The sequence below is a fragment of the Chionomys nivalis genome, chromosome 4, assembly GCF_950005125.1.
Source record: "Chionomys nivalis chromosome 4, mChiNiv1.1, whole genome shotgun sequence".
NCBI classification, from domain to species: domain Eukaryota; kingdom Metazoa; phylum Chordata; class Mammalia; order Rodentia; family Cricetidae; genus Chionomys; species Chionomys nivalis.
In genome coordinates this window covers 37040865-37112953 of record NC_080089.1, presented here as the reverse complement: position 1 = coordinate 37112953, position 72089 = coordinate 37040865, and the positions used below count along the sequence as shown (strand labels likewise).

Here is a 72089-nt window from a genome sequence, read left to right as displayed (position 1 = left end):
ACATATATATACATATATATGTATGTTACAGTGAAATAAATTTTGTATGCTAGCTTAAAATTAAATTAAAAAGCTTTTGGCTCTCTGGTAAAACAACAAGACAAACAGCCTACAGAGTTGGAAAATATCTTCACCAACCCCACATCTGACAAAGATCTCAAGAAACTAGCACTTGGGCAACTAAGGAGAGGGAGCCTGAAATGACCCTATCCTATACTGATGAATATCTTGCATATCACCTTAGAACCTTCATCTGGCGATGGATCGAGGTAGAGACAGAGTCTCAATTTGGAGCAACGGTCTGAGCTCTTAAGGTCCAAATGAGGAGCAGAAGGAGGGAGAACATGAGCAAAAAATCAGGACCACGAGGGATGCACCCACCCACTGTGACAGTGGAACTGATTTATTGGGAGCCCACCAAGGCCAGCTGGTCTGGGACTGAATAAGCATGGGTTGATTCCGGACTCTCTGAGCATGGCGGTCAATGAAGACTGATGAGAAGCCAAGGACAATGGCACTAGGTTTCGATCCTAATACATGAACTGGCTTTGTGGGAGCTTAGCCTGTTTGGACGCTCACCTTTCTGGACGTAGATAGAAGGACCTTGGTCTTCCCGCAGGGCAGGGAATTTGGACTGCTCTTCAGTATCGAGAGGGAGGGGGAATGGAGTGGGGGGAGGAGAAGAGGAGTGGGGATAGGGGGAGGGAAGTGGGGGGAGGGCAATATTTGGGAGGAGGGGAGGGAAATGGGAAATGGGGAGGAGGTGGAAATTTTAATTAAAAAAGAATAAAAATAAATAAATAAGTAAAAAAAAAAAAGAAGAAAAAAAAAAAAAAGAAAGAAAAAATAATTCAATCCAAAAAAATAGGGTACAGACCTAAACAGAGAATTCTCAACTGACAAATCTCAAAAGACTGAAAGACACTTAAGGAAATGCTGAACATCCTTAGCCATCAGAGAAATGCAAATTAAGACAACTCTGAGATTCCATTCTGCCCCTATCAGAATGGCAAAGATCCCAAACACTGATGACAGCTTATGCTGGAGAGTATGTGGGGTAAGGAGAACCCTCCTCCATTGCTGGAGGGAGTGCAAACTTCTACAGTCACTTTGGAAATCAATATGGTGATTTCTCAGAAAATTAAAAAACATTCTACCACAAGACCCAGCAATGCCAATTTGGGGTATTATACCTAAAAGGTAGCTCAATCATACCACAAGGACATGTGCTCAATTATGGTCATAGCAGCATTTTCCGTAATAGCCAAAGCCAGGAAACAAACTTAGATGCCCATCAACTGAAGAATGGATGAAGAAAATGTGGTACATTTACATAATGGAGTGCTACTCAGTGATAAAAAATAATGACAGTTTGAAATTTGCAGGCAAATGTACAGATCTAGAGAGAACCATATTGAATGACGTTACCAGACCCAGAAAGAAAAATATAATATGATATGTATTTACTCATAAATGGCTTTGAGACAAAAAAAAAAAAAGGAAAACCAGCCTACAATCCACAACCCAACGAACATAGACAACAAAGAGTACCCTAAGGCAGACATATATGAACCTAAATAGGATGGAGAAAAAGACAAGACCTCCTGAGCAAATTGGTAGCATGGGGCCATGAGAGAGGGTAGAATGAGAGAGGAGAGGAAGGGAGGGCAACAGAGAAAAATGTATAGCTCAATAAAACAAACAAAAAAGTGCAACTAAGCCGGGCGGTGGTGGCGCACGCCTTTAATCCCAGCACTCGGGAGGCAGAGGCAGGCGGATCTCTGTGAGTTCGCGGCCAGCCTGGTCTACAAGAGCTAGTTCCAGGACAGAAACCAAAAACTATGAAGAAACCCTGTCTCGAAAATCCAAAAAAAAAAAAAAAAAAAAAAAAAAAATTGCAACTAAAATTGTTATTACATACTTTTAAATAATTCACTGACCTGCCAACTTATGTTTATAAACTTTTAAAGATCATATTACTTTTATGGCAAAAATCAGAGAATAAGATATATTCAGCAGATAGCATATTAATAAAAGTATTCAATTTGGGGGACAGGGAGATGGCTTAGTATGTTGAAGTGTTTGCCACCAGAGCCTAATGACCTAGACTGAATCTTCGGAACCCACCCATATCTGGACTTAGTGTTCACATACCTATAATCCCAGTGTACCTGTGGGAGGTGCAGACTAGAAAATCCTTAGAAGTTCATGTCTCATCTAGTCTGGATTACCTGATGTTGAATGTAGTTTGCTTTGAACAACTTGGGAAGATGATAGTAACATTTACTTGTGGACCTCTAGTCTTCAAACACACTTAAAAATTTTTAAATATGTATAAAAAATAGCCAAATTTAAAAATATCCCCCAAAATACAAGTCATTTTTATTTTTATTAGATATGACTTTAAGTAAAACATATTTTATATATAATTGTTCTAAAACATAATCAGGCCTTGTTCTTAAATGTCCATGACAATGTTCTTATTTTTCTTGATATCTACATTAGTTAGGAGTTATGTATGCAAATAATGAGTTTTTCTGATTTTATTTGTAAATTAAAAGTAAAATTCTACATATTTTGTTTATGAATAGCAATGATAATTGCATAGATATCTACTGTGTGGTGATTAAATTGAAGAAAATACATATCATCTGACATAATTGCAATGTCTTTTTAGCATGAACGTGCAAAATCTATTGCTTTATAAAATTAAGATATAAAAATGATTAAACAGAGTCTCAATGAGGAGCAATGAATTCAAATGCAATATTCCTGATTGAAACCATGCAAATCAAAAACTTTCTTGTCTTCTCCTACCCAACTTCCCAACATTATCATAACCATATTTCTACTATAAAATGAGAAAGCACCCATTGTTTGTCCTTTTTAGTTTTAGATATGAAAGGTTTCAATGTTTAGCAACATAAAATTTGTTGTGTTTTTATAGGTGAGAAACAGCCAATAGCCTAGAATAGGAAATAGCAATGAAAAATACCTGCGCACTTATTTCTTCATAAAAATGTTACCAATTATTTGGAGTTCCTGTTAGATTTGCCAGAGTTACAGAAACAAAAATGAAATTATCCAAATAAGATATTGCAAAAACAAGTCTACAAAATTACACATATAATAATAGGCAAATTCTCATTCACAAACAAAAACAATACCAAAAAATTTAGTCTTCCAAATTCATACAGAAAGATTGTTTCTAATTAAAATATGTTTCTCTTCTGAAACCTAATCATTGATTTTCTTAATACCACCTTGACGTCCTTGTTCCTAAAACTGTAAATTAGAGGATTGAGCATGGGCCCAACATTAGTGTAGAAAACTGAAGATATTTTTCCTTGTTCCATAGATCCAGAAGAATATTTAAGATACATGAATGCAGCTGAACCAAAGAAAAGAGAAATGGCCATGATGTGAGAGCTACAGGTACTGAAGGCTTTTGATCTTCCTTGCGTGGATTTGATGTTTAAAATGCTGGCCAGGATAAAAATGTAGGATATGAGGATGGTAAGACTGGGGACTGTGATGTTAATACCTACAACTATGAGAACTACGACCTCATTGACATAGGTGCTGGTGCAAGAAAGTTGAAGGAGGGGCAGAATGTCACACAAGTAATGGTTGATGACGTTGGCATTGCAGAAGGTCAGTCTGAGCATGCAGCCTGTGTGGGCAGAGGCTCCAGCAAACCCCATCCCATAAGCAGCAAAAGATATCACAGAACAGACCTGAGGGGACATGGTGACTTTATATAGCAATGGGTTACATATGGCCATATAGCGATCATAGGCCATTGAGGTCAACATGTAGCATTCAGAGATGACAAAAAAGAGAAAGAGAAACAGCTGAGTCATGCACCCTACATAAGAGATGGTATTCTTCTCACAGACAAAGTTCATCAACATTTTTGGACTGAAGACAGAAGAGTAGCAGAGATCAATGAAGGAGAGGTTGAAGAGAAAATAGTACATTGGAGTGTGCAGGTGAGGATTGAGGCCAATCAGGGTGATCAAGCCAAAGTTTCCAATCACTGTGACAATGTAGATTATAAGAAACACATAAAAGAGAGGCAGCTGGAGTTCTGGACGATCTGTCAAACCAGCAAGAACAAATTCAATCACCAAGGAGCCATTTTCAGCCAACATGTTTATCATTGAATATCTAGGAGTGAATAAAATTTTAATAGTGAACAAACCAGCTCTGTTTCCAACACTTCCAACAGTAGAAGAATTTGGAAAAATTGACAAAAGTTCTTTGTCATATGAATATATTATCATACTCTCAAATTATTGAATTACTCTTACCTATTTTATCCTTATAATCTGGTTATTACAATAATATTCTTCTACCCATGTCTCAGCCTATGGACATAGATTGTCTGACCTGTATGCCTATCTTGCATACACCACACATTCATATAACACCTATCTTATATAATTAACTTATTTTGTTTAACATGATGATCTCCAGTTCATCCATATTCAAACAATTAATATAATTGCAATACTATTTATTATTTAAGTAATTAAGCCTACATTATGCATGATGTCTCATGAACTTTAAACATTGATAAAGTTAGGTGATGTAATATATCATACAAAATACATGCTCTCTCTGGTTTATGAATTCCCATCCATTAGTTCCATCAGACAATCTAGTTCTTCCATAATAAAGAAGAGAATTTCTGTAGGACATTATTCACACAGATACTCCTTATGAAAAGAAATTACTTACAGTCTCTAAGATTTCCTTGGTGCTTATTATAAGACTCTATGAAGTTAACAATTGATATAGGATATGAAGGCTATGCACAATAGCTTAATATTTTCACTAATAATATTCTTCCATGTCCCTTCACATTTTTTCTACTCTATTCTAGATTCACAGAAGATGGAAAAAGGTTTGCTTTCAAAAGTCTGTAAAAGCATGGAAGAGAAAATAGTAACTATTATGGGTGAGGTTTCATTAGTGATATTTTTAATATCCACACTGCACTTTTATAATACATAAATTATTTATATACATGGTACATTAGTATTTTGTTTAAAACAGAATAAATACTCCACACACACTAAGGAAGAGCTTTGTATTTCATGTGGTATCTGAACCTTTTCTGCATGTCTTACTATTAAACTGAAGAGGAAGCTAACATGAGGAAACACAAGCAGACAGACAGTAGAGTTTGAGTCCTGCCTACTGATTTGTTGTTATTGACATTCAGTGTAATAATTATTCTCCTTTATATCCACAAGAGGAATTGGAGACATGAATAAAGAATGAACTCACTCTTTCTTGTTTCTGAATAGACCTCTATATGTGTCACACCAACACTATCCTGAAGGTAGAGCTGGAATCAAAAGTGGACAAATGTCATCATAAGGTTCTGCATGACAAAAGTGTCATAGCACAGTTCACAACCTGAAGGTTACAGATGTCACTGTGAGATGTGCATAGCACTTTTAGCTAGACATTTTCCCAAATGCAGTAAAGAAAAGCCACAGACATCCCTCCAGAGTCGCTATATCAATAAAGAACATGGCCTGCTTATAATTCTTTTGGACCTGATTAGAAATCCAGGAACAGATATCCCTTAAGGCGCACTCTGTGGAGATCAACAAGGAAGAAAAAAACAAAGTCTATGTTCAAATCCCAATTTGTCACAGCAGGCATAAACTTTTCACCAGGGATTGTCTAGTCCACTGGGCATAGACTTGAAAAGATGAAAATACAATTTATATCATTAAAATTTTCAATGGCATGAATTTATTGTCTAAATTAGTTGTAGTTAAAAAAAATCTGTAGTTGAGGTAAATTTTGTTATGCTCAATTTTAGTAATTTTATTATATATGAATTACACTAAGTAAGTGTTGCATCTAATTAACTTTGAACATATTCTTCTCATGCTAATCTCTCTATTTCACATATTTTCACTCCTTTTCTCTTCTACAACCCTACTAGTACCCATTTTATATTTTAGAATAGATCTCACATATAAAAGTAAACATATAACACTTACCATATATGATTAGCTTATTTTGTTTAGCACGATGATCTCCAGATTTATCCATTTTCAAACAAAATAATTACAATAGTATTTATGGCTTAAGTAATTAAACCTACATTGTTTAAGATGTATCATGAATCTTGACATGCTTCAATTGATGGACAATTCACTTGATGTGTTGAATTACACATATATCATATAAAAAATGAAAATTTATTTTTAGACCTTTCTACTTTAAAAATATATAAAAATGGAATGGACCTTTACTTCATGATAGTTTGCCTTCTATTGTTTAGAGTAAACTTTACACACAATAGGATAAAATTAAATCCCAGGATAAATTGATACTTATGAGCACTCATATCAAGAAAACATTACTTCATCATTTTCACACATACATGGAGGTACACTTAAGAAAAAACATGGTAAAAATTTTAGGTAAAACTTAATGTGTTTAATATACTTTAATGTAAAACTTTTAATTTAAAATTACCTTACATAATAAGTGTAGTAGATGTTTGCATTTCATTATGAATTTTTAAGAAGGAAAAAGAATTTTTGATGACTGAAAAGACTATGACACATGTATATTGTATTTCATGAAATCATATTGGAAAGATTCAATGGGAAAGAAAAAAGCATCACGTGATAAAGGCATTCTGGTTGGGCAGTAGTGCCAAAGGCATTCCAGTTGGGCAGTAGTGCCCTGACTCTTTGGACTTATAAAAGATAAGAAAGTCAAAAATTGGGTAGTGATGTTTCTCTGTGTCCCAAGAGCCACCTGCAAACAACCACTCAGACACTTATCATTAATTTTATATGCTAGAGCAAGAGCTCAGGCTTGTTCATATCTAACACATTTTAAATTAACCCATATTTTTATTTATTCTTTGCAATGTGACAGTGTCTTCTTTCAACACAGCATACTCATCATGCTTTTTCTGCTTCTCTTCAGACTCCCCAGACCCTACCATTTTTCTTCTCAGAATTCTCTCTGCCCACCATATCCTGCCTAGGCCTTGGCCTGTCAGGTTTTTGTTAACAAAAAAAAAAAACAAAAACAAAAACTTATTTACAGTGCACAAAGATAGTTCCACAGCATTTCCATTTTTTGTCTAATAAAAAAGGAAGCTTTAATTTTAACATATTAAAATTATATACAATAAAAACAGTTCTCAAGTAAGAATTACAGTTACAGAGCTGACGTACTGAAAATAGCCTGGTATTGGCATAAAAACAGACAGAAGGACTAATGTAACTGAATTGAAGACCCAAATATTAATCCACACATCTTCAAACACCTGATTTTTCACAAAGATGCAAAAAATATAAAATGAAAAAAGGAAAGCATATTTAATAAATGGTGCTGGCATAACTGGATGTCAAAATGTTGAAGAATGAAAATAGATCCATATCTATCACCATATACAAAACTCAAGTCTAAATGGATCAAAGATATCAACATAAAGCCAACCACACTGAACCTTATAGAAGAAAATATGGGAAGTACCTTTGAACGCATTGGCACAGGAGACCACTTCCTAAATATAATTCCAGAAGCACAAACTCTGAGAGAAACAATTAATACATGGGACCTCCTGAAACTGAGAAGCTTCTCTAAATCAAAGGACACAGTAAACAAAACAAAATGACAGCCTACAGAATAGGAAAAGATCTTCACTAACCCTACTTCAGAAAGAGGTCTGATATCCAAAATATACAAAGAACTCAAGAAATTAGTCATCAAAAGAACAAATAATCCAATAAAAAATTGATTTAATATGATTTTATTAAGTTTTTACCAGATTTTTACCAGATTTTAGAACACAGTTTTCTAAAGTATATATTTAGAAATTCAAGATAAATAAGTGAAGAAGAAGTGATGCAAGAAGAGGTAGGAAATATATCCAGACTCTGTATACATTTTTAACAAAGATTTTTATGCCACAGCCAGTCAGTAATTGTTAGATAAGCTTTAACATTATTTTACCACCAATTGACATACTATGTTGAATTTAAAAAATTATGTCATATCCAATAATTTTAGTAATAAATTTTATTAAATACAATTTTAATATCAATAGTAAGATATTTAATTTTCTACATCAATAAAAACAATGAAACTTTTAAAGTAAACCTTTTATTCTGAAGTGACAGCTTAAAGAATAAAGCACTAAAGAGCTTGCTATGTAAGACTGAGAAATGAAGATCAACCTGAGAATTCACATAACAGTATCCATAGGTGGGTACCATAATCTGTCTCTAATTGCAGCGCTCGGAAGGTAGAGACAGGGTATCCTTAGAGCAAGCTTTATATTGAAGGGCTACTGAGTTTTGTGAACTAATTTTGTGTCCAGCTACCTGTATGAAAGTGTCTGTCAGCTGTAGGAGTTCCCATTGGAATTTTTAGGATTTTATGTATATTATCATATTATCTGAAAATAAGGATACTTTGACTTCTTCCTTTACAATTTGTATCTCCTTATGCGTCTTCATTTTTCTTATTAAAGTTAAGTCTTCAATTACTGTATTGAATAAACATGGAGAGAGTGAACAACCTTGTCTTATTCCTGATTTTAGTGGAATTATTCGAGTTTTCTCTCCATTTACATAGATGTTGGCTACGAGTTTGCTGTAAACTGTATTTTGTCTAAGTACATGCCTTTACTTTCGATCAATTCCAGGTTTTGTTTTGTTTAGCTTTGTTTTTAATCATGAAAAAGTGTTAGATTTTACCAGAGGGCTTTACTGTATCTGATGAGATTATCATTTTTTTTTTCAGTTCTTCTTTAAAAGTCTGGTAGAACCATCTGTAAAACCATCTGGCCCTTGGCTTTCTTTGTTTGGGAGACTTTTAATGACTGTCTTTAATTCACTAGGGGTTATAGCTTTATTTAAATTGCTTTTCTGATCTTGATTTTACTTTGGTAAGTGGTACCTATGGAGAAAATTATCTGTTTCTTTTATATTTTCCAATGTATTGGACTACAGGTTTTTAGAATTATATCCTTATGATTCTCTGGATTTCCTCAATGTCTGTTTTTATGCCCCCTTTTCTGATTTTATTAATTTGGATATTCTCTATCTATCTTTAACTTCGATTGGATAACAGTTTGTCTAACTTGTGGACTTTTTCTTTGTTTCATTGATAGTTTATACTTTTCCTTTGTTTCTATTTTATTGATATCTGCCTCAGTTTGATTATTTCTTGCTGTCTACTCTTCTTGGATGTGATTTATTCTTTTTGTTCTAGAGTTTTCAGGTGTCATATTAAGTTGATACTATGAGATCTCTTCAGATTTAAATGTTGGCAGCTAGTGCTATGAACTTTCCTACTAACCCTCCACCCCCTTTACTGTGTTCCATAAGTTTGAGTATGCTGTGCTTTCATTTTCACTGTATTTTGGAAATTTTTTATATCTGTTATCACCCATTTTTTATTCAGCAGAGAGTTTTTCATTTTCCATAGTTTCTAAACTTTCTGTGGTTTCTGTTCTTTTTGTATGCAGTTTTAATTTGTGGTTGTTTTATAGGATGTAGGGACTTATTTCAATTTATTATAACTTCTAAGATTTGCCTGTTTCTGAATATGGGCAATTTTGGAGAAAGTTCCATAAAATACAAAGAAGAAGACATATTCTTTTGTGTTTAGATGAAATACTGTGTAAATATCTACTAGGTTCTTTTCGGTAATGACATCTATCTCCAGCATTTTTCTGTTTCGTTTTTATTCTAACCACATCTTTACTGGTGATAGTGGGATTTTGAACTCTCCCATTATCAATGTGTAAGGGTCAATATGTAATTAAAGTTATAGTAGTATGTCTTTTATAAACTAGACTGCCCTTCTTTGGGGGTCATAGATGTTAAGAATTGTAATATTCCATGTGGAAATTTTCCCTTTGATGAGAATGTAGTATGTCTTTCCCTTTCTCTACTGATTAATCTTGGCTTAAATTCTATTTCGTTAGGTATCAAAATGGCTATACCAGATTGCTCTTAGACTTTCTTGCTTGGAATATCTTTCACTAACCTTCTAGCCTGAGGTGATATATGTTCTTGATGCTGAGGTACATCTCTTGGATGCCACAGTATAGACCCAGTTTTTACAAATTCTCTTAGTCTGTGTCTTTCAGGGGGAACTGGGTCCATTGATTTCAAAAGATGTCAATGCTTTATGATTGCTGATTGTTTCTATTTTGTTGGTGTTGGTGGTAGTGGTGTTTGTGTATGTGTGTGTATATGTGTACTTCTTTTATTTTTGATGGCATGAGATTATTTATTCCCTGCATTTTCAGGGTTATAGTTAAGCTCCTTAGGTTTATTTTTTCCTTCTAATAACTTTTGTAAGGCTGCATTTGTAGAGCAATATTGTTTAAATTTAACTTTATTTTGGAATTTATTTATTTATTTATTTATTTTGAGAATGGGTTTTTTTGTATAGTTTTGGAGTCTGTAGACCAGGATGGCCTCAAAGTCACAGATATCCACCTGCCACTACCTCCTGAGTGCTGGGATTAAAAGCATGTGCCAACATAGTCCAGCTCTATATTATTTTGTTTCTATGGTCACTGAAAATTTTGCTCGATATAGCAGTCTGAACTAGTATCTGTGGTCTCTTCGGTCTTCAGTACATTTGTCCAAGCACCTCTGACATTTTTAAGTCAGGTCTGAGTATAATAGGTCGTTATTTATTTATTACTTGGTCTTTTTCCCTTGTTGACAGAGCCTAGCAGCTGACTTAGAACTGGTGTATACCAGGGGAATCATATTGTTTAATTAAAACAAAACATCAAGGGTGCCTTTGGCAGGGTAGACAGAATGCTATTTCTGCTCACAACTATGAATGTTGAAGTGAAGAAATTCAATTAAGAGTGGCAAAAGGTAGGAATAAGTGTTACTCTCTTAGTGTAGTCAAATACCTCATCATCTAATTAATAAACTTTAAACTCCATTTACCATAACGATATCCAAATTCCACTTTCTACTAATCTTTCCTTTCTCTGTGTTACTCCATTGCTCTTAAATCAATTCTTTGTCTTACTCTTCCTAGTTTCTGTTCATCACTGCCCTTACTAATATCCTAGTATACATCATACTCTCTATATTCCATAACATTAATAATATAAATGCATGATTATTTTAATTATTACTGAACACTTTCATTATGGGCTTATTTCTTACTATTTCTGTTTCTAAAATTAGCTTTCTATTCTCAAGAATGTGCTGGAGATTACATGAGAAGCTACCTGCTAAGTCATTCTAGCAAACTGGGAGGGAATGACACAGCAATGATACAACTAGTCTTACTTGAACATTAAATACTTCATGAAAGAATATAGATAATGAAAAGAATCAAATAAGTAATATACTCCTAGGTAAGAAAGTATCCAACACACTTGCATAAGTCAAAATAATTAAGACAACATAATTCTTATTGCTGCTTTGTGTGATATATCAATCACAGGTTTGTGTTTTTCAACACTTGGACACTGTAACTAGCATTGTTATTTTTGGAATGTTGTAGAAAGTTTGGGAAATACAGACGTGTTAGAAGAACTGAGTTCCTGAGAGAAGACTTTAAAGTTTTATATCTGGCTTGGCTTCCTGATTGAAGATGCACTGTGACAAATCACCTCACACTTCTGCCATCAGGTCTTCTCTACCATCATAGACTGAATCTTCTTGAAATTTAACCTGAAATAAACTCATCTGCTTTCAGATTGCTTCTTGTTAGCATTTGGCTACTGAATAGGTAAACTTCAGGTCCAGTGAGAGATGCTGTCTGAAAAAGATGGAAGGAATGGATGGATACAGCAGTAATGTACCTTTGTTGCTCTTGAAGAAGACCCAAATTCAATCTCCAGTACCCACATGGAGTCTCACAGTTGCCTGTAAATCCAGTTCCAGGGTATCCGACAATCTTTTCTGAACACCATGGGCAGTAGGTACAGACAAGATGCACAGACATATATGCAAAAAATACACCCATACACACAAAATGAAATATATATTAAAAATAAAACATTAGAATAAAAAAAGCAATAGTAAAGTGCTAAAGACACAATACAGATTAGTTTAGGGACCTGGGGTACAGTAAAGTAAAAGTAAGTAACAAGATGTAAAGTAAGTAACAAGAAAGATCCTAAACAAGACCTGCATAACAATGATAGGAACAGTTGACATGACAATGTGGATAGAGGGAACCTCACAAGGCCCAACCCTAGATGAAGAGCTATAGGCAATAAATAGATTCTGAGAAAAGACTCAACATTCTCCAAGGATGAGCTTTCTGATAGATTATCTGATAGTGAACAGTTGCCCGAAAAGTATATAAATAAATAACTCTAAATAAATGAAGTATATATCACATATATATTGCTATTATGTATATATTAAATTACACTAGAGGTCACAAATTTGGGACAGAGGTGTGGAAACAGGGCAAGTTTGAAGAAGGGGAGTGAGTTAAAAATGATGTAAATATAATAATGAAATATCACATTATCTAAATAAATAAATAAAGAGAAAAATACGAAAAGATATCCTCCCAGGGTCTCTATCTAATACAGTGTACAAGAATACGATACATTCACATTCTCACAAGAAAAATCTCCAGATCATGAATAAGCCTACACAACTGTAACTCCATTCAATGCATAGAAATAAAAAAGTATAACCACAAGTTATGTTGAAAGAGGGAAATATATTAGAGTACTATCTTCCCTGTTCTACTCTAAAACTATTATAGAAAGAAAAATAAACAAAAGGAAAAGTATATCACAGAAGGAGGTTGATAGGGATGAAAAGTGAAGAGAAAGAGCTGAACTGGAGACATGGAGGATGTCAACATCCCAGAGAGTTCATCACTTAGATTGTGATTTTCTTCAGTATTCTCTTCATGGCAAGTTTGACATCCTTGTTCCTGAGGCTGTAAATGAGTGGGTTTAGCAAAGGCAGAACAAATGTGTAAACTACTGAAAAAAATTTCCTCCGGACCACAGACTCTGCAGATGATGGCATGATATGAGCAAGCAGACCAAATCCATAGAACAGGGCAACAGTTATTATGTGAGAACTACATGTGCTTATGGCTTTAGACCAACCCTTAGATGATGACAAATGAATAATATTAACAAGAATTAAAGCATAGGAGGACATAATAATGATGCCAGTACCAACAACAACTACAGCCACGGAAACAGAACTCACAAGCTCATTGGCATGACTGCTCCCACAGGAGAGCTCCAGGAGTGGGAATGTGTCACACATGTAGTGGTTGATGACATTTGAATCACAAAACCTGAGTCTGATAATACATCCTGTGTGCACAATGGCACTAGAGAGCCCAATCAAGTGTGAAGCAAGTATTAGCAGGGAACAAGCTCTGGGAGACATGACTACTGTGTACAGCAGGGGCCTACAGATGGCCACATACCTGTCATAGGCCATGGCTGTCAGCACGAAGCACTCAGAATTAACAAAAAGGCAGAAGAAAAATAGTTGAGTCATGCATCCTCTGAAGGAGATGGTATTGATTTCTGAGACAAAGCTCATCAGTGTTTTGGGGGTAAAAACAGAAGAATAACAGAAGTCAATGAAGGACAAGTTGAAGATAAAAAAGTACATTGGTGTGTGAAGATGAGAATTCAGACAGATGAGACTCATTAAACTCAAGTTTCCCACCACAGTGGCTGTGTAGTTCACGAAGAACAGGAGAAACAGAGGCAGCTGGTGCTCTGGATGGTCTGTTAATCCTATAAAAATGAACTCAGTCACTGAAGAGTCATTTTCCATATCCATTTGCTTTACATGAGGCATCTGTAGGAAAATCAATCAGAACCTTAGCAAGGATCTTTGCATCATGATGTCAGAGAGACAGCTGGAGTTCATTATTTCTGATCTCAGGATTATCTAAAGACATAGCAAGACATCCAAAGAACATGGCTACCACTTCTTCTCAAACCCCTCCCCACGATGAGTGACTCAGTCCTGAGGTAATGCTGATAGGAATGTTGCTGAACATTTCCCCATTCTTTAGCCTCCACTAATGTTTCGAACTAAAATAAGCAATCCGGTGACTTGCTCTGTATTCCATGATTTATATTGCTTTGTAGTTCAAAGGAAATTATCAAAACATGGATGATTCAAGGCTTACCTCTGTTCAGGATGCTTCACGGCTGTTGAAGCACAAGGATGCTTCTTTCCCAATATCCTTAAGAGTCTGAGTTTCTGATGATAAATTTGTTAACACTCATCAGAACCAGAGCGGATCCAGACCTTATGAAACCATACACTCGGTAAAATGACATAATTTGTACTTGAGAATTTATCTAGATTTTTATTACTTACATGACAGAAAAAAATATAAGAAGTTGTAAACATCACCGCATTCGAATTACACTCTACTGAATGGATCAGCACAGAAAATTATTCTCACCTTTATGATTTCCTCCCAGGTTGCATAAACCCCAGGATGATAGAATTTTCTCAGTCTATTTACAATAGAAATCATAAATCTAGTGTTAAATCTTTGGGGATTTAAAGTCTACTCAATTTGTAGTTTCCCTCTAGGAATACCTAGTTCTGAGGGCAGAGTTGTGTGTTTTCCTTTGGGAATTTTCACTGTGTATGAACAAATCTACAAGAGGAAAATCAAGGGTATAATATTCTGCCATATCTGAGGGTTTCCTATAATACTTCAGGTTTCATTAACAAATATACAATTCTTTAACTATCAGCAGAGGAAATTTTGTAAAAAATAGATTAAATAACAGATAAGGCACTTTGAGTCCTTTTGAGTATAAATCCATGTTGTGAACTTTCTTATTATGAAGCTACCCAAAGGTTACTTACCTTCTCCTAACTTTATTTGTATTTATAGCTTCATATTCATCTGTGTAGCTATGAAATATGGTTCATAAAAGATAGATTAGTATACACATCAGTAGTCCTCTAAGTTTCAACAAAATGGATCTCATTTTATAATGAAGAAGACAGCATCTTCAAGAAATGCTGTTGGCAAAACTGGATATCCACATATAGAATGTGGAACTAGATCCCCATTTCTTCCTCTGCAAAAGTAAATTCAAAAAGATAGTAAAGCCCTTAGAATGAGACCTGACATTTTGAAATCACTAGTGAAAATACTTCAAGAGCTAAACACAGTCAATAATATTCTTAATAAGACTCTGATAGTAGAGAAAACAATAGAATTGATAAATGAAACTACATAAAACAAGAATGCACAATAAAAATAGTTAATGGATTAAAGACACAGCATCCAGAATGAAAGGAAAATGGTTGGCAGCTATTTATCTGATAATATACAAATATTCAAATATGTAAAGAATAAAAATCCTAAAAAATGCATAACAAGTCTCTCAGCAAATGGACAAGTGTGAGTTGGGAATGAAATAACTTAAAAGGGTGCTTGCCTAGAAAACACAAGATCTCACCAAGGCCAGCTGGCCTGGGTCTGAAAAAGCATGGGATAAAACCGGACTTGCTGAACATAATGGACAATGAGGACTACTGAGAACTCAAGAACAATGGCAATGGGTTTTTGATCCTACTGCACGTACTGGCTTTGTGGAAGCCTAGGCAGTTTGGATGCTCACCTTACTAGACCTGGGTGGAGCTGGGTGGTCCTTGGACTTCCCACAGGGCAGGGAACCCGGATTACTCTTAGGGATGACGAGGGAGGGGGACTTTATGGGGGAGGGGGAGGGAAATGGGAGGTGGTGGCGGGGAGAAGGCAGAAATCTTTAATAAATAAATAAACAATAAAAAGAAAAAAAAGACCCTTATTTTGATTCCTAGTGTTGCAGACAGTAAAAAAGCAAAATAACAAAATGAACAAATAAATTGAAAAGCCAGTCCTTAATAAAGAATTGTAAATTGCTAAGAAATATTTGAAAAAAATATTTATACTCCTTAGCCATGAGGAAAAATGCAAATCAAAACTACATTGAAGCCATACATGGAGTCTCATGCCTCTAAACCTGGAAAAAGGTGAATTTCTCTGACTTTTGTGCCAGAATGCTATCTATGAATTGTGGACTACAGGAGAAGAAAAAAAAAGAATAAAAAACGACTTGGTATTCTATTTTGTTTCATTCTGAATGTCTATCAATAAGAAAATGAATAACAGCTGGATAAAATGTTAAAATGAAATAACTCTTATACAGAATTGGTGGAAATGAAAAGCAGTTTAGACACTCTCGAATTGAGTCTGGAGGTTAATCCAGGAAATCTTAAAATAGAGCCCCCATGTCACTCCTGGCATCCAATTGAATAACCATGTTCATTAAATTGTTCATTGTAGCTGAGTTAGGGAACCAGTACAGAAGTACAGGACTGAATAAACAGATAAAGAAAATATATTATGGATGCACGATAGATCTAAATTCTGAAAAATGAAGGAACAGTGTGGAAATGCAGATGAAGTCAAGTGAAGTGCTAAATTCAGAGAGATATGCTTTTTTTTCTGTTCTGTGCAAAAGCCAGATTCAAGAGAGGGTGGTGAGGGTGTAAAGATGGTGAAAGTACTTTATTTACACCCATTAAAATTCCATACTTAAGACAATTAGTTTACAGGGTCAATACATGCTAACAGAGAACCTCGAGAAGAAGAAGCACTCTTTGCCAACTGGATTCTCCAAGGTTTGAAAATGGCATGGCATCATGCACACAACACCAGGCCATCATTTTGAAGTATTTCACAGCCCTAGAACATCACTGTGTTTCTACTATTCTTTCTCTCTCTTCTTAATTCCTAGCAATCACTGATGTTTGTATGTCTCCAGAAGCTTAGCTAATCCTCATAGTAGTTTACCTGGACTTACCTGGCAGTCCTTACCTGGACTCGCTGTTCAGACTGGGTTTTTCACTTAGTAATATGTGTTTATGCCTTCTCCACATTTTCTCAATGCCTAGTAGCTAATTTCTTCCAGTTGCCTTTTTTGGAATGTACTACAGTCTGTTTATGTACTCACCTTTTGAAGAATAGCTTGGTGTTGCTGACAAACATGAGAAAATCTGCTACATTCACAAGCACGTTTTCTCTTTTCACCTTATTCTCAAACCTGTCAAGACAAGTATCAAGGAGCAAATAAACTGTGAGATAAGAAGAGAATTTGCTTCTTTATTTTTATTTATTTATTTTGTGTGTGTGTGTGTTAGTGTTTGGTTTGGTTTGGTATTATTTTGTTTGGAAATTTTGGGGAAGGAAGAGTAATAAAGTCCAGTAGATGATAAGGTGGGAAGGATCTGAGAGGAATTCCAGGATGATATAAACATGGTCGAAATATACTGTATGAAGAAAAGTTTTTCAATTAAAAAATTAAATTTTTGCTGGGCAGTGGTGGTGCACGCCTTTAATCCCAGCACTCGGGAGGCAGAGGCAGGCGGATCTCTGTGAATTAGAGGCCAGCCTGGTCTACAAGAGCTAGTTCCAGGACAGGAACCAAAAGCTAAGGAGAAACCCTGTCTCGGAAATCCAAAAAAAGAAAATTAAATTTTGTTTGCTTCCAATTTCCTGAAGGATCTCTATATATTTTTCTTTGGGTTATATGGTGATATGCAAGGTTCACCTTATTAGGTAGCTTCTCTAGAATCATGAACTATAGGCTCAATGTCCTTTGTTTATGGCTAGAATCCACTAATGAGTGACTACATACCATATTCATATTTTTGGATCTGGGTTATCTCACTCAGAAAATTCAAGATGTCATTGTATTTTTTTTTTTACCGCTGAGTAGTACACTAATGTGTAGATATGCCACACTTTCTTTATCCATTTTTCAGTTGAGGGGTATCTCAGTTGTTTCCAGGTTCTGGTTACTACAAATAATGCTGCTATGAACATAGTTGAACAAATGCTTTTGTAGTACGATTGGACATCTTTTAAATATGTATATTCCCAAGAGTGGTATTGCTGGATCTTGAGGTAGGTTGACTCCCAGTTTTCTGAGAGACTGCCACACCGATTTGCAAAGTGGTTGTACAAGTTTGTATTCCCATCAGCAATGGATGAATGTTCCCCTTACTCCACATCCTCTCCAGCATAAGCTATCATTGGTGGGTTTTTTTTTTTTTGTTTTGTTTTGTTTTGTTTTAGCCATTCCGATAGGTGTAAGATGGTATCTCAATGTTGTTTTGGTTTGCATTTCCCAGATAGCTCCTGGAAATTGGAAGCAAACAAGATCACCAGACAAAAGTTGGGAGCATGGGGCAGGAGGGAGGGTAGAGGGAAGGGATGAGGGTAAGAGAGAGGGGAAAAGGGGAAAGTTGGGAGATCTTGGGAGAGTGGGATGGTTGGACAGATATGGGAGTAGAGAAGAAGATATCTTAATTAAGGAAGCCATTTTGGAGTTGACAAGAGGCTTGGCTCTGGAGGGGTTCCCAGGATTCCATGGAGATGACCCCAGCTAGGAACCTGGGCAGGGGATCAGAGGGTGCCTCAACTGGCCTTGTCCCGTAGTCAGACTGATGACTATCTTGAATATCATCATAGAACCTTTGTCCAGAGACAGATGGAGACAGAGACAGAGACCCACATCAGCGCACTGGATTGAGCTCCCAAGTTCTAGTTGGAGAGCAGAAGGAGGAAGAAGATGAGCAAGGAAGTCAGGACCATGAGGGTTTGGCTCACCCACTGAGACAGTGTGCCTGAGCTAATAATGGGAGCTCACCAGCTCCAGATGGACTGGGAATGAACGAGCATGGAATCAAACCTGACCCTCTGAATATGGTTGACAGTTGGCGCAGATGGAGGGGCCAATGATAATGGCACTGGGATTTGTCTCTATTGCATGTACTGGCTTTTTGGGATCCTATTCTCTTTGGATGCATACCTTCCTAAGCCTGGATGTAGGGGGGAGGGCCTTGGACTTCCCACAGGGCAGGGTGCTTTGTCCTCTTTTAGGACTGGAGGGGGTTGAAGGGAAGGTCTGTGTGGGAGCAGGAGGGAAGTGAGAGAAAGGAAGGAAGTGGGAATTTTGATTGGTATCATTTATAAATTAATTTTAAAAAAGATAAAAATTAAATCATTACAATGTCTTCCACAATGTCTCTCATTTTAAATTCTCATTAAAAACAAATGAAACTTCCCATTATGCTAGATTCTTTAAAACGTTAGGGAACTTTTTGTGTCAGAATTTTTTTTTAATGTTAGTCATCCCAATAGATATAATATATTGATATATTACGTTTGAAATTTTGCCTATGTCTTACTATTTGTTTTCTGTGATTTTGGTTTTAATGTTATTTTAATTATTTTAATGTTATTTTCTTACTATAGATAGATGTTTCTCTTTCGATATGCATTTTAAAATTATTCCCTGTCATTTTGTGTTTTATTTTTCTTGGGGGAAAGGTTTTTGATTTTTTTATTTGTTTTGTTTTTATTTTTTTATGAGATAAGATTCTTCTATGTAACAGCCCTACCTGTCCTGGAACTTGTTTTGTAGACAAGGCTGGCTGTTTTGTAGACAAGGCTGTTTTTTATTTTCCTTGGGGGAAGGGTTTTTGTTTGTTGTTTTGTTTTGTTTTTATATTTTCCTGAGATAAGATTCCTCTATGTAATAGCTCCACCTGTCCTAGAACTTGTTTTGTAGACAAGGGTGACATCAAGCTCACAGAGATCCTCATGCCTCTGCCTCGAGGATATTGGGATGGAAGGCATGTACCACATGTACCACTGTTTTATATTTGTTTATTGACACAGAAATAGAAAAAGAAGACAGAGAGATAGGATCAGGTAAAAGTAAACATGTTATCTCTTCCTATAGAAACGTTTGACCCTCGAGCCATGTCAAATATTACAAGAAATTGGTATTTACCATTTCCATTACCAGTCAGGATGACCAAGCCTGAAACTTCATTTGTATTCTTTATAGCTCAATGTTTTAATGAGCAATTTCAATTTATACACAAGGCTAATTTTATCTCAAATTACATAAAATGTAATTCTGAATTAATTTAAGACATTATGCAAGGGAGTAAGAAAATTTAATTCATAACAAGAAAAAATGAAGTTAAAATATATCCACATTTTAAATGAACAGAACATAACAAAAAGAGTAATGATACTGTATAGAGAAGTGATAGCATTTAAATAAGAATCCATGTTCCCAGAGTGAAATACCTACCTCTATATGAGGTATATATATATAGACCATATATGTATGTATGTCTATATATATATATATATATATATATATATATATATATATATATGCCAGGATATTGCCATTGTTCTTGATTGCCCAGCAGATCTAGATAGTAGAATCCTTCTACTAATTACATAACAAACATGGACACATCATAAAGAAATCATGTTGACTGAGCTGGAGGTTCCTCCTTGTTGGCTATTATTCATACTACCAGAAAATGCAGAATAATCATTTACAAAAGAAAATTTATTAAGTTCAACTTAGCTATAGATTATGTGTGCTGTTATACTGAGCTTCCATAAAAAAGACAACCAGTGATGCAATAATTCCACAACTATTTGACTGATGTTTCCTTGGATTACATAATATATTCTACTAAACTAGATTCTTAACTTCTAATCAAAATATGTACTTATTTCTGTACTTGAGCTCTGTGTCATGGTTGTGTTTAGACAACAGATTGAAGCTTTTATTTTTATTCATTTATTTACTATTTCAAACATGATTTTACCTTGTGGCTCAGATAGTCTGAAAATTCAAGATTCTTGTACCTCTCCCTCTGTAGTACTGGGATTACAAACATACTCTACATTTCAGGTTTATTAGCAGTGTTCTTGCCCACATTTTCTTTCTGTTGTTTTATCTTTTATTTTTGTTTGTTTGCTGCTGTTCACATTGCTTTGCTTCTGAGATAAGATATATCTGTATCATCCAGTGGGCCTGGAATTCACTATGTGTGCCAGGCTTACCTTCAAATTGTTATCTTTCTGCCTGTTTTATTTAATTCTTATATGATGTGCATGTGACACCATAGTTAGCTTTGTGTGTGTGTGTGTGTGTGTGCGTGTGTGCGTGTGTTTGTTTACTGTTCTAGCTGGCAATGCAAATCTGAGATAGTGGAGCCTAAAAATTAGACAGACAAAACTCACATGTAATAGCCAACTATTTTTACAGAGCATCAGGCAATTTATATTGAAGGTTAAAAAGAATCATGTTAATAGGGTGTTCAAAAACAAGGAAAAACTACACATGACAAAACCATGTTTTTTTCAATAGAGACATATGAATAACAGCAGCTGAAATAAACTCATTCCTATCCACTATACCTGGGACAAGCACAAAAGCACATTCCAAGAAAATTCTGTGTTACTGAAGAAATTTTAGTCACAAGACTCTTGTTTTTTGTTTTTTGTTTTTGTTTGTTTGGTTTTTTTTTTGGAGTTTTCTCATAAGCACTCAGAATTCTCATTGCACTACTCTCTTCTCAGACTGTGTTCCAATGTGTTTGTGCATGTATGTGTGTGTTTATGAATTGTTATGTTTATTTTTGCATAGATTAATGAATAAAAAGTATAAAAATATTCCCTATTGGGAAGTGCTAAAACTAAATAAAAGTTTTTTAGCAACAAAATATTATATTTTTATAAGGTAGAATACAAAAACATCAGTCGAGGCAAAGACATTTTAAGAATGAAAATGGTAATCTTTAATGTACTAGTTTTTATTATATTATGAAGCTTGTTTACCACCCTAGCCCACATTTTAGGTAATCTTACAAGGAAACAAAATGAAGTATGAATGATGAGTATTGAACAAAAAAAGAATTCTGAATCAAAAGCCTACATAATTTTTATGTGGTCTGGTTATCATTAGAAAGTAATTGTTCAATTCTATATATCTCATGATGAAGCTTTAACAACTTTGTTCTGAGATGACTTTCCAAGAATGTGATAATCTTGATAAAATGGAGATAGTGCCCTCCCAAACAAAGAATGGATTTGTTTGGTTAATTAAGGGGAAAATGAGGAAATTTCTGATGGTTGAAAATTTGAGGTGCATTTAAAATAATTCCATGAGTGGCGGAACCCCGGCCCATGGAGACGGAAGCGGCGGATCCCCGGCCTGCGCAGACGGAAGCGGTGGATGGGGGGTAGTCCAGGAATGAAATAGTGAAGCCCACACTGAGAGCAATTTGCCCCACTACAATTAAATCAAGTAGGTTTTTTGGGGCCTGGCCTGTAGAGAGGGAGGCCTTTTATTGGCGAGGTCCACGGGCGAACGGGGAGCCGGGTCCTGTCCCTGAAGGCCCTCCTGAGTGGGGAGAGTGTTCTGGGCCCACGCTGGGACACAGGAAACGGAGCGGGAGCATTCTCAGACACCCTTCACCCCCCCTGGTAAGCCTGCGAAGGCTGATACCCTCTGCGGGGGCTGCTCCTCCTCTGTTGTGACCTCTCTATTTCTGGCACATCCCAGCTTGTGCCCAGGGCTCTCTTCCACTCCTCCTCCCTTCTGCGGGGCTGTAGGATCACCCAGTATAGCCTGTTTGGGCACTGGGTCGGGAGCTCAGGGCAGAGGACAGCAGGAGTTTCTCTGTTTTGGTGGCTGGCCTACAGAGGGGTAGGCCTTTTGTGGATGAGGTCCTGGGCAAACGGAGAGCCTGGTCCTGGTCCTGAAGATCCTTCTGAGTGGTGAGAGCGATCTTGGCCCACAGCGGGAGCCAGAAAAACGAGCAAGGGCACTTTGTAAGCGGGGCCCTTGGCCAGCAGGAAAACCTGTTCTTGACTTAAAAGATCCATTAGAGAGCATTGATAGGAGGAGATGGGCAGGCGCCAAGGCAAGAATTCACCCAACAATATGAAAAACAACATGAAAACACCAGAACCCAATGATCTTACAACAGGACTTGAACACCCTAACACAGAAGAAGTGGAAAAATTGACTTTATGAAAGCAATAGAGTCCCTTAAACAACACATAAAAAACACCCTTCACCTTCCTAGACCTGGATGGAGAGGGGAGGATCTTGGACTTTCTACAGGGCAGGGAACCTTGACTGCTCTTGGGGCTGGAGAGGGAGGAGAAGAGGACAGGGGGAGGGGGAGAGGGGCGGGAGGAGGTGGAGGAAAATGGGAGGCGGGGAGGAGGCGGAAATTTTTTTTTCAATAAAAAAAAACCCTTATAGAAATGGATGAGAAGTATAACAAAAAGTTTGAAGAAATGAGTAAATACATAAATGATGCCTGGGAAACCAAGAAAAAATGATCAAATAGGTAATGGAAACAGTTCAAGAATTGAAAACGGAAATTGAAGCAAGGAAGAAAACACAAAATGAGGACCAGCTGGATATGGAAAATCTAGGTCAACGAGCAGAGGCTACAGAAACAAGCATAATCAACAGACTACAAGAGATAGAAGAAAGAATCTCAGATTCTGAAGACAACATAGAGAAAATAAATGCACTGATCAAAGAAAACAGCAAAACCAACAAAGTTTCATCACAAAACATTCAGGAAATATGGGACACAATAAAAAGACCAAACCTAAGAATAATAGGGATACAAGAAGGAGAAGAGTCACAACTCAAAGGTCCAGAAAATATTTTTAACAAAATTGTAGAAGAAAACTTTCCCAACCTAAAGAAAGATATTCCTTTGAATAGTCAAGAAGCATACAGAACACCAAACAGACTGGATCAAAGAAAAACATCCCCTTGCCATATTATAATCAAAACACAAAATATACAGATTAAAGAAAGAATATTAAGAGCTGCAAAGGAAAAAGGGCAAGTTACTTATAAAGGTAAACCGATCAGACTTACACCTGACTTCTCTATGGAAACCATGAAAGCCAGAAGGTCCTGGATAGAGGTACTGCAGAAACTAAGAGACCATGGATGCAAACCCAAACTACTATACCCAGCTAAGCTATCGTTAACTATCAATGGAAAAAACAAGACATTCCAGGATAAGAACAAATTTAAACAATATGTAGCCACAAATCCAGCCCTACAGAAAGTAATAGAAGGAAAATCACAACACAAGGAATCCAACATAGCCTACACTGCCTACAATAACTCAGGCATCTAGCGACCCTTCACCAGCACGACTCAAAGAAAGGAGACACACAAACTCTACTACAAAAAAAACCAATATTAATGGTCTCAATTCACCTATAAAAAGACACACACTAAAAGATTGGATACGAAAACAGGATCCAATATTCTGCTGTTTGCAAGAAACACATCTCAACCACAAAGACAGGCATCTACTCAGAGTAAAGGGTTGGGAAAAGGTTTTTCAAGCAAATGGTCCTAAGAAAAAAGCAGGTGTGGCCATACTAATTTCTAACAAAACGGACTTCAAACTAAAATCAATCATAAGAGATTGAGATGGACACTTTATACTCATAACAGGAACAATTCATCAGGTTGAAGTCTCAATCCTGAATATCTATGCCCCTAATATAAAAGCACCCACTTATGTAAAAGAAATATTACTAAAACTCAAGGCAGACATCAAACCACACACACTAGTAGTAGGAGACTTCAACACACCTCTCTCACCAATGTACAGGTCAATCAGACAGAAACCTAATAGAGAATTAAGAGAATTGTTGGAGGTAATGAAGCAAATGGACTTAACTGACATCTACAGAACACTCCACCCAAATAGGAAAGAATATACCTTCTTCTCTGCAGCTCATGGAACCTTCTCGAAAATTGACCACATACTCGGTAACAAAGGAAACCTCCACAGATACAAAAAAATATCAGTGTCCTCCTGTGTCTTATCAGATCACCACGGATTAAAGTTAGAAGGCAACAACAATGCTACCCCCCAAAAGCCGACAAACTCATGGAAACTGAACAGTCAACTACTGAACCACACCTGGGTCAAGGAAGAAATTAAGAAAGAAATTAAAGTCTTCCTTGAACTTAATAAAAATAAAGAGACAACATACTCAAATCTGTGGGACATGATGAAAGCTGTGCTAAGAGGAAAGTTCATGGCACTAAGTGCCCACTTAAAGAAAATGGAGAAAGCATACATTGGAGACTTAACAGCACACCAGTGGAGACAGAGCTTTAAGAATTGCCACTGGTTTAATTAACTTGTGATTCTCTTCAAGGTTGTTTTCACAGCATCTTTGACATCTTTGTTCCGGAGACTGTAAATGAGAGGATTCAACATGGGCACCAAAAATGTATAAAACACTGAGAAAAATTTTTCCTGGCCCACAGTCTCAGCAGATGATGGCTTGACATAAGCAAGTAGCCCAGATCCATAGAAGAGACTGACAGTTATGATGTGAGACCCACAAGTGCCCAAGGCTTTGGACCAACCCTTACCTGGTGACATATGAATGATATTGAAAAGGATCAAAGCATATGAGACTAAGATAATGAGGCTACACAAAATGATACCTGTACCCACCACAGCAGTACTCACAAGTTCATTGACATAAGTGTTACTGCAGGAGATCCGAAGAACAGGGAAGATGTCACACATGTAATGATTAATGATGTTGCTTTTACAAAAGTTAAGCCTAATCATTAAGCCTGTGAGTATCATGGCACTAGAAAATCCTATCAAATATGAACCAAACATCAACAGACAACAGATCCTAGGCAACATGATAACCTTGTACAGTAAAGGCTTACAGATGGCCACATAACGATCGTAGGCCATAACTGTCAGCACGTAGCTCTCAGAGTTGACAAAAAAGCAGAAGAAAAACAGCTGAGTCATGCATCCTGTAAAAGGAATGATATTCTTCTCCGAAATAAAACTCACTAGCATTTTGGGGGTAAAAACAAATGAATAACAAAAATCAATAAAGGACAGATTGAAAAGGAAAAAGTACATGGGGGTGTGAAGATGTGAATTCAGGAAGATAAGACTCATCAAGCTCAAATTACCCACCACTATGGCTGTATAGTTCACCAAGAACAGAAAAAACAGGGGCAACTGGAGCTCTGGTTGGTCTGTTAGTCCCATAAGAATAAACTCAGACACTGAGGAGTCATTTTCTGTGGCCATTTGCTTCGTGGGTGGTATCTGTAAGAATAGAATGTGACACTACCAAGTATTTAGTATTTGACTCCAGAGGGATAAACTGAAATTATTGTTTTATAAACTTGGATTGAGGGAAAACACAACAAGCCATGCAAAGATCCTCAACTACTCACACTGATTTCATACCCATAATGCATGTGTCTGTTTAGAAAGCATGCAAACACTCTAATTTTTAATGTAATTCTTTCTTTTTCCTTAGTCTTTAATTAAAGCTAAAACTGTGAAAGAGCAATACATAAGAACTTTCATGCAGTATTCCAAGCTTATATCCTTTTGCAATTCAAGGTATATCATCAATATAAATATGATTTTGTGTTTACCTTCATTCACCTGAAGACCTCTTTCCTTTTGGAGCTATAAGAGCCTTCCTTTTTTCTTTCTTTACTGAGAGTTCCAGGTACCCAATAATAAATACAGTTATAGACATTAGCAAAAATGTGTAGACGAACTCCTAGAACAGTAACCCAGAAAATTTTTGCTTGAGAACTTCTTCACAAATTTGTTTTCACACACACAAAATAAAATGCAATCTTATGTATGTCTCCAAAGCATTACCTCACTCAAAGGAGAAAAATTCATTAAAATCACGGGTTGTTATTCTCATCTTTATGATTTCCTCCCTGCTGGATTTGTGCCTTGAGAGTATTAATTAGTGAATTTGTGCTTGTGTTCTGTGCCAGAGAACTAACATTGGACCTTTTGAGATTCAAAGTTCTCCTCAGTTTATGATCTTCCACCAGAGGCCCCTAATTGCTTTGACAGCATTGTGAGCATTCCTTTGTCTTTCTTCTTTCTTTCTTTTTTGTTTTGTTTTATTATTATTATTATTATTAAAAATTTCTACCTCCTCTCCTCCCATTTCCCCCCCTTCTCCCTACTACCCCTCCCCATCCCTCTCCAGTCCAAAGAGCAGTCAGGGTTCCCTGCCCTGTGTGAAGTCCAAGATCCTCCCCCCTCCATCAAGGTCTAGGAAGGCGAGCATCCAAACAGACTAGGCTCCCACAAAGCCAGTACATGTGCTTTGTACAACTCTACAAGAAGAGTGTCCAGGGATGTGCTGACTGCCATTTGTAGCTTTCCTCTGGTCATCTCTTTTTGCAATAATGTGCATTAAATCTATGGTTTAACAGTGTGCAAAAAAGTACTACAAAAGCTTTGAAAGGAGAGAAACAGTCTCCCAAATCAGGCTGAGTTTATACTCACTCCTCTCCACTCCCTCGCTATGAAGTTCTAGGCTTTTCTAAGACTTGTTTCTATATAATTATATCTGCATATTCTTATGTAAGTCTATAAAATAGACTCAGTTCAACAGGGCTTGAGTTATGGACAAATAGTATTGTTCTTCCTTATGAAAGTCTGTTGGGTTACATTCTGAAATAAACTGATGAAGGAAGGTCATTGGTTAATTATTAAAAAAAAACTGCTTGGCCCTCACAGGTTAGAACATAGTGGGTGGAGTAAACAGAACAGAATGCTGGGAGGAAGAGGAAGTGAGCTAAGACGCCATTTTCTCTCCTCTCTGGGGCAGACGCCATGCCACTGTGCTCCAGAGCAGACACGATGCAGCCAACCGCCAGGTCAGACATGCTGAATCTTTCCCTGTAAGACTGGTGCTACACAGATTATTAGAGATGGTTGATCAGGATATGAGAAGTAGCCAGTAAGGGCTAGAGCTAATGGGCCAAGCAGTGTTTAAAAGAATACAGTTTGTGTGTTGTTATTTTGGGGCGTAAGCTAGCTAGGCTACCAGGAGCTGGGGCGGCAGGAACACAGCCCGCAGCTCCCCCCAACAATTAACAATAAAAAATTAAATAAAATTAAAGAGGTATCTCCTTGTGGTTTTGATAAACAGATGGCACACATGATGTACTAGAACTATAATAGATACAATAACTGCCAGTGATGAGTGTTAGTTGTTTCATCCTTTTTCACAGTCTTGTTCAGATACATGAAGTTTCTAACATGGACACATTTGAATAAAATACATTTTTACTGTGGTGCTATTGCCCTGTGTAAAGAAGAATAACAGTGTGCATGGCCACTTCGTATTCCATATTTATATCTCCTCTCCATCACTCAGATGTTTCACTTGTATTCAATGAAACTTCTTTAGTCACTGTCAAAAGTTCTGTGTGTCACCATAGAGATCAGAAAGAGAGAAATGACAGGTAACTACATTGAATGAAGAACACTGGAAGAGTGAATAAAAACTTGTCAACAAAACCCATTTGCTTTCATATCAGTCAAGAATGAAAATGGAGGAGCAGATAGAGTGAAATAAAACACAGTTTAATACTGTAAAAAAAAACTAGCAAATTCTCTACCAATTGTTCTTTAGACTCCTCTCAGTAACAAATGAGAATTTCTAAAACTTTTAGTTTTATATCCTTTGAAATATTCAGCATTGTCATTGTTATTTATTTTAATTATTTTAATTGATGCTTGCTAATATCTTCTTTGATTTTTCAAGTCCTTATCTTTTTAAAACATTCTTTGAATATTTAATAGCAACTTATAAATAGCATGAAAGGTAAGTCCAAAACCCAAATTTTATATGAAATTATTTCCTTTCTTTCTTTTGTCTTATTTTATATCAAAATTCTTTGTCAAATAATATTTTAAACTTGGTAAGTTCCGTTAATTTTTATAAAAGTATTGCTAAGGCCAAACCACTACTACTTCCCTCCAAACCACTTAAATTTCTAATTCATCCTCCTTCCATCTTTGCATCCTCTTCTTTATTGTCATTAATAACCCCTGAATCCAGTTAGGGTAGTGCTCAGGAAAAGACAAAGGCAGAGAATGGCAAAGCAAATATGACTCAACGTAAGCATTTGGGAACTCTAGTCCTTTGTAGACCTAGGAAGAGCATGCAGAAATTCTTTGTACTCTCTCCAACTATTTCATGTATATCTAAAGTTGTTCCAAAGTGTAAAGTAGGTAAAACATCTTATAATTAGTTACATTTAGCAATTCCATAGTTTACACATATTTCAAAATCTCAGCTAAATGAGACGTATGATTCTGTCAGATTCAAAATTAATATTTCAATATTCAGCAGTAAAATAAAAAATTTAGAAGTAATATATATATATAGAAGTAATACACACACACACACACACACACACACACACACACACACACATATATATATATATATATATATATATATATATATATATATATATATATATATATATATCTGTGCCACTTGATTCACAGAGCCTCCAGGAATCTGAACCATGTCTGGATGTCTCCCAAGTAATGTGATACAGCACCAGGTTGAAAAAAAGTAGTTATTAGGATATACAAACTCAGGTGACTGAAAAGAGATTAAAGGAAGAAAACTAGTGTGAGCTTGTCCAGCTCTATTAAGGGAATTTTTTCTCTCTTAAAATGAGATAAATGCTGAAATCCCATTAATCTCAGAAGGTGCAAGTAAAATATTGCTGTAAAGCCTGCACCGCACAGCATAGAGAGGACTCCTGGCAGATGAAACTTGGTCCCAGACCCTGGAACCCATCAGATTTTGTTGGGATCCTAGCGAGCAACTGTTTCAGACTCCTCATTTTAAGGGGTATTGCCTAATTTCTAAATAGTTAAGAAGTTTATCTTTATAATAAACATATTTATTAAGGTATAATACATATAAAAGTAACTATTTTAAAGCATAAAATTCAATAGTTTACTGTATTATATAATTTTTAAAATTGTATATATATTTCTATTTTAAAATTCAATATTGTGCTGTATTATACAATTTTTTAAATTGTATATATATTTATATTTTAAAATTCAATAGTTTGCTGTATTATATCATTTTAAGAATTGTATATATGTATTTCTATTTTAACATTCATGCTGTTGTACATTTTTAAAACTTTCCTGTTGTTGAGTATTAGTTAAATATGTGATACATTTGTTTCTGCTGTGTTACAATTATTTTGCAATTATTTAGTGATGCAAAGATGGGTTGCATTCTTTTATGTTGCATCTGTTTAACTCCGTGAAGCTGTGTTACTCTGCCTATCTAAACACATGATTGGTCTAATAAAGATCTTAACATTCAATAGCTAGACAGGAGAAAGGATAGGCAGGGATGGGAGACAGAGTGGATAAATGGGAGGAGAACTCTGGAAAGAAAGATTGGGAAGCAGCGATACAAGGAGAGGAGAATGCCGGGAGCCAGTCCCATAGTCACACAGATCAGAAGCAGTTCCAGTCAGCCCCCGCCACAGTGAGAAGGACACAACCACTTCCTGCACAATTTGCAGCCCAGAAGAGAGCTGCAGCAAGAAGACTGAGTCAAAAGACATTTGGTCCTATGTGTTGGCAAAGTACAGAGCAGAGGTTCCTCAGTCCACACAACGGTTCTTCTCTGAATAGCAACGGAGTAAACAGGAGGCAAAACCCAGAAGGTAGGCAATGATACAAGTAAACATCCTAAAACACTGACTGACCCTCCTGGTGCTTGTCAGGAAAAAGCAGAAGAAAAGTCATTCCCTGTACTGACCATAGCCGCCAAACCTGTTTAAAACATTGGATTATTAAGGAGCATTGGGGGATGGGTGGGCAGGGAAAATGTAGTCAAACAATTCCAGCAGCCACGGGAATAAAATGGTCTGTGACATTAGCCTGTATAGAGAATTAAGATGCCCAAAGGGCACAGAGCATTTTACCCTGATAGAGCTGCTACACCAGTTAAGATGAGGCTTACAGGCTTGCACATACTATGTAACATTTGCTTGATTGATATGCATCTTCAGTCAGTTTATATACAAGTATGTGCACACATTCTGTCAGTGCATACAGTTTAGACTTAGGCAGCTTTATGATTAAATGAAACACAACAAACAGGAGGAAACTGATACCACAGAGTGACTCAGTTGGGCACTTGGTGGTCCCATTGATGTACCAGTCATGATTCTGTTGCTCCCTTCTGTTCTTTGGATGTGTCTGTGGCATTACTAGGCTTGAAAGTAAAATTATGCTAACTGGTGCTGGATAGAGGAGCCTTATTTTTTATTATGGAAGATGTTAGTTTTGTAACATGGTGATTTGGTTGAACGCAATAAAGTACAGTAGTAACTGATCTCCCCTTCTACCTGGATGACAGAACAGATGATTAAATGTTGATGTTACCATCTTTGAGTATATTCAAATGAGAAACCTTTGGCTGCTGCTTCTCTTTAAGATGACACTGTGTTTTGATTGTGGTCCGAAGTTCTGAAGCACTACTTGGCATCTCCTTCTTTGGTGGTCTCACCATTCAAACATAACAGATCTGAAAAAGTATTGGTAAGGTGAGGTCTGACTTGTCTCCACTAGGTCATATGAACCCAGTGGTTATAAGGTTTTGTTTTAGAAGTATTCGTTTTTTAAATAATGGCATCTAGATGGTGTTTATGGATGGAATGAATCCTTAGAACTGTGCTACTAGAGAAAGAAAATCCTATCTAAGAGTGTGTTTCTTTAAAGATCTGTGTCATATCATCCTTTGGGCCCTCTGCTGGAAAAGTAAAATCAAATCTCAAATAATGCCTTTTAAATCATATCTTCTAGTATTGTAGATGTAGGACAGCACTGTATTACACCTCTGTGGAAGTAAAATAGCTTGTCCCTGCTTTATGATACATAATAGTGACTGTGCTTTATCAGGGCTGTTTTTAATGATGTTGTCTAGAATGTTTACTTTCCAGATGATGATTGAGAAGTTAATTTAAAAGAAAAATGGTGCCAGGTACCACAAGAGTAACAGAACTGTGTTGTTTTCTGGGATTTTGTTTTCTACTATTTTTTGATGGAGTGTGCTGGATGTCTCTACAATTTTGTTCAAATGACTTCAGAACCTGAAAAAGCTGTTGCTGCTATTAATGCATACCATACTTCTATCATTGGCATATTGCTATTATTTTGGTAAACTTCAACTGTGCTGTTAACTTTGGAAAAAAGTATTCAAATTTACCATGTTGAGTTGGTATTGTACAGGAATTAACAGCCACATTGTTCTAAAAATATTGAATTTTTCCCATTTGTACAGGGATAATGCACTGTATTAAATATGTAAGGTATTATTTATGTGGTTTGATTACAAAAACTAATAAAGTATTCTCTAAATAAACAAAAAGAAGTGAGATGTCTTTTTCTACCAAGTAGGTCAGGTCACAGGGATCAAACTCAGATTGTTAACTTTTATGGCAAATGATATTAACTACTAAGCCATATCTCAGACCTCAGTGACATTGTAAAGATCAAATAAGAAGACAGAAAAATAATACAAATAATTAAGGGCCATCATCAGGAGAATATGTTTGAGGGTTACTTATGTAAACTTTCTTCACTACCCATCTTATGCTGAGATGCATGTAAAGATAGAAGAAAGATGGCACGAAGAAACCAGAGAAAACATGTTCATTGTCAGAGAGACTTTTTCCTTCAGCTGACGGGAACAAATATGCCCACAGTCAGTCATTAAACAAAGAAAGTAAGAAACATTGGAACACTCAGTTCTAAACTGGATATCATCATCAAATGCCTCTTTTCAGAGTTTAGAGAATCTAATGGAAGAGGAAGCAGAGAAAGGTATAAATTACAGAGGGGATGGAGGATACCAGGAGAACAAAGCCCTCTCAATAAGCCAAGCAAATCTGAAGAGACTGAAGCAACAAGCATATGACCTTCACAGGACTGCACCAGCTACTCTGTACAATGTTATGTGACTTCAAACTTAGCATTTTTATGGGAAACCTGAATGTGTGAAAGAGGGAGGTTTTTGAGTCTTGTGTCTTTTCTTGGGTTCTTTTCCTTCTATTTGTTAGCCGTATCCAAATTTGATGTGATGGTTTTTGCTTTTTTTATTTTATTTTATTATTTATTTATTTATTTATTTAAGATTTCTGCCTTCTCCCCGCCACCACCTCCCATTTCCCTCCCGGTCCCCTATCAAGTCCCCATCCCTCATCATCCCTAAGAGTAATCCGGGTTCCCTGCCCTGTGGGAAGTCCAAGGACCACCCAGCTCCACCCAGGTCTAGTAAGGTGAGCATCCAAACTGCCTAGGCTTCCACAAAGCCAGTACGTGCAGTAGGATCAAAAACCCATTGCCATTGTTCTTGAGTTCTCAGTAGTCCTCATTGTCCGCTATGTTCAGCGAGTCCGGTTTTATCCCATGCTTTTTCAGACCCGGGCCAGCTGGCCTTGGTGAGTTCCCGATAGAACATCCCCATTATGTTTTGTTGTTATCATTTAGAAAGCTGTTCTCCTCTAATGGGAGACAGAAAGGGAGTGGATGCAGACAGAAGGGTAGGTGGAAAGAAACTTGGAGGCGTAGAGATAGAGAAAACTGTAATAAATATATATTGTATGAGAAAATATTTTAAGGAGGTTTTTTAGTTTGTATTTTTGTGACATTCATGAAAAATTATGTAATTTTATTATTTGCCATCAAGAGTTATCAGCAAACAAAAAAATTATTTTTTTCCATCTCCAACCTAACGCTTCTTCTGTAAATTCTTTAGGGCAGCAAGATATCTGTATGTGATTTTTCTCCGGAACAAATTCTATAGCCCTGCATTCTACAAACCAGCCTCAAGTTGACAGACACTTGTAAGATCCTTGCCCTAGTGAGACTGTGCTGACATTCAAAGCATTTTCTTTCTTTTTCATAACTTTTTATTTTTTATAAAACTATATTTTTAATTATACATACCAATCCCAGTTCCCAGTCCCTTCCCTCTTCCCACTGCCTCTATTTGCCCCCATTCTACCTCCCATTCAATTCTCAGAGAGGGTAAGCCTTTCCATGGGGAGTCAACGAAGTCTAGCGCATTGCTTCCAGGCAGGACCAAAGCCCTCCCCACTATATCTAGGCTGATCAAGGTATCCCTCCAAAGAGAATAGGATACAAATATCCAGTACAAGCAGTGCTGGATAAACCTTGTTCTCACTGCCAGTGGTCCCAGAATCTTCCCCAGCAATACAACTGTCATCCACATTCAGAGGACCTAGTTTGGTCCTATGCTGGTTCCCTGTAAGGCTGGAGTGGGGTAAGACCAATGTAAGCTCCTATTAGCTCACTTAAGTTGTTTCAGTGAGTATCCCCAACATAGTCTTGACCTCTTTGCTTGTATTCTCACTCCTCCCACTCTTTGACTGGCCTTTGGAAGCTCAACCTCATGCTCCACGAACAACCTCTACACCTGCTTCTATCAGTTGCTCAATGAAGGCTCTATGATGACATTTACGATATTCATCAATCTGACTACAGGCCAAGGTCAGTTCAGGCACCCTCTCTACTATTGCTTAGGATCTTAGCTGGAGTCATCCTTATTTATTTTGGGAATTTCTCTAGTGCCAGGTTTCTTAATATCCATTTGTACAGGGATAATGGCTCCCTCAATGAAGATATTACTTTCCTTGCTCTCTGGCTCTGTCCTTCCCCCATCTTGCCCATCCCATTTCCTCAAGTTCTCCTCCCTGTTCCCCTTCTCTGCTTCGCCTCCTCTTCTGCCCTCCACCCCCATGCTCACAATTTTCTCAGGAGATCTTGTCAATTTCCCCTTCCCAGGGGGGATCTATATATGTTTCTCTTAGGGTTCTTCCTGTTACTTATCTTCCCTGGGTTTTTGGACTATAGTCTTGTTATCCTTTGCTTTATAGCTAATAAAATAATCAGTTTCCAATAAAGGGGGAAATTATGGAAAATGGAATACACTGATTTTTCTAGCCTTTTATTCTATTAAACACAAGAAAGCTCAAAATGTCTCATATTCATCATTTGTTAAAAATTATTAGTTATATTAAAATTATATATAATCAGGAAATGATATAAAATAATTTTGGAAAATTGGAATATATATCTTTTTAGACATAGGGAACCTCCAATTAAAAATATTTCACACATAATAAATTTAAGCCTAAGTGTATGTATGCATATACATATATAGTATCCCATTTGTGCTGACAATGTTCTCCTTAAAAGCCAGAGACTATCTAACAAAAATGCCAGTATAAGGCACGAGAAAACATATTTTGAATTGTTGGTCAAATGTTTCCAATAAACTCCAAAATCTACATAGGATATTGCTGTAGCCCTTTGTTTCTACCCAGAAGTTGAGATGAAGTCAATATTGCTGAAGACACCATATACTACGGACACAATACATGGAATGATAGATCAGGATTTGATATAAAAATTTACCTCTAAAGATTAGCTTTCAGAGTGACACAAAATTCCATTTGAATTGCCATGCCAAAGAAGTGAAGCAAAGAATAGTATACTTATCCTTGTACCCACAAATATTAATAGCTTTTATAACTCATCAAGGAAGCTTTTCTTTGCAACAAATTAAGACCATTACAAAAATCTGAAAGTGATCAAAAAGCAGACAACCATTGATAACAGAAAACACTTCATAAAGCTACAAAACAACTCCTGCACCTAAGGCTCAGGGAACATCAGGAAAGAACAGGCAGTAAGAAAACCAGGAAGTCTGTTGGAAGATTATATCTTCTAGAAATTAGACACCTATATACTCCAACAACATGTATGCCTAAACAAGAACTGAACAAAGAAAACACCACATAAACAGACATGCTAATGTGAAAGGGAGATATCTAACAAGTAATAAACAGAGAAGCCAGGCGGTGGTGGCGCACGCCATTAATCTCAGCACTCGGGAGGCAGTGGCAGGCGGATCTTTGTGAGTTCGCTAACCTGGTCTACAAAAGCTAGTTCCAAGACAGGCTCCAAAGCTACAGAGAAACCTTGTCTCGAAAATCCAAAAAATAAAAAAATAAAATAAAAATAAACAGAGAAGCAGGATAGATACCTACATGTACATACACACATTGTGTGTGTATATATATATATGTGTGTGTGTGTGTGTAGACAGAGATAGAGATAGCTGTAAAGTTACAGAAGGACTCTGCTTCAACTTTTATACTGAAGCAAGGAGGGTCATGTTATTTCATTCTTCTTCCCAACAGAGCTATGATTTTCTTATGTCAGACTCGCTTAGTTTTGACCCCCTCAGATCCCTTCCTAGGCTGCCATCAGCCAGAATAACTAGCTTGAAATTCCAACTAAACCATAATATCCATCTGGTCTGGGATCAACTGAGATACATGTGAGAGTTTTGAAATTCTTTTCTGATGTCTATTCATCAAAAAAAAGTATTTGACCACTGCAGAGAGAAGTACCCCAAATGTTTTACAGATGAGTCAAAGCTGCCAGCACATCCAGTGAAGAATCTATAAACATTTAAAGTTATCTGAGTGATACAGTGAACTAGGTGGTTAAACGGACACCATTTCATGAGCACCAATACATTAAACTTCTGAAATTTCTAATTTTTTGTTGACAGTTTAATCCAGAGATATTGTTGTTTATGTTGACAGTACCTATTTTTTGCTCTTCAAAAATAATTAAGCTTTTGTCCCAAAATAATTTAATATATTTTAATAAATTAATGCCAGGTTTTAAAAATATATGTAGAAATTACAGGTATATGTGTGAAGAAACAGTAATGCAAGAATGGATAAGAAATATGTGTCGACTCTATACAAATTTTAACAAACTCTTTTATACCGCAAGCACTCAGTAATTGCCAAATAAGCTTTTCGTTATTTTATCAATATTGACTTACTATGTTAATTTTTAAAAGCAGTATGTAGTTGGGATATACAAATATTTTAGAACTTTTCAAGTATTATGATCTACATAAATTAAAGAATCACAGTTTAAAAAAATCTATCTTACTCCAAGTAAGAAATAACCACTGTTTTTATGCTATTGTTTTGGAACTGAATCAGTCTCTCCTGGTGGAAAGGGTAAGGCTGCTAAAATTCAGTAAGCTCACAATATTTACAAAGCTCTGCCTCAAGAATGCATTACCAGTAAATGGTCCCTGAAGAAAAGCATACTCTGTTTAGAACTGAGAGATTCTCAATGATGAGACTTTAGTGAGTTATTGATCATGATGACTAGGGCTTATAAGGGATGGGACCTTAGTAAGTCTTTGACCATGATGGCTACAGCTTATCACTGATGGGACATAGTGAGACATTGCCATGATAGCTAGGGCTAATCAGTGATGCAGTTATAAGCGAGGGTCTCATATTCTTGTCACACCCTGTGACCAATACAACAAACTCATTGTTTCACCAGATTTGACTTGTGCTTAATCATTTCTTATGTCTGTAGTTGGTCTGCTAAGTAGAATAACTGGAAGTTTATTCTTGTGAACCAAGAAAAACTCTTTTCATATACATGGAGGACCACGTGTTCTAAACTGATTCAGGTCCTGAATGCTATATACTACAATTAATTATTCATTCTGTGTTCTGGCAATTCATTTTTCTCCACAAAAACATGTGTGATATACAGCAGGCTCCTTAAATAAATATTTAACTAAGGGAACTCATCCGAAAAGTTTACTCATCCTACTCATTCCAACCTAGAAAACTAAACCTAATCATGAAAAGGATGGAAATATTTGTTACTTCTATCCCATGCCTGCACCTTTTTAATGAGAAGTTTCTGTAGAAATGTGTATATTTTTCAAATTGGATCTGAAATTTTTGCATTATCTCTATATACTAGGCATCAAGGCTGAGACTACTTTCTGACAGAATCCCAACATCTGAAGTCACTATGAAACAACACTTTAGAGAGTTTGCCTCTTTTTCTCACAATTATAAGCCCTTGCATTTCTTCATCAAATGTATAAGAGTGTGAATCTAGTCTGATCCATAAGCTTTGTGGCCTTAAAAATTCACAAATATTTTCTTATTCAGATAACAGACACATGTAAAAATAGTAATATAAATATACAAATTATTTTTGTCTTTGAGAATTAATTCAAACAAAAACTTAAATTTATGTAATTCCTAAACCTTAAACTCAACTATGGTTTTGATTTTAGAGGAAAAAAATAGATTGTTTATGCAAAACTACATGATTAAGTTTATATACCACAGAGGCAATAATGATCCTATTCTGAAGGCAGAATGTGATTTTGTCATCTTTTTAAAACCATCACAGACAAATCCATATATCAGAAGACAGCAACAATTTTAGTTCTATTCAAAACCAAATATCAGATTTTCCGTGTATTGTGGTGGTCAATTAAAAACAGTAGGTTGATTACATCCTCGGAGAACTAATAATCACATGTTATTAAACTATAGTTTAGAATTTCATTATAGATTTAAGACTACAACTCTAGAATAAGAAAATTTCTGAAGGATATCAAATAATCTTGTAAATTTGATAACTACGCTGTATCTATATTTTTGTCCTCTCTTATCTCATCTTATTTAGTTAATGAAAATCTCTCTTGTCTAGGAAGCAAGCAAAGAAAACCAAGATTGTATTAGAAATAAAGAAAGAAAAAAGTAGGACATGAAGAACACAGTCCATGAATTTACATCAAAAGGAGTCACACAACAAAATTCCTTATGTATTGTAGTACAGTTCAATATAGGAAATAAAAGATAGAGGAACAGGATCTTGATCTGATATAGGCAATGACCAATATTTTGGAGCCATAATAAAACTAAAAACAATTCAAACTGGAAAAAAATAGACTCCAGAGTTATATCTAATAGTGACAAGTTGAGGAATTCCAGTAGAAATCTTCTCCAGACTCTATGAAGAGGAGAAGAAAGCAGAAAAAATTAATTGAGAAAGACAAAGAAGACAGGGCATGGTAAAACATTGTGTAAGGTTAAGGAACCATCACTGTTACTCAGCTTGTGATTCTCTTCATAGTTTTCTTCATAGCATCTTTGACATCTTTGTTCCTGAGGCTGTAAATGAGAGGATTCAGCATGGGGATCACAAGAGTATAAAACACTGAAAAAATTTTTCCCTGGCCCACAGACTCAGCAGATGCTGGCTTAACATAAGCAAGCAGCCCAGATCCATAAAAGAGACTAACAGTTATGATGTGAGACCCACAGGTGCCCAAGGCTTTGGACCAACCCTTACCTGATGACATATGAATGATATTGAAAAGAATCATAGCATATGAGACCAAAATAATGATGCTAGATAAAATTAGAATTGTTCCAACTACAGCAGAACTCACAAGCTCATTGACATAGGTGCTACTGCAGGAAAGCTGAAGGAGAGGGAAGATGTCACACATGTAGTGGTTGATGATGTTAGAATCACAAAAGCTGAGCCTGATCATAAACCCTGTGTGAACCATGGCCCCAGAAAAACCCATCATGTAAGAGCCAAATATCAGCAGACAACATATCTTAGGGGACATGACAGTTGTATACTGGAGGGGCTGACAGATGGCCACATAGCGATCATAGGCCATGGCTGTCAACACATAACACTCAGAGTTCACAAAAAAACAGAAGAAAAACAGCTGACTCATACATCCTTTAAAATAGATGGTGTTCTTCTCTGAAACAAAACTCATCAGCAGTTTTGGAGTACAAACAAATGAATAACAGAAATCAATGCAGGAGAGATTGAAGATGAAAAAGTACATGGGAGTGTGAAGATGTGAATTTAAACAAATGAGATTCATTAAGCTCAGGTTTCCCACCACAGTGGCTACGTAGTTTAACAAGAAGAAGATGAACAGGGGCAACTGGAGACCTGGTTGATCTGTTAATCCCATAAGAATGAACTCAGTCACCGAAGTGTTACTTTTTATAGCCATTTGCTTCACAGGTTGCATCTGAAATAAAAGGAGTAGAAAAGGACATTAACAAATAACCTATCTTTGATTCCAGAGGATGAACTGGAGTTACTGCTTCCTAACTTGGGGTTTAGTGAACATACAATAGGACATACAAACAACACAGCAGGTTATACAAATAACACAACTGTTTTTCATTGTTCCTGAGAAAGCATCATTTCCTCTTTCCTCACACCCATTTTATTTCCATGTATCCACAGGAGATCCATATAGTACTCCAATGTCTCTGAACATTATTTCCTCTGTTTTCCTAGACATTACCGGGAATTGGTGCAGAAAAGAGTAACATGTAAGTAACCTGTAGGGATTTGGCAAGGCAAAATTATTTGCTGCTCACCTTGATTTTTTTGATCCCTACCTTCTCTCAGAACTCATGATGTCTTGCTATTCATTGTTTTGAGAGGGCTACAGTTAACAATAATGATTTAGGTTATAGTCATCAATAAGACAGGCCTCTTCTATTCTAGGAGTACTATGGGTGAACTAACATCATTTGTATTTGAGAAGTTCATCAGAAATTTATTTTCACATATAGAAAAGAAAATCAATATTTTCTATGAATCTCATATTCCTTGACTTAAATAGGAATATGCATCTTTAAAACAAGATATTTAGAAAATTCATTAGAAAGCCAGGAAATTATTCTCTTTGCTACAGGACTTCTTCCCACATTGGATGAACTCTGAGGGTAGACATAGCTTAGCTTATGTTTGTATCCAGTGTCATAACTAGTGATGGAGGTTCAGAGATAATATCATTTCCCAGCAGGAGTACCTGATTATCAGGGCATAGTTTTTATTGGTCCCTTTTCTCGTTATGCTCATTATACTTTGTACAACTCGAAAGAGAAATATCCAGGGACATGGCCACTTGACATTTGTAACTTTCTTATGATTAGAGTAATAAACATTAGACCAATGAGAAATGCTGTAGAAATGTTTAGTATAAGAAAGATTTTAGGTCAATATAAGTTTAAATCCGGATTTTGTAATTTGTAACTACAGAACTGCAGATTTCTCTGACACTTGTTTACATATAACTTTAAAATAGACTCAAAAAATTATTTGATTTTGTATCGGTGTTGAATTCTTTCCTAGAACATGCATATCTGTGTTTCAATTTTAGTCCTGCAAAAATATACAGGCATAATGTTAAATAAAAGAGATATCTCACTTGTGATTCAATAAAATGATTTGTAAAGAGTATTAGAACTCTTTTGGTCATCTGAAAAGTGGCTGATAAGTCTTAACTACCCTTTATTCCACATTTTTGTTCAAATAAATTAACTTCCTAAGTTTTGGCACAATTTAAATTTCAAGTAGATATTATCCTGTGGTACTATCTACAGAGTGGAACAGAAAATAACAAATGTCCTTGGACCTTTTCCCCTTCCTACTAATATCTACTTCCATGATCACACGCAACAGTTATCAAAAAGTATTTTTGTTTCTATTTTAAGGCATTCCATGGGTACTACTAGGAATAAGAAAATTGTACTCCAAAGCATGGTGCACCACTAGGTGCATTTTTTTGAGATTAAGATGATATATAAAACTAAATTTTGTAAAAAAATTTCCAAGCTTTTTGTCATGGATAAACTTAAAATATCAATTTAAAGCAGTAGACATTAAAAATCAAAAGTTTAACCCATTATTTATAGATAATTTGAATGATTCCTGGGCTATCTATATTTCTGTCAATTGATCAATTAATTCTTTTCTATTTTTGCTGTTGAAATAATAAATTATCTACTCAACTTTAACTCCCACCTAAGAGAGGATATTTTTCCTTGCTATAAATGTATTAGTACATAAATTTTGTATCTAAGTTGTTTTTTAATAAATATTACATCCATTATTTTAATTTTGGTATTTTGGATTAGATCTATGAACCTCACACTTATGCAGAAACTGTTCTTACCCAATGAACTTATTCACTTATTAATTTTCTCTTTATTTTTTGATTGTATAGAATACGTTTTTTCTTTTTAAGTATATTTCCAGATTATAATTTCTCTTCCCTCAACTCATTTCTAGTTCCTCATCACCTGCCCTGCCTTCCAAATATACTTCCTTTCTGTCTCTCATTAGAAAAGAGCAGACTTCTAAGAGATAACAACCAAACATAACAAAAGAAGACATAACAAGATAAACCTCACATCGAAATTGGAAAATACAAAACAACAAGAGAAAAAGAGCTTCAAAAATAGTCATGAGAATCAGAGACCCATTCTTTCCTACTTGCAGGAGTTTCACGAAATGCTAAATGACACCTAGAACATGTATGTAGGAGACCTGGTGCAGACTTTTGTTGGCCCTGTGCTTGCTGTTTCGGGCTTTGTGACTTCCTACGTACTTTGCTCGATCGATTTAGTGTACCTTGTTCTGCTTTCCAATACCCACTCTGGCTCTTACACTCTTTCTAGCTCTGCTTATGTAGAATTGCTTGAGCTCCAAGTGAAGAAATTTGATGGAGATGTCACCTTTACACTTTTAGAACTGTTTGTCTCAAGGTCTCACTCTCTGTGTAATGACACTTTTAGAACTGTTTGTCTCAAGGTCTCACTCTCTGTGTAATGACTGACTGTTGGACTCTTTTTTGTTCCTATCTGCTGTAGCAAGAAGCCTTTCTGATGGTAGAATATCATTCTCATTTTGTTTTACTTTTAATTTTACTTTATTTTAATTTTATTTTTTTAACGTCTTTACATCTAGTACTCTGAGATATCTAATTCCCAGTTCTTGGTCAAATAAGCAATACTATGTATGGGTTCCAACTAATAAAGTGGATCTTAAATCAAATCAAACATTAATTGGTTACTCCTACAAGCTTTGAGCTACCATTGCCCTGGCATATTTTACAAGTAGGACAGATTGCAGATCAAATGCTTTGTTCCTGGGTTGATGTCTAGGTTTATATTTTGGTGATCAGTAGAGTACCTTCCCATAGAAAATACATTAGAAACTATGGGTGAAGGTTCTATGTGGGTGCAAACTCTCCTCCATAATCAATGATTTGTACTGGTGTTATCTTCAACACTGGGGTCTTGCTGTCACTTTGTAGAGGGCAATCTATTGTGGTGGTAACAGCTTTGGTTGTGTGGGGATTTACATGGATCTTCTTTGGCCAGCAATGAAGTTGGATGTGATTCAGGCCCACTACAGAAAGCTTTGTTTGTTACCAAGAGATGGCCAATTGGAATTCTATCTCTCTCTTTATTTGGAGACTTTACTGCATTCGCTTCCATTAATTTTATGAATTTTCTGCTGTACTAGGATTTCATAGTACTCCTCAAATGACCCTCAATTCTAGCTGTATTTCGTCACATTCCCTCCCTCAAGCCCAACTTCCCTTCCCCTAAGCCTCATCCTCTAGTTCCTGATAATATTCTCCTAATAAACCCATACTATTTCCCCCTCCCAAGGAGATCTACATGGCACCTCTATAGCTATCCTCTAGTATCTATGAATTGTGGTTTGCTATAATTACTTTCATACCTATAATCCAGATAAAAGCAAATGCATACCACATTTGTCTTTCTGGGTCTAGGGTAATCTCAGTAGAGATAATTTTTTTTATAGATATAACCATTTGCCAGCAAATTTCATGTTGTCATTCTTTATAAGTAATATTCCATTGTGTAAATGTACCATATTTTGTTCATCCATTTTTCTCTTTAGAGGCATGTAGATTCTGCAGTTTCTGACTACTATGAATAAGGCTGCAATGAACATGGTTAAGCAAATATCCCTGTAGGATGAAGTATCCTTTGTATATATGATAATGGGTGATAGAGTCAGATCTTGATGCATATAGTTCTTTGTGAACTTTGTGAAGAACCATCATACCAGTTTCTGCAGTTACTTTACACTTTTAAACTCCCACCAGCATTGGGGGAGTATTTCCCTTATTCCACATTCTTACCAGCATGAGCTGTCACTTATAATACTGAGCTTAACCATTCTGACAGGTATAAAATGGAATCTCAAAGTAGTTTTGATTTGCATTTTCCTGATGGCTAAGGATATTAAACCTTTTAAAAAGTGTTTCTCAGACATTTGAGTTTCTTCCACTGGGGAATTTTGTTTAGATCTATACTCTATTTTTAATTGAATTATTCAGTTTTTTGAAATCCAGTTTCTTGAGTTCTTGATATATTTTGGGCATTGCCCTTATCTGGCATAGAGTTGGTAAAAGTCTTTTCCCAATATGTAGGCTACACTTTGTCTGAATGTGTCCTTTTCTTTAAAGAAGCTTTTCAATTTCATGATGTCCCATTTATTAATTGTTGATTTTTAGTACCTGTGTTATCTGTGTTCTGTTCAGAACATCTTCTCCTTTGACAATTTTTTTAGGTCTTGTTTAGAAAACTTTATTTTTGATATTTCATGGTGGTGCTTCCCTGTCATATTTAGAAGATTCTAGTTGAAGACAGCAGATGAATGGGGAAAATGAAATAAATATAGTACTAATGTATGCAATCTCCACAACAATAAAACAAAGATAATAATGAACATGAGATAATGTCACCTGTAAGCTATAAGAAAAAGTATAATATAGTTTTCTATTGTTTTATTATGAATAAATCAATTTTAGATCTAAATAAATGTATAATGTTTAATGGGCTTCTTAAAGCATCTACTTGTTAAAGAAAGAGCAGCATGCCTTGGAGAACAGGTCCTTAGCAAAACTCAGAAAAAGTATCACTAATATAAAAAAAATTAATGAAATGTACTGTACAGCTTACCCTGCTGGATTCACTTTGAAACCAGTCTTACATGGGGAAATGAGTATTTTTTTTTTTTAAATGTTGCCTCTAAGCTTTGTAGTCGTGTTTCTTGAGACATCTTTGTTGGTGTTTCCTTGCTCATCAATTTTGGACTCATTATGAAACAACTTTGGAATTCTCCATCTCCTATTATACTTTTCTTTCTGCACTTTCATAACTTCATGAAATTCACAATATTTAAAATACCTATAATTTTAATATTTATAGGCTATATAATATAAGAATATATAATATAGTAATATAATATAGGAATATCTATATTCTCCACTGCCGTCAATTTTGTATTCTTAAACACATTTTACCACCATTTTCTTATCCACACACAGTGCAGAAAAGGAAGTGTATTAAACAGCCTATTATAAAATGCTACATGTGGTATGATATTTTAGTCATTTTTTTTCTAAAAGAAAATTGGGAGATATAAAGCTTACATATTAAAATAAACAGTTTTGAATGCCCCATTTAAGATATAAATACATGTATTTTAACAAAATCATAATATATTTACATATATGCTTATATATGTATATTGATGTTGATCAAACACAAAACTATGTAAAAAGCTGTGGTTTATTTCTGGTAATAGACATTTTGTTAAAAGAGAATCCTTGTCACATAATATAAAAGCAGATTTTGCCATAACTTTTTCCTTCCAGCACAGATTTTTATCATAATTTTATTATTTTTATTACTGAAAAATTTTCCCCTCCCCCCACTCCTCTCCCATTCCCTCACAGAGGTAAAAAACAAAGACATCTCGAATTTTGCATGCAAATGGATGGAAATAGAAAACACTATCCTGAGTGAGGTAACTCAGACCCAAAAAGATGAACATGAGATGTACTTACTCATAATTGGTTTCTAGTCATAAATAAAGGACATTGAGCCTATATTTTGTGATCCTAGAGAAGCTAAATAAGAAGGTGAACCTAAAGAAAAACATATAGTCATTCTCCTGGATATTGGAAGTAGACAAAATTGCTGGGCAAAAATAGGGAACTTGGGGGTGGGGTAGTATGGGGGTAAGGAGAAATGGAAAGAGAAAAGTGAGAAGGGGAGGATGGGGGGATCTTGGGGGAATGGGATGGTTGGGATAAAGGAAGGGTGGATATGGGAGCAGGGAAGTATATATCCTAATTAAGGGAGCCATCTTAGGATTGGAAAGAGAGTTGACTCCAGTGGAGCTCCCAGGTGTTCAGGGAGATGTCCCCAGTTAGTTCCTTGAGCAGCTGAGGAGAGGGAACCTGAAATGGCCCTATCCTATAGCCATACTAGTCATAACTTTTTAAAAACAATCACAGACATAATCCACAATTTAAAAGAACTAATGATTGTTTCCAGGTTTTGGCTATTACAAACAATGCTGCTATGAACATAGTTGAAGAGATACTTTTGTCATTTGATGGGGCATCTCTTGGGTATATTCCCAATAGTGGTATTACTGGATCTTGGGGTAGGTTGATCCCAAATTTCCTGAGAAATCGCCACACTGATTTCCAAAGTGGTTGCACAAGTTTGCATTCCCACCAGCACGGGAGCAGCGAAGTATATATCCTAACTAAGGGACCCATCTTAGGGTTGGAAAGAAACTTGACTCTATAGGGGTTCGCAGGTGTCCAGGGAGATGTCCCCAGCTGGTACCTTGGGCAACTGAGGAGAGGGAACCTGAAATGACCCTATCCTATACTGATAAATATCTTACATATCACCTTAGAACCTTCATCTGGCGATGGATCGAGGTAGAGACAGAGACTCAATTTGGAGCAACCATCTGAGCTCTTAAGGTCCAAATGAGGAGCAGAAGGAGGGAGAACATGAGCAAGGAAATCAGGACCACGAGGGATGCACCCGCCCACTGTGACAGTGGAACTGATTTATTGTGAGCCCACCAAGGCCAGCTGGTCTGGGACTGAATAAGCATGGGTTGAAACTGGACTCTCTGAGCATGGCGGACAATGAAGGCTGATGAGAAGCCAAGGACAATGGCATTAGGTTTCGATCCTAATACATGAACTGGCTTTGTGGGTGCTTAGCCTGTTTAGACGCTCACCTTCCTGGACATAGATAGAAGACCTTCGTCTTCCCGCAGGGCAGAGAATTTGGACTGCTCTCCAGTATCGAGAGGGAGGGGGAATGGTGTGGGGGAAGGAGAAGAGGAGTGGGGATAGGGGGAGGGGACTGGGGGGAGGGGGCAATATTTGGGAGGAGGGGAGGGAAATGGGAAACGGGGAGCAGGTGGAAATTTTAATTAAAAAAGAATAAAAAAAATTGACTTTAAAAAAAATAAATAAATAAAAGAACTAATGATAATTCTATTTATTTTCAGGACAAATTATCAGTTCACCATAACAGTATCAGTTGGGTTTGAAGAAATCCATGGACACATATAGGTTCAAATATCTGTAAATGATTGAACATTAGTCCAAGAAAACATATAGTATCATGAAAGGCACATATCTAAAAGCTCAGACTAAGAAATATCTTTAAAATTCCCTGACAAATTCTCAAAGTATTGACTAAGTTACAGTGCACAATTTATGTCTTCCATTTTTTTAAGGCAAGTACAAGTGATTAATACCCTGAAACAGAAAATGGATATTCAGAATTCTTCCAGAAAAAGAAAATGGGGATTAATTTATACAGAGAACAATCAACTCCTCAATATTCCTTGGATGGATAAAATGTATCAGAAAAAAAAACAGTTGGTAGTGTTAGATTAAAATAATAAAATATCATTTCAAGCTCATTTTTTCCAAGTCCAATGTTTGAAGAACATGGTATCCTCAGCAGCAGAGTCTTGCCTTCAAATTATGGGGGCCAATCAGGGCCCACAAGAATATAATAAATCATTTGAAAGAGTATTCTTAACTCCTTTGCAGAAGAGCTCAATGGAAGGTTCCCATGCCTGGCACTGAAGACTTGTGGTGACTAGCTCTCAGAGTATCTAATGGTGTGACAGAAGCAGACACGGGGGAACACAATCAATAGTCCTACCCAGCTTTAAAGCCTATGAACGATGACTATGATTACCATTGCAAGATGTCCCAAGGTGCAATGATGACATTTAGAAGCCTTGGAGGCAACCAATAGTTGTCTAAGTATCTTAAAGCTTGCATAATAGAAGGGAATTGATTCCTGTTACTGTAAACCTGGCCCACTAACCATGATGGGGAAACTGTGGAGAACCTGCTATTGTGGCTTTCCCAAGTCACTGCATAAAAAATACTTATACCCACAGATAAGTATAGCTCTCATAATCATTAAAGACACTTCGTTTTGTAGCAAATGTTGACCATTACAAACCCACAGTTGACAAAAATTCAGAGGACAATTGACCATGGGATGCCCATGCTCAATGAATACATAATTCACTGTAACTGCTATACCATAGACTCAGAGCATATCAAAGATGAGGTTTGCAAAGACAGTAAGAACTAGAAGACCAGGATGTCTGATATGAGATAGTGTCTTTTATTTACCTCAGGAAATTGTACCCATACAATCTCAAAAGTAGAGCTCTAAAAATAAGACCTGAAAAACAAAAACAATAGAAATAGTTGACATGCCAGTGTGGATAAGGGAAACTTCACAAAACCCCACCCCTAAAAGAAGTGCTACAAGTGATAAATATACGTTGGGAAAAGAAGAACTCTGTCTCCTCCAGGGAAGAACACTCTGATAGGTTATCTGATAATGAACAGTTGCCATAAAAGTATATAAATATAAGTAACAGTAAATAATCTAAGCATATGTGAAAATATATATTAAATTAAAATAGGGGTGAAGCTTTTGAGACAGAAATGGGGAAACATAAAAGGAATTTGAGGAAGTAAAGTCAATTACATATAATGTATATATAATAATCATATATCACAGTTTCTATCTAATACAAGGTACAGGAGTAAGTTGGAGCCACATTCTAACAATAGAAGTCTTCAGACCATGAAGTCTTGAGCCCACACAATTGTAACTCCATTCTATGCACAGAGTTGAAAAAAATGCAACTGCATTTCATGGAGAATAAAGGAAAGATACTATACTAGAAATATTTCTTTATACTCTAAAACTATTATAGGAAGAAAAATAAAGAGAAGGAAAGTACATCACAGAAGGCAGTTGATAGGGAAGAAAAATTAAGTGAAAGAGCCACACTGAAGACATGGAGGATGTCAGCATCCTAACCAGTTCACTTAGACTGTGATTCTCTTCAATGTTCTCTTCACAGCAAGTTTGACATCCTTGTTCCTGAGGCTGTAAATGAGTGGGTTTAGCAAAGGCAGAACAAATGTGTAAACTACTGAAAAAAATTTCCTCTGAACCACAGACTCTGCAGATGATGGTTTGATATGAGCAAGCAGACCAAATCCATAGAACAGGGCAACAGTTATTATGTGAGAACTACATGTGCTTATGGCTTTGGACCAACCCTTAGATGATGACAAATGAATAATATTAACAAGAATCAAAGCATAGGAGGACACAATGATGATGCTAGAAACAACAACAACTACAGCCACGGAAACAGAACTCACAAGCTCATTGGCATGACTGCTCCCACAGGAGAGCTCCAGGAGTGGGAATGTGTCACACATGTAGTGGTTGATGACATTTGAATCACAAAACCTGAGTCTGATAATACATCCTGTGTGCACAATGGCACTAGAGAGCCCCAGCAAGTGTGAAGCAAGCATTAGCAGGGAACAAGCCCTGGGAGACATGACTACTGTGTACAGCAGGGGCCAACAGATGGCCACATACCTATCATAGGCCATGGCTGTCAGCACAAAGCACTCAGAATTAACAAAAAGGCAGAAAAAAAATAGTTGAGCCATGCATCCTTTGAAGGAGATGGTGTTGATTTCTGAGACAAAGCTCATCAGCATTTTGGGGGTAAAAACAAATGAATAGCAGAAGTCAATGAAGGACAAGTTGAAGATAAAAAAGTACATTGGTGTGTGAAGATGAGAATTCAGACAGATGAGATTCATTAAACTCAAGTTTCCCACCACAGTGGCTGTGTAGTTCACAAAGAACAGGAGAAACAGAGGCAGCTGGAGCACAGGCTGGTCTGTTAATCCCATGAGAATGAATTCAGTCGCTGAAGAGTCATTCTCCGTATTTATTAGCTCTTCAGGATACATCTGTAGGAACATCAGTCAGAATCAAATGACCTTAACAAGGAACCATGGATCATGATGTCAGAGAGAGAGGAGCTGGAGCTCATTGTTTCCAGCTTCAGGGTTTCTAAGACAAACAACAAGACATCCAAAGAATCTGACTACCTCTATTTCTCAATTCACCCCTTCCCACCCAAAATGAGTGACTCTGTCCTGAGGAAATTCTGAAAGGAATGTTGCTGAGCATTTCTTCATTCGTTCATCTCCACTAATGATTTGGGATTAAAGGAGTAATCCTGTGACTTTCTCTGGATCTGGTAATTAATATTGTTTTGTACTTCAAGGGAAATTATAAATACATGGATGATTCGGGACTTACCTTCATTCTGGATGCTTTACTGCTGTTGAAGCTCAGTGGTATTCTTTCCCAATTTTCTAAAGAGTCTGAGTTTCTGGTTACAAATGAACTAACACTCTTCATTATCAAAGCAGGTCCATTCTGAACTTCTACAACCAGTACACTGGGGGAAATAGCATGATTTTTACTTGAGAGTTTATCTAGGTTTTTTTTTCCTTACCTACATGACAGAAAAGAAATGTGTGAAGATCCAAGTAGCACCTCACTTAAATTACAGCCTATTTAATGGACCAGCGCAGAAAATTATTTTCACCTTTATGATTTCCTTTCAGGTTTCATGAGTCCCATGATGATAGAAATTTCTGAGCTTATTTACAATAGAAACCATAAATCTCATTTTGAATCTTTGGGGATTTAAAGATTTTCTCAATTTGTAATTTCCCTCCAGGAGTACCTAGTTCCCTGGTCAGAGTTGTCTATTGTCCTTTGGGAATTTTCCACTGTGAAAGAACTAATCTATTAGAAGGAAACCAAAGATGTAACACTTTGTCATTAATAAGAGTTTCCTACAATCCTTTGAGATTTCGTTAACAAATATGCAATGCTTTAATAATCAACAGAGGAAATTTTCTAAAGAATAGATTAAGGAATAGAGAAGACACTTTAAGTCCATCTGAGTCTAAAACCATGTTGTGAGCTTTCTTATTATGAAGCTACCCAAATGTTACATAACTGTACTGATCATTATTTATATTTATAACTCCATTTTCTTCTGTGTAGCTGTGAAACATGGTTCACAAATGATAGATTGGAGGGTTAGAGGCAGGATGGATAGGGGTGTAACAAAGGAGACATCTTGAAGAAAGGACATTTCTGGGTTAGGGAGAAACCCGATGTCAGAGAAAACCCAGGGAACACACAAGGATGACCCCCAACTAAGACTCCTAACAATAGTGGAAAGTGTGCATGAACTGGTCATCTACTGTAAGCTGATTGATGACTTCCCTATTTGTCATTAGAAATAATCTATCCAGAAACTGATGGAAACAGGGACAGATCCACAGACAAACACTGCACTGAGCTCTGAGGGTCTTGAAGAAGAAGGAGAGGAAGGATTGTATAAGGTATGGGGCTCAGAATGAAGGAAACCACAGACACATCTACCTACTTACAGTTAGAGACTTGATATAGGACAGACCTATGCCTTCTGCAGGTGTGTGACAATTGTGTAGTCTGGTCTCTTAGTAAGGCCTTCCAATAGTGAGAACAGGAACTCTCCTTGGCGCTTTGTTGGTTTTGTATAACCTGTTATTGATGCTGGACCATATCTTGATGTGTCATACATTGTACAAGTCAATGGGAGTTCTGCCTGTTCCTGGAGGACGGAAGAGGAGTGGAAGATGGGATAGATGAGAAAGAGAAGGGTATATGAGTAAGGAGGGAGGAAAAATTGGGTGTAATGTAAAATAAATGAAAACGTCTTATTTAAATAAAATTAAAAAGGAAAAGATAGATTGGCACACACATTAGTGGCCTTCTAAGTTTTAGCAAAATGGATCTAATTTATGGTAATGAACACAGTCTCTTCAAAAAATGCTGTTGGGAAAACTGGATATCTGCCATATAGAAAATAGAACTAGATTCCCATCTCTTACTCTGTACAAAAATCAATTTGATATAAAATGTACCAATGTCCCTAAAATAAGACCTGAAATTTTTAAATCACTAGAGAAAAATGCTTCAAGATCTGGACACAGTCAATCATATTATGAATAAGATGCCAAATAGCACAGAAAACATTTGAGTTAATGAATGAAATTACATAAAGCCAAAAAGCTTCTGCACATGAAAATAATAATTAATGGGGTAATGAGACAGCATTCAGAATAGAAGAAAAATATTTGCCTGATATTCATCAGAAATTATGTAAGTATTCAAATGTATAAAGAATAAAAACTCTAAAAAGCTAGTCCTTAAGAAGAATGGCAAATAGCTAATGAATATATGCAAAGTACTCTCTATAGCCATCTACAAATCATAACTCCACTGAAGTTATGCATTGAATCTCATGCCTGTAATCCTAGAAACAGGTTGATTTCTCTGAAAATTTTCAGTGAATTGTGGACTGCAGAGAAAGAAAACAGAAAGACAAAAATACATGTTGGGATTATATCTCACTTAATTCAAAATATCTATCAATAAGTAAACAAGTAACAACTAACTAAGGTATTAAAAGAAAGTTATCCTTGCACCCAGTTGGTAGAAATGAAAAGTAATTCAGACACTATTGAAATTAGAGTCTAAGTTCCTCCAGAAGAACTTAAAATAGAGTCACTATATGATCCCATATGTCACCTCTGGTGTCTAACAGCTAGTTATACCTGAGCACTTGTGTTCCTTAAATTCTTCTTTATAGCTGAGTTATAAAATTTGTATATAAGTATAGAACTGAATGAATAAATAAAGAAAATAGATTGTGTATGCATGATAGAACTAAATTCTGAAAGTTGAAGAAAACAGCATGGAAGTGAAGAACAAGTCAAATGAAGTGTTAGGTTCAGAGAGATATGATGGTTTCTGCTCTGTGCAGAAGCTACATTCAAGAGAGGACTGTGTGGGCACAAAGATTGTGAAATTACTTTATTTACATCCATTAAAATTCCATACTGAAGACTATTAGTTTATACTTTCAATATATGCTAACAGAGAACCTCAAGAAAAAGAGGAATCACTCAAGAGCAACAGGAATCTCCAAAGTTTGAAAATGGCACGGATCAAGCATACAACACCACAGCATCATTCTGAAGGAGCTCATGGTCGTAGAACTTCACCATGCTTCTCCCATTCCTTCTCTTCTCCTCCTAATGCCTAGCAGTCATAAACATTGCATATCATTGGGGGTTTGTCTACTCCACATAGTAATGATCCTGGTCTCACCTGGTATCCAGTCTGTATAGACTGGTTTCTTCACTCAGGAATATGTGCTTAAGATTTCTCCACATTTTCTCAAGGCCTAGTAGCTAACTTCATTCAATTTCCTTATATGCAATGTGAGATGGGGCAATAGCACAAGCACAAGCAAGCTCGTGCAAACTCATAATAAGTAAGCAAAATTGACCAAGACAACTGGTCTGTGGACCAAAGTCATGGTAGGTAATGTCATGCACTCCTACTCACTCCCTCAACCTTTTCACAATAAAGAGCTTCTGCATTGGAATCGCTTGGAGTCTGCATTGTTGCCTCCACATCTTCTCACTGTCTGGGACCAGTCTCGACAAAAACACCTCTTGCCAGGTTAGGAGTGTGGAGATTTAGAAATATAAGAAAGAGGGTGAAGACACATGGAAAATATTAAAACAGAAATCACAGAATAGTACCAGGAGGGGATTCCATCAAATATTGAATTTTTTTGCATTTAATTTTTTTACATATTTTTATACCCCAATACAAAAGGGGAAAAGGCAAAAAAATACTTCTTTAACATAATACAAAGGACAACTGGAACAGTTAATTGCTTTAACACTTTGAGGTGCGTGTCATTAGCATTTTGTTGTTTAGGCAGTAAAGCTACCCTAAACCAAGTATCCTAAAGACAGCTATTCCCCAGGTAACATCATACCAAAAAAGACAAAAGAAAGATAAAAAAGAACAAAAGTATGTTTGCATATCCTGACCATCTGTCAGAATGAAATGGATCAACTTATATAAGTTATCTTAATGTTAAAAAAGAAATCACATCCTAAGTCAGTATGTACAGCTATACTTGTCAACAATTTTAAGCAAATACAAACTCTCTGACTAACAGACAAGGTGTCAATAGGCTCACTTATTTTGGCCTCCACATCTCAACCTATTCCCCTCTCCCAGGAAACAGGGATTGCACAACAGGCAGCAGCAACAAGCCCACAAAAACTACAAATGGTACCTAACCTTGATGGACCCTATCATTTTGCCCACTTTTTGGGCTCTCCTTACCTTCTTTTGGGTATTTTTCTTTCTTGCTTGCTGCCCCAGCTACTGTCACCAATCAAGATTCTCCACCACTGTCTTGAGTTCACCACTTCAGCTGTTTTTGGTGAGTTGACCCTATTTTTGTTTTCTAAGTCATTGGCAAGTTGTGGTTTTCTTTCCTATTCCTGCATTTTCTTTTGTCTCCCCATTTTGACATCCTGGTTAGGAACTCTTCATCAGGACTCAGTTCATCCCAGTACCTCCACATGAGGGCTGACCACTCAAGAGGTAAAACCAATAAAGGACCCTCTTCCAGGCCCTTTTGGCCCAGAGGCACTGTGTGAGCATACAGTTGTGGCCTAAAAACTGAGGCAGTCCCTCTCTATATGTGGCACACTGGGTCTGCAAACACTACTCTCCTTTTCCCTCCATCCTCATCCTAGTAAACTCTTTTGTGGCCTGAGAGCGACTGAGAGCTTTACCCAGGGTCACTCTCCTGGATTGTTTGAAGGCTCTCTTGCTTTATAGGGAGTCCTGACCATTGTTTAGAGTGTGGACTGTTGGACTTCCTGTCCTCCTCTCTCTTATCAACCAATCCAGTTATGTGACCACCAGTTAAGAACCATCAGCATGGTGACTGGTCTATTAATTCACAGAAAGTCTTTGGTCATTTGAATGTGGTTGAATTTCCTTTCCCTTCTGGGATTGGAATGTTCTCCACAGACAGTGGCTACTAGACCCTTTCCTCTATATTCCGTCCTGGGCAACCTTGTGCAAAAGATGTCTTCCCTCTCACTGGAGGTCTCTCTCCATATCCTGAATTCTCAACAGATGACGTGATGGAGCTGCCACATGAGCTTTCTTGCTCCTTGTTCCGCAAGGTATCTCATCCCATTGTGTTCTATTGTGGGAATGATATTCAGCCTTCTGCCCCTATGGAGGCTGGAACTAGGTCCATGTCAATGTCACTAGCCCCTAAATCTCCCCCTCAGAGTGACCTGCAATTATCTCCCACCAACAGCTACCCCTTACCAATCCTTTTCTTCTCTGTCAAAGTGGGCCACAATGCAGCTGCTCAACTTTGGGTCCCTACTCCATTTGCAGATTTGACCCTTATTAAAAAATGCAGCTAATGAATCCGGCCCTGAATCCCCTTATTTTGAACAGGTTCTCAGTGCGCCATGCAGCTTCAAGCCCATTGCAATTAGTACACTGTGTTAAAGGCCATTCTTGATTCACTCAGTTTTCCTCCAGTGGCTCTCAGCCTATGAGAGAAAAAACCCAAGCCCATCAAATTTGCAATTTAGACTTAATTTCACCCTCAACATACTTACTGGCCATGGACAATTTACTGCTCATGTATCACAATTCATGATTGGCTTGCATGCCTATTACCAACAAGTGTCTGACCTAGCCTTCAAAGCCCTCAAAGTTTGTAAGCTTAGGAGAGTGTAGACTATTTCTGCAATCTGCTTCAGCAGACTACAGAACCATTTCCTGAATTTTTGACCCGTGTTACCAATGCTGTTCAAATATGTACCCTGTCTGACCCTACCAAGGATATCCTTTTTAAACAACCAACCTAAGACAGGCACAGTCCAAAATGCTGGGGGTTCCCTGAGTTATAAAAATCCATAACTCCAACTAGGTCCCAATAAGGATAAAATAAAAAGGGTGAAAGGCAGGGAAATAGCACAAGCACAAACAAGCTCATACAAACTCACAATGAGTAAGCAAACTGACCAAGACAACGGTCTGCTAACCAAAAGAAAGATAACTAATGATACATGCTCCTATCCAATCACAACACACCAGCAATGACCACCAGTTTCAAAAGGACTAAGCGGAAACATTTCTGTGGCTGCCTAATTTCCCTAACTCCATGAAAAACCTCTCACCTTTTCACAATAAAGATATTCTTTATTGGAGTCTCTTGGAGTCTGTGTTACTGCATCCATGTCTTTCTATCTACCCTCTGCCTCCTAAGAAACAGGGATCACACAACAGGCATCAGCAACAAGACCACAAAAACTACAGGAATGTGCTACAATTTGCTTTTTCACCAACATTTTGAGGAACATCTTGATGTTGTTAGCAAACATGAATAAGGCTGTTAGAGTCACATGCAAGTTTTCTGTCCTAACATTTATTTGCAGTCTAGTTAAGCAAGACCTGTATCTAGGAGCAAAATGATGTGAGATAGGAAGAACATTTGTTTTGTTGGTGGTGCTGTTTGTTTGTGTGGGTGTTTGTGTTTGATTTTGTTTTATTTGGCTTGGAATTTTTGGAGAAGGGGGAATAGAATAAACTTGAGTGGAAGGGAGGTGGAAAGCATTGCTGACTTGGGGGGCATTCCTCAGACAGTGCCAGGGAATATAAGAAAACCCATGAAGCTGGAGAGGGATAAACTCCACTATCTGAGAGTCAAAATAAGGAAACACACACTTTCTGTGATTATCTAAGAAAAGAAGGAACAAGCACATGCTTTGCTGATGGTAACCTTCTCTTTTACTTCAACTTAAATAATCTCTTTCTAGTGCTGGATTTAAAGACATGCATCACCATCATCTGGTGTCTATGACTAACTAGTGTGGCTACTGGAATTAAGGTGTGTGCAAACACTGCCTGGTCTGTCTGGCCGATTAGTGTGACTGCTTTGCAGTGATCTTCAGGCAAGTTTTATTTATTAAAACACAAGTAGTATACCACTATATACATATTTCTGTTTTTAGTAGTCACATCTCTTTTCACATGGCTACAGACCTTCCTTTTAGACACTTTTTTCTCCTACATCTTTTCTAAACAGCTTTGTCTTCCTTGCCTCCACACAGTTAAAAATCTCCAGTCAATCAGAGCTATATTTCTTACATAGCTCTCTAACCACGCTCTCTCTCTCTCTCTCTCTCTCTCTCTCTCTCTCTCTCTCTCTCTCTCTCCCTTCTTCTCCCTCCTCTCTCTCATTCACACATCCTTCTTCTACATTATTCACCCACTCTTTACTCACTCACTCTCACTCATTAACTTTCTCACACTTCTCTCATGTTTTTTCATCTCGCACACTTCTCTCTCTCCACAGCTCTATTTACTTAACACTGCTGTTTCTGCTCATCCTCTCACAGAAAAACTCTGGACAATTATAAGTTGCATTTTCAAGGGACCAACACCTTCTCATAACACAAGGTAAATCACATAGTTTCTCCTATATTAGGAATTTCACATTGACTGACCAGTGAGCAATGCTTGGCCAAGCACTAGCACTAAATTGGTGAGGATTCCCAGACAGTAAACAATTACCTGAACCTTGTCTCTGAGACTAAAACTATGTGCAAAAGGTCAAATACTGAGAAAGTTATATCTAATAAAGTTGCTTCAATCCAGACCTTGAATCAGCAACAAATAATATCTAGGTATTTTTCCTTGTGTATTTGTCTCTTGGGCCAGATATTCATCTCCAGGGGTAACCAGCTTTGTTTTAATTTATTTTGTAATCTAAAATTAGCTGTCTGTGTGTAAAAGGCTGTCTTTGTGACTGAAAATCCTGCGTCAGTCTGAGTAATGGAAAATATCCTAGTATTATTTCAAGTCATTAAAATTATAAAGATTAAGCAGAAATTATCTTCCTGACCAGTCACTGCTGTATTTGTGCCCAATAGATAGAATATTTATATGAGATAAAAATAAGGGCATGGGGAATATACCCCAATCTGTTCTTAGAGAAGAAATGAAATGGCTCATGAGAGAAATTACATAAACAGGCAACCATTTTTCAGTCAGTGGTCCTATAAACATTGATAGGCAGGATTATCTCAGCAAATTATTCTTCTTGTGGATCAATACTTGAATTATCAATTGACATATGCTGCACACTTCCACAGGCCCCTGCAGGGAAGAATCTGGACAGAATTTCAGGAGAGGATAAACATGGTCACATCATACTGTCTAAAGATAATTTTTTCAGTTAACATCATATTGTCTTCCAAAATGTATCTCATTATAAATTCTCATTAAGAGCAGATGGCAATTGCCATTGTTTTAGATCCTTTTAAATTTTATGAAATTTTTTTTTTTTTTTTTTTTTTTTTTTTTTTTTTGGTTTTTCAAGACAGGGTTTCTCTGTGGCTTTGGAGCCTGTCCTGGAACTAGCTCTTGTAGACCAGGCTGGTCTCGAACTCACAGAGATCCGCCTGCCTCTGCCTCCCAAGTGCTGGGATTAAAGGCGTGCGCCACCACCGCCCGGCTTTTATGAAATTTTTGTATTAGGATTATTTTTTTCATATTAGTCATCTGATAGATATAATATATAGAATTGTTTTATTTTGTAATTTTCTAATTTCAAATACAGTTTACTATTTTTTCAAATGTTGATATTCCATCCCCATATTTTCTTTGCTGGCATGGCTAATTGGATTTTTGCTAATGTCTTACTGTTTTATTTCTTTGTAGCTGAGTTTTTAGTGTTATGTACTTTTTGTATATCTAAATTTCTCATCAGAACTGCATTTTAAAAGGACTTTCTGTTACTTTGTGTTTTGTGTTATATTTTTTGTTTTTTTGTTGTTTGTTTGTTTTTATTTTGAGGCAGAATTTTTCTGGAAAATAGCCTTGCCTGCTCTGGTCCTTGCTCTGTAGACCAGTCCTGCCTCAAGTTCACAGAGGTTTTCCTGCCTCTGTCCTCCAAGTTCTGGGATTGAAGGCATGCACAATCAGATCCCAATGTTCTATATTTGTTTATTGATGTGAAAACAGAAAAAGAAGACAGATTTATAGAATCAGGTAATATTTAATACATTATCTCTTACTATGGAAACTTCTGACCCTTGACCTCTGTCAAATATTGCTAGCAATTTGTATTTATCACTTCCATTACCAATCAAGCTGACCAACCCAGAATCTTCATTTGTGTTCTTGATAATTCGATGTTTTAATGAGTAATTTCAATTTATACACATGGCAAATTTTACCTCAAAGTACATGAATTTTAATTCTTAATTTGTTTAAACCATAATGCATAAAAGTAAACAAATTTAATTCATAACAAAGATAATTGATGAAGTTGAATATATCCATATTTTAAATGAAAAGAAAAAAATCAAAATGGAATTATGCTGTACACAAAAGTCATAGCATTTAAACAAGAGTACAAGTTCCTAATATAAGATACCTCTATATGAGTTATATACACAGGCCTCACAAATAATAGAGGATATTGCCATTATTTTTGCCTACCAACCAGGGCAAGATACTAGAATCCCTTTGCTAACTGCATAACACACTCTGACACATGACCCAGAAATCAAGATGACTGGGCTGAGGGCTGCCTCCTTACTAGTTATTATTCATAGTACCAGAAAAAAGCAAAACAGGCTTTTGCATGAGAAAATATATTAAGTTTAATTTAGCTATAGTTTATGTGTGCTATAATATTGACATTCCAGGAAAGAGACAACCACTGATACAGTAATTCCACAACTAATTGGGCATTAACTTTCCTTGGATTATATAATGTACCGAGTAAACTAGATTCTTAATTACTAGTGAAAACATATACCTATTTCTTATTATAACTGTATTATGCTTTGTGTTAAGACAGTTGATTGAAACTTAGTTATTTATTTACTATCTCAAACATGATTTTACCATGTAGCCCAGGTAGTCTGAAAATTCAAGATTCTTATACCGCTCCCTCTATAGTGCTGCCGTTAGAAATTACTTTTCCTTTCGGGTTTATTAGCAAAGTTCTTGATAATATTTGCTCTCTATTGTTGCTTCTTTGTTTCTGTTAATTTGTTCCTGCTCACATTTTTTTTTTTTTTTGCTTCTGAGATAAGTTATCTCTGTATCATCCAGCCTGGCATGGAATTTACTATTCTTATAGATTATGTTTGTGCTACCATAGGTCACTGTGTGTGTGAGCTTATGGTTCTTGTTGGCAGTGTGAACCTCAGAAAGCAGAGTCTAAAAATGATAGGGACAAAAGTCTCATGCAATAGCCTTCTTTAAGAAATCAGACAATTTATATTCTGAGGGTTAAGAAGAATCATAATCATATTTTTTAAAGATGTTCAACAAGGAAGGACAAGCTACACTTGACAAAAGCATACTATTTCCATAGAGGCATATGAATAACAACAACTGACATCAACCCACTCATATCCACTATTCCTGGAGCAAGCACAAAGCACATTTCAAGAACAATTTGAAGAAATTGTGGTCATAATCCTTGCCTTGTTTTCTTGGAATTTTCTCATATTAACTCAGAAGTTTTATTGCATTACACCATTCTCTGACTGTGTTCCTATGTGTGTGAGAGTGATGGCTATTTAGAAAGAATAATTCTGAATTAGAAGCCTGCATTATTTTTATCTGATCTGGTTATTATAGAGAAGTAATTATTCAATTGTACATAACTCATGATGAAGAATTAATAACTGTGTTCTGAGTTAACTTTTCAAGAATATGAAACAAATAACATTAAGAAAATGGATATAAAATTTCCTTTCAGAAAAAGAATTAACTCTTTTGGTAAATTTGTCTGAAGGTTGAAAATTTGGGGTGAGTCTAAAATAGTTCCATACATTGAATATCCCTGTGGTTAGGGCTGATACATCCATCAATGTGTACAATCCTTCAACTCCCTTTTACACTGGCTCTATGAGAGTTTAGAAAAGATGAAAACTTTAACTTCACGCTCTCTATTGTGAATGATAAAGTTGTTTGTAAGGGACCCACATATTTTGTGATTTCTATGAACATCAATAAACAAGGGCAGGTCAATTGTGAACTTGCAAGAAGGGTATATTTTCAAGCTTTCAAAAATAAATTCTGACTCTTGACTCCATGATACTCCTTTCTAGGTAATTATCTACTAGAGCAAATAATGATGAAATGTCAAATGTTCCAGGTAACATTTCATTGGTCTTCGCCCAATACCTCTTACCTAAGGGCATGCTATTTTTGCAAAGCTCTGTTCTAATGCTCATTTATGAACTAGAAAGGGTGAGAAATGTAGAGAGAAATATTTGAAAAATTTGATGAATGAAACATAAACCTAAACATCTTAATAACATAGAGAGTGAATGAACTAGCTATACAAACAGGTACTTTCCTGGGCATTAAAATATTGCTTCTAAGACTTTAATTTTATATTTTCTTTGATAGTTCAACATATGGATATTGCCTTTATGTTGATGATACTAAATTTTCATAAATCTATGGAATTATGCATTTGTGTGGAAGAGATTAAATATGAATCTTATATAGGTTAATATAATTTATGCCATAAACTTTCCTAATTATAGGAAGAACCTATGATGTCAGAATATATAAACAATGTATGCAGCTTACATAAATAATTTAAAAATACATATACAATACAACTAAACCTTCAATAATTATCAAATAAGCTTACATTAGCTAGCATTATATTTATGATTCTTTAAAAGTTATTGGCCAATAATTTAAAAATAAATATTTTTTAAATATATTTTATTAAATTGTAAATAATTTCATTTTCTAAGGATAATATAATTAATTAGAAATGCAAAATAAGCCTGTCTTCTCCAATGGACTGAGTCAAATTATTTGTTGATTTATTCTACACAAGGATATGATGCTTACTCAATATAGATCTCAGACAATACTTTATGTTTGTAATTCTCATTCACTTTCTGGTCAAGTATCAAAGTCTTAGAGATATGAGTTTTATACCATTCTATGTCTTTAATAAATGTTGTTGACCTATTAAAAAATTTTAAAGTCATTTTCACAGCTCCATTTAATCATGCACAGTGATGAGTAAAATGAAAGAACAGTAATTGACACTTGAGAAATTAAACATTGTAGGAATCTAATCAATATTAAAATAAATAAATGCCTAACTTTCTGGTTCCACTAATTTTAATTAGGTTGATTATAGTTTTTAACATTTTTTTTCTAAGTTTATATTTGCAAACAAAACCTCTTGGAATTTTTCAAATAACAATTTAAAAATAACAGTTTAAATATTAACAGTACCATGAATGGAAAAAAATTCAATATTTTGTAGCTATCCACACAATATTGAAGCATTCACTCCTGAGAGAGATTCACAATACTCTGGAAGCTCACAAAAACACTCCTTATTAACAAGGCAGTGTCCAGAGGAATCTTTAGTACTCAGCAGTTTCTGCAAGAAAGCAGAATGTAGAGAGCTGACTGCAAGTTAGACAGCAGAGTCTCGATGAGGCAGCTTCTGCAGCTTCTGCAGCTTCTTCAGTGAGGCAGCTGCCTGTGAATCCCCCATACTCCTGCCTACTAAAAAAACAACCCAAATGCTCATTGTTTCACCAAACCAGACTATTATTTCTTTGGTTCACTATTGGTTCTCCACCTGAAGTAAATAGACCTTAATATTGTTTTCCTAGAAAAAGTAACAACATTCACTGAAAAGCATCCACCCTCAACACCTTAGTGCAGACACAATAGAAAAAGAAAAAGTGAAATATAATACATATTCCTATTTCTGTACTTTATAAATAAATCTTTCTTGGACAATTAAATATATAACATGTAATAGATTTCTTAAAGTACATATATAACTTTTGGGAAAGTGACATACCTCACCAGAAAGGCTTAAACAAATTCCTCAGTTCCATCATACCAGAAAATTCAATCACAAATGGTAAAGAGCAACAATGAAATGTTTTTTTGACACTCACCATGCTTGTAGCACTTTAATGTGTGGCCCTTGCAGGAACATATACAGGTTCTCATTTCAAATACATATAGATAATCTCTCTATAATAGTCTTCTATATATTCATGCAACCACCCATCTCTGTGTTAGTTCATGTTCTTATACAGTCATTTGGAATAATTCTTCTGAAGTTCACTGTGTTTTCAGAATTTTGTTTCATTTCTATGCACTTCTTTCAAGTTTTTATGTGTATACATGTTTTTGCTTGCATGTATATATGTGAACTATATACATGCCTGGTGTGCATGAAAGCCCAAAGAATACATTGGGTTCCCTTGAACGGTAGTTACAGACAGTTCTGAGCTACTTTGTGGGTGCTGGAAACCAAATTTAGGTCTTCTTCAAGAACTGCATGTACCCTTATCCACTAATACATCTATTCTTTCCCCACACCCACACATCTATTTATAGATATATAATGGCTTCAAATTATGCTCTGCTTCATTCATTGTATGGTCGTACACAAGTCATACAGCTGTTTTTTTTTCCATCTATACGATAGATGCATAGAGAGACACAGAAAGACAGAAATGAGAAACAGAAGTTTTTTTTTGTTCTTTAGTTGAGATCACAAACAAAAATATGTACCAACCTTATCCATAAGCATTAAGCCCACCAGATTTTGTTTTTAAGGAATAAGTTGCCTCCTTTTTTATTTTCATTGTTTCACATCATAGTAACATTTGAGGCAACAGAGAAAATAACCTAGACATTACAATGACCCTTTGTTTTTTTGTTCTATAACAAAGAAAATGTGTAGTTTTGTTTTTTAGAAGAATCATAGATATTATTCATGGTTCAGAAAAAAGTAACCAACTATTTCAATTAAATTCATAACAAAATATAAATATACTAATGTGTTATCAGAATTTATGGATTTGACACATTGGGTGGAGAAGCAGGTCAAATTCATACTCAAGTAACTAATAAAATAAGACCTTACTCTAATAAATTATGCACTTCCATATCACAGTTTTGAAAATAAAGGAACAGGATGAAAAGCAGTCTCAAAAAGACAGCAGAATTTCCTGATATTTTTGCAGTTCCACCACACCCACAATTTTTGTCATCTTTATTTTTTTAAACACATATGTAGTCAAACTGTTAAATCAGGAGAACAGTTCTAAAAATGGTTTTCAAAACATAAGAAAAAAATTAATAAAAAAATTCAAAGGTGCCAGGCTGTGGTTACAAATGCCTTTAATCCCAGCCGTAGGGATTCAGAGGCAGGCAGTTCTCTGTGAGTTCAAGGCCAGGCTGGTCTACAAGAGCTATTTCCAAGACTGACTCCAGAGCAACACAGAGAAACCCTGTCTCAAAAAAAAACAAACGAACAAACAAATAAATAAACAAAATAATAAAATAAAAAAGGCATAGGTGTGTTTGTGTAGCACAGCAGGGCCTTAGTCTGGTATAGGTAATTAACACAAGTTTGAATCTAAGGGTATCAAGCCTCAAAGCAAGCATACACAGATTTACAATTCATGTTGAAGAGAAAAGTAGGATAGTAGAAATTTTGTTGGAGGTACAGTTATAAGAGGAGAAAAAAAATAATGAAAGGCAGGCAATGTAATACACACACACACAAAGTGGGGACAGGGCTATGGGAAGTGTCATGGATTTAATTAACTTGTGATTCTCTTGAAGGTTTTCTTCACAGCAACTTGAACATCTTTGTTCCGGAGACTGTAAATGAGAGGATTCAGCACGGGCACCAAAAATGTATAAAACACTGAGAAAAATTTTCCCTGGCCCACAGTCTCAGCAGATGATGGCTTGACATAAGCAAGCAGCCCAGATCCATAGAAGAGACTGACAGTTATGATGTGAGACCCACAAGTGCCCAAGGCCTTGGACCAGCCCTTACCTGATGACATATGAATGATATTGAAAAGGATCATAGCATATGAGATAAAGATAATGAGGCAACATAAAATGATAGCTGTGCCCACCACAGCTGTACTCACAAGTCCATTAACATAAGTGTTACTACAGGAAATAAGAAGGACAGGGAAGATGTCACACATGTAATGATTAATAATGTTGTTGTTACAAAAGTTAAGCCTAATCATTAAGCCTGTGAGGACCATGGCAGTAGAAAACCCTATCAAATATGAACCAAACATCAGCAGACAACAGATCCTAGGCAACATGATAGCCTTGTACAGTAAAGGCTTACAGATGGCCACATAACGATCATAGGCCATGACTGTCAGCACGTAGCTCTCAGAGTTGACAAAAAAGCAGAAGAAAAACAGCTGAGTCATGCATCCTGTAAAAGGAATGATATTCTTCTCCGAAATAAAACTCACTAGCATTTTGGGGGTAAAAACACAAGAATAACAAAACTCAATGAAGGACAGATTGAAAAGGAAAAAGTACATGGGGGTGTGAAGATGTGAATTCAGGAAGATAAGACTCATCAAGCTCAAATTACCCACCACTATGGCTGTATAGTTCACCAAGAACAGGAAAAACAGGGGCAATTGGAGTTCAGGTTCATCTGTTAGTCCCATAAGAATAAACTCAGACACTGAGGAGTCATTTTCTGTAGTCATTTGCTTCATGGGTGGTATCTGTAAGAATAGAAGATGGCACTGTCAAGCAAGTCGTCTTTGGCTGCAGAGAGATAAACTAATATTATTGGTTATAAGCTTGGGTTGAGGGAATACATGACAAACCACACAAAGCTCCCCAACTACTCAAGTTGATTTCTGTAGAGTAACTATTTCCTCTTTAACATACTTATGCTCTATGTATCTGTCCAGAAAGCATACAGATAAACATACCAGTGTTTAATGCAATTCTATCTCTTCCTTTATTCTTTAATAACTAATAAAACTGCAAATAGAAATATGCAAAAATTTTTATGCAGTAGTCATAATTTATATACCTTTGGAATTCAAGGAACATAATCAAAACAAAGATGATTTTGTTCTTACCATCATTCACCTTGAGCCCTCTTTGTTTATGAAGCTCTCAGAGCTTTCCTTCCTTCTGTAGTTACAGGGCCAAGTACCCCAAAATAAACAATGTTATAGATATCAGCATAAATGTGTTTATGAACTCTTAGAACAGTCACATAGGAAATTACTGGTTGAGAATTTTTTGACAAATTTATTTACACGTACACAAAATGGAATACAATCATATATAAGTCTTAAAAGCATTTCCTCATTCAAGGGAGAAAATTCATTAGGATAATGGAAAGTTATCCTCTTCTTTATGATTTCCTCCCTGATGGATCTGTGCCTTGAGAGTCTTAATTAGTAAACTAGTTTTTACATCCAGTGTCACAGAACTAACTTTGGATCTTTTGAGATTCAAAGTTATTCAACTTAAGATCTCCCAACAGGAGTAGCTGGTCCCCTTAGCAGAGGTTAGAGCATGCCTCTTTGTCCTTCCTCCATATGCTTTGTACAACTCTACAAGAGGAGAGTCCAGGGATGTGCTAAGCAGTCATTTATAGCTTTCTTACGGGAAACTATGACTGCAGTAATACACATTAGATCAATATTTAACACTGTGCAAAAAAGTTCCATGAAGACATTGAAAGGAGAGAATTAGTCTCCCAAACCAGCCAGAGTTTACACTCTTTCTTTTCCAGGACCTAACTATGAAACTTTCAACTTCCCTGAGACTTGATTATATATAATTATTCTGCATATTTTTCTATATGCCTATAAAATTGACTCAGGAAAAGAGGGCTTGAGTTGTGGACCAATGGTAATGTTCTCATAAAAGTCTGTTGGGGTTACTTCTGAAAAAAATTAAAAATATTAAATAAAATTGAAGAGATATATCACTGTGGTTTTGTTATATAGATGATGCACAGGATATATTAGAATCTATTAGACCTAAGAAAAACTCTTGGAAAGTTGGTTAAGTGTTAACTACTGTATTCTTTATCTCATTCTTGTTCAGAAAATTAAATTTCTAAACTCGTCACATTTAAAGGAAATAAATTTTCACTGCTGTTGTCCTGAGTAGAAAAGAATAAACAGCATGCAAGTCCCTTTTCTATTCTATATCTACCTCTCCTTTCTATCACCCATATGTCAACACACACGATGAAATTTCTTTAGACAATGGCAAATGTTCCGTGGATAACAATAAAGATCAGAGAGACTCTGACATGGTAACTACATTGAATAAAGAACACTGGAAGAGTGAATAAAGAAGTGTCAATAATGATCTGTGTGTTTTCAAATCAGTCAAGAATGAAACATTTCAATTTAAAACATATTTAAGAAAAGGTTTTAAAAGAAAAAATGATGTTCCATCATACTAAAAAACTAAAGACATATATAAAAATAAAGAACTACGTTTATAATTATAGTTCATTGAATGAACAGTTTTAAGCTACTTTAGAAATTCTTTTTTATGACTGTACACAAAATCTCATGAATTTTAAAGAAATAATCTTTTAATGTTTTATCAATGAAAGACAAGTGCTTTATATTTCCCATTAACAACTCAGTTCTTACTTAGAAGTTCAGATAATTGGTTTAATTATCTAACTGAGAATGATTTGGGTCATAGAGAACTTTAAGTTCATCAAACAAAAAAGTAGAGAGAAATTTAAGGAAAATAATCTATATTAACCTCTCGTTATAAATGCATGTGCACACACATATGAGTACAACACACACATGTATATGACAGAATATTTTAACTCTAGCATATTTGTATATAAAGTATTTTGTTCAGTAATATTTCTTTAAAATATTTCCTGTAGAGTCTATTACACTAATGGGTTAGTTATTAAGACCATAAATCAAAATTATCTAAAAATGTGGGTAAATATCAGAGAGTCCAAAGTGAGGAGCCAGAAACATCAACAGCAGGAATCCTGTAGGAAGTAACAGGCACTGGGATTCAATGATTTACACTAACCACAGTAGAACATACTTTCCTAGTAAATGCAGATTGTGTCCACTGCTCATGAGACATATGCACATCACTATTACCCAGGTCACACTGTGTAATAATTTAGAAACCCAAATTTAGATCCAGAGCATTTGTATAATATAGCATGTGTCTGAAAACTGGCATTTGAAAGATCATGACTGCAGCATTCTTATCATTTTGTCTCCGAAGCTTATGAGCCGTTATCATGTATGTCCCTGCTGTTTGTTCTGTCTAATGCTGGAAAATGTATAAATGGTACATTTGTTGTGAAAAATTATTCAAAATATATCCCTCTTGGTTAAGCTATTTTCATTTTTACTAGATAAGTTTCAAGATAATATATCCATTGTTGTTAATTAGATGCTTGTCTCAACATTATTTGGTGAATTATGCTTTGTGGTAGAAACGCTATTATTTGTCAATTCTTGGTCAAGAGGTTAAACTAAATTTTTAAATTCATTTATACTCTGTAAAAAGAATAAGAATGGATAAAAATATCCTTAGCTTACATTTAATTTCAATTAAAAATCTATATGGTTATGAGATACATTACACATATATACAATATAAAGAGAGTGGATCCTGGGAAAGGATGTGGGAATGAACTAGGAGTGGCAGAGAAAGGGGAATCCATAAGCAAGGCATATAATGAAAAGGAAAAATAGTGACTAAACCCTGCAACTTAATGTAAAACCAGCTTATATATTTACAATAATTTATGGGTTTGGAAATCTTCTTGCAAATGTGGAACATTACAGCACGTGGTCATGGACTACATAACTTCAGTGTGTATCCTAATAAATGTTAACCAATGGTCAACATTGCCCCTTCCTGATCTACTGTACTCCACCCTTGTGGTAACTATGATTTTACATTGTTTCTGTGACTTCACTAGAGGCAGAAAGACAAGTACTCCCTTTTCTCATGTGTGCACCTGAAAATATGTTCCCTCGTTATATAATTGTGACAAAATCTCAATCAGTGTATTCAATCATGCTGATGTGAACTTGCTAACAAGTTGTAGGCTTCTTCCATGCCCTAAGTAGTTCTTAGTATGAAGACCCTTTCAGAAGGGACTAAAGTTAACTCAATGCTCTGCCTATATAGAGAAGTGACTTTCTGAAGCACAATTCTAGCATAATTTTTTCGTTCTTTTTGAAAGTCTAGAATTCATGGCCAGTTCCTTGTAAGCCTGTGACGAATGATATGGTTTCTTGAAGTAAATGAGACATAAACATTTTGTTTTAAGGAATCTTTCCATAATTTTCTTCATAGAAAGTATCCAGAGTCTATGACATTTCTTTTATTGTCATAACCATACTTTCACAACTCAACTTGACTCTTGAAAATATTTCATTTGCTAATATTTTTATGAGTATGTGTTTCCAATGTAATTTAATTTTCCTGGTTTGGAAAGTTAGAATTCAGCTGTACACCTTTAAAGAAAGCAAATTCAAACTCTATTTCTAGAAGTACCACCACAGTTTACAAAAGCTCACAAATCATATAGTTTAAAAATATATATTGGTTAATTTGAGTTAGATGATATTGCAGAAGAGCAAAATGAATATATCTTTTCACATATTCTTAACAATTTCAGCTGTAATAGAGCTTTAGTAAATATATTGGATTCACTTATATTTAAACAAATTTCAAGTAGGAGTAATTCCACAAAGTTTTCTGTCTCATTAATTAATTGAAAACAAGATACAAAATTAAGCTTTAGTTGTCTGTACTTTTTTAATATGCATGATATCCAAGATAAGATTGATATCAAGCTTAATTTATAAACTATTCATAAAGGATTATGACATTTTGATAAATGACACACATATGCAATGCTAATTTTCATATATTAGGTGTTAAATACAAATCAAAAAAATATAAAATGCCAATTATGAGACTTATTTATATGAATCCTTTCAAACACAGTATAAGTTTTTTATTTTATTCTTTTTTTTAGAATATTGTCTTTACTATTCAAAGCTTCATGCTCCATACAATGTATCTTGTTTCTATCCACCTCTGTATTGATTAGATTTGACTTGTAACTGACATGACATAACCTTCAGCCACGCAGTCCCCAGAATTTTGGACACTAAACCTCTGGGAACCATAAGTTAAGATAAATTTTTCCTTCTATTTGTTGTCTGGGATACAGTGTTTTATTCCAGCAATAGATTAGTAGCTAACACATTGTCCATCTCCAAAACCTTTTTATCTTGCAAAACTGAAAGTATACACACATTAGACAGCAAGTCCTTATTCCTTCTTAGCCCAGGCCCAGGAAAGTGCCAGCTTTTCATAGGAGCACTATACGTATCTCTCCTGCAAGTGAATATTGAGGAATAACTGTTCACTAAAAAGCACGACTGTACCTTTCCACAATACGTAAGTTGTAATCAGTGTTTTGGTCTGTAACATGGATGTGACGTTTTCTTGGAACTTCAGTTTACAGAACTTAACTTGAATCAAAGATGGTGGATAGATCTACTCTTAGGTCTGTTTTGCTTAATTTAAGCACACTAGATGTGAATACTAGCCATGTTTATTGTGCGTTATAACCCTGTCTCGAAAAAAAAAAAAAAAAAAACAGACAGACCTATGTCATGGTGTGTACTGGTGCCTGTTGTGTTATCTTGTTGTGTTTATGTTTCTTACATGTACACCATAAATGAAAAACAAGAAACATACTCAGAGTCTTCTTTTATTTATTTATTTATTAAAGATTTCTGCCTCCTCCCTGCCACCGCCTCCCATTTCCCTCCCCCTCCTCCAAAAGTCCCCCTCCCTCAGCAGTCCGAAGAGCAATCAGGGTTCCCTGCCCTGTGGGAAGTCCAAGGACCCCGCACCTTCTTCCAGGTGAGCATCCAAACTGCCTAGGCTCCCACAAAGCCAGTACATGTAGTAGGATCAAAACCCAGTCCCATTGTTCTTGATTTCTCAGCAGCCCTCATTGTCCGCTATGTTCAGCGAGTCCACTTTTATCCCATGCTTTTTTAGACCCAGTCCAGCTCGCCTTGCTGAGTTCCCAAAAGATCATCCCCATTGTCTCCGTGTGTGGGTGCACCCCTAGCGGTCCTGAGTTCCTTGCTCATGCTCTCTCTCCTTCTGCTCCTGATTTGGACCTTGAGATTTCAGTCCGGTGCTCCAATGTGGGTCTCTGTCTCTGTCTCCTTTCATCGCCTGTTGAAGGTTAATATCCAGGAGGATGCCTATATGTTTTTCTTTGGGTTCACCTTCTTATTTAACTTCTCTAGGATCAGGAATTATAGGCTCAATGTCCTTTATTTATGGCTAGAAACCAAATATGAGTGAGTACATCCCCTGTTCCTCTTTTTGGGTCTGGCTCACCTCACTCAGGATAGTGTTTTCTATTTCCGTCTATTTGCATACAAAATTCAAGAAGTCATTGTTTTTTACTGCTGAGTAGTACTCTAATATGTATGTATTCCATACTTTCTTCATCCATTCTTCCATTGAAGGCCATCTAGGTTGTTTCCAGGTTCTGGCTATTACAAACAATGCTTCTATGAACATATTTGAGCATATACTTTTGTTGTATGATAGGGCATCTCTTGGGTATATTCCCAAGAGTGGTATTGCTGGGTCCATTTCTTTTAGGCTTTCTAGTTTGGTGGAATTTTCCAGAATAACCTTATGATTCTCTGTTTTCCTCCATGTCTGCTGTGATGTATCCATTTTGTCTCCAATTTTATTAATTTGGATCTATCAATCTTTCAGCTAATTTGGATAACGGTTTAACAGGTTCAGGAATTTTCTTTAAGAAGTAATTCTTTATGTTATTGATTCTTGGATTGTTTTTTGTTTGTTTTCTTGTTCCCATTTTATTGATTTGAGCCCTGTTTGGTTATTTCTTGTCTTCTCCTTATTTTGTGTTATTTCTTTTTTTCTTGAGACTTCAGGATTTGCTACTAAGTTTCTAACACAAGTTCTCTTTTTTTTTTTAAAGTAGAGAGGTAGTGCTGTGAACTTACCTCATTAAAACACCATTCTTGTGATTTTGGGTTTGAGTATGTTGCTTGAATTTTCCTTCCATTCTAAAAGTTTTCCTTCCATTCTAAAAAACGAATAATTTCTGTATTGACTCTTTTCATTCATTGGTGAGTTGTTCAACTTTCGTGAATTTGTATGCTCACCTTTATTTCTCTTGTTGTTGATATCCAAGGTGGTCAGATAGGGTGCACTGTGTTGCTTCAATTTTCTTGTATTAATTTATGCCAGAGTTGCATCCAATTATGTGGTAAATTTTGGAGATAATTCAAGCATATCTATTTAGTGTTTTGTTTTGGTGACTGTCTGATGGTGAAAGTAGGATATTGAAGTCACCAATGACCTCTAAAAGATCAATGTGTGATTTAGCTATAGAAACGTTTCTTTTATGGACTTGGGTGCCCTTTGCCCTTGTATTTGGTGCATAAATATTCAGAATTACAGTATCCAC

The 72089-nt window shown here is 36.0% G+C and overlaps 6 protein-coding genes across 6 annotated transcripts; all 6 read right to left on the bottom strand.

Annotated features, from left to right (window-relative positions):
- Positions 1-3212: 3212 nt before the first annotated feature.
- Positions 3213-4169, bottom strand: LOC130872614 (olfactory receptor 147). Its single transcript, XM_057766784.1, has one exon. The coding sequence runs from the start codon at positions 4161-4163 to the stop codon at positions 3213-3215; it is 951 nt and encodes a 316-aa protein (XP_057622767.1). The 5' UTR covers positions 4164-4169.
- Positions 4170-12884: 8715 nt separating this feature from the next.
- Positions 12885-13841, bottom strand: LOC130872615 (olfactory receptor 143-like). The gene has a single exon (XM_057766785.1). It carries the CDS (start codon positions 13833-13835, stop codon positions 12885-12887), a length of 951 nt encoding a protein of 316 aa, XP_057622768.1. The 5' UTR covers positions 13836-13841.
- An 11235-nt stretch (positions 13842-25076) lies between these two features.
- LOC130873323 (olfactory receptor 143-like) lies at positions 25077-26033 on the bottom strand. Its single transcript, XM_057768100.1, has one exon. The coding sequence runs from the start codon at positions 26007-26009 to the stop codon at positions 25077-25079; it is 933 nt and encodes a 310-aa protein (XP_057624083.1). The 5' UTR covers positions 26010-26033.
- A 12760-nt stretch (positions 26034-38793) lies between these two features.
- On the bottom strand, positions 38794-39750 carry LOC130873298 (olfactory receptor 143-like). Its single transcript, XM_057768054.1, has one exon. It carries the CDS (start codon positions 39742-39744, stop codon positions 38794-38796), a length of 951 nt encoding a protein of 316 aa, XP_057624037.1. The 5' UTR covers positions 39745-39750.
- Positions 39751-48744: 8994 nt separating this feature from the next.
- LOC130873366 (olfactory receptor 143-like) lies at positions 48745-49707 on the bottom strand. The gene has a single exon (XM_057768165.1). It carries the CDS (start codon positions 49705-49707, stop codon positions 48745-48747), a length of 963 nt encoding a protein of 320 aa, XP_057624148.1.
- Positions 49708-64338: 14631 nt separating this feature from the next.
- On the bottom strand, positions 64339-65295 carry LOC130873407 (olfactory receptor 143-like). Its single transcript, XM_057768227.1, has one exon. The coding sequence runs from the start codon at positions 65278-65280 to the stop codon at positions 64339-64341; it is 942 nt and encodes a 313-aa protein (XP_057624210.1). The 5' UTR covers positions 65281-65295.
- Between the last annotated feature and the right edge of the window lie 6794 nt (positions 65296-72089).

Bases quoted from the DNA above. Each gene is read 5' to 3' on its own strand.
- LOC130873298 (XM_057768054.1), bottom strand. From the start codon at position 39,744: ATGCAACCTGTGAAGCAAATGGCTATAAAAAGTAACACTTCGGTGACT.
- LOC130873323 (XM_057768100.1), bottom strand. From the start codon at position 26,009: ATGGCCACAGAAAATGACTCCTCAGTGTCTGAGTTTATTCTTATGGGA.
- LOC130873366 (XM_057768165.1), bottom strand. From the start codon at position 49,707: ATGTTCCTACAGATGTATCCTGAAGAGCTAATAAATACGGAGAATGAC.
- LOC130873407 (XM_057768227.1), bottom strand. From the start codon at position 65,280: ATGAAGCAAATGACTACAGAAAATGACTCCTCAGTGTCTGAGTTTATT.
- LOC130872614 (XM_057766784.1), bottom strand. From the start codon at position 4,163: ATGATAAACATGTTGGCTGAAAATGGCTCCTTGGTGATTGAATTTGTT.
- LOC130872615 (XM_057766785.1), bottom strand. From the start codon at position 13,835: ATGCCTCATGTAAAGCAAATGGATATGGAAAATGACTCTTCAGTGACT.